Source organism: Anomaloglossus baeobatrachus, chromosome 2 (assembly GCF_048569485.1).
Source record: "Anomaloglossus baeobatrachus isolate aAnoBae1 chromosome 2, aAnoBae1.hap1, whole genome shotgun sequence".
Classification (NCBI taxonomy): Eukaryota; Metazoa; Chordata; class Amphibia; order Anura; family Aromobatidae; genus Anomaloglossus; species Anomaloglossus baeobatrachus.
This window is the reverse complement of record NC_134354.1, coordinates 10,462,747-10,534,370: the sequence shown is the minus strand read 5'-3', so window position 1 is coordinate 10,534,370 and position 71,624 is coordinate 10,462,747. Positions and strand designations below refer to the sequence as shown.

Sequence of the window (71,624 nt, the reverse complement as noted above, 5' to 3'; positions counted from 1 at the left end):
CATTGTGCTTGGTGATGTATGGCTTGGCATTGTGCTTGGTGATGTATGGCTCAGCATTGTGCTTGGTGATGTATGGCTCGGCATTGTGCTTGGTGATGTACGGCTCGGCATTGTGCTTGGTGATGTACGGCTTGGCATTGTGCTTGGTGATGTATGGCTCGGCATTGTGCTTGGTGATGTACGGCTCAGCATTGTGCTTGGTGATGTACGGCTCGGCATTGTGCTTGGTGATGTACGGCTCAGCATTGTGCTTGGTGATGTCTGGATCGGCATTGTGCTTGGTGATGTACGGCTCAGCATTGTGCTTGGTGATGTACGGCTCAGCATTGTGCTTGGTGATGTACGGCTCGGCATTGTGCTTGGTGATGTACGGCTCGGCATTGTGCTTGGTGATGTATGGCTCGGCATTGTGCTTGGTGATGTACGGCTCGGCATTGTGCTTGGTGATGTGCGGCTTGGCATTGTGCTTGGTGATGTATGGCTCGGCATTGTGCTTGGTGATGTACGGCTCTGCTTTGTGATGTACGGCTCGGCATTGTGCTTGGTGATGTATGGCTCTGCTTTGTGCTTGGTGATGTATGGCTCGGCATTGTGCTTGGTGATGTATGGCTTGGCATTGTGCTTGGTGATGTACGGCTCGGCATTGTGCTTGGTGATGTACGGCTCTGCTTTGTGCTTGGTGATGTATGGCTCGGCATTGTGCTTGGTGATGTACGGCTCTGCTTTGTGCTTGGTGATGTATGGCTCGGCATTGTGCTTGGTGATGTATGGCTTGGCATTGTGCTTGGTGATGTACGGCTCGGCATTGTGCTTGGTGATGTACGGCTCTGCTTTGTGCTTGGTGATGTACGGCTCGGCATTGTGCTCGGTGATGTACGGCTCGGCATTGTGCTTGGTGATGTATGGCTCTGCTTTGTGCTTGGTGATGTACGGCTCAGCATTGTGCTTGGTGATGTATGGCTCGGCATTGTGCTCGGTGATGTATAGCTCGGGATTGTGCTTGGTGATGTACGGCTCAGCATTGTGCTTGGTGATGTGCGGCTTGGCATTGTGCTTGGTGATGTATGACTCAGCATTGTGCTTGGTGATGTCTGGATCGGCATTGTGCTTGGTGATGTACGGCTCAGCATTGTGCTTGTGCTTGGTGATGTACGGCTCGGCATTGTGCTTGGTGATGTATGGCTCGGCATTGTGCTTGGTGATGTATGGCTCAGCATTGTGCTTGGTGATGTATGGCTTGGCATTGTGCTTGGTGATGTATGGCTCAGCATTGTGCTTGGTGATGTATGGCTCGGCATTGTGCTTGGTGATGTATGGCTCAGCATTGTGCTTGGTGATGTATGGCTTGGCATTGTGCTTGGTGATGTATGGCTCGGCATTGTGCTTGGTGATGTATGGCTCAGCATTGTGCTTGGTGATGTACGGCTCGGCATTGTGCTTGGTGATGTACGGCTCAGCATTGTGCTTGGTGATGTCTGGATCGGCATTGTGCTTGGTGATGTACGGCTCAGCATTGTGCTTGGTGATGTACGGCTCAGCATTGTGCTTGGTGATGTACGGCTCAGCATTGTGCTTGGTGATGTACGGCTCGGCATTGTGCTTGGTGATGTATGGCTCGGCATTGTGCTTGGTGATGTACGGCTCAGCATTGTGCTTGGTGATGTGCGGCTTGGCATTGTGCTTGGTGATGTATGGCTCGGCATTGTGCTTGGTGATGTACGGCTCTGCTTTGTGCTTGGTGATGTACGGTTCGGCATTGTGCTTGGTGATGTACGGCTCTGCTTTGTGCTTGGTGATGTATGGCTCGGCATTGTGCTTGATGATGTATGGCTTGGCATTGTGCTTGGTGATGTACGGCTTGGCATTGTGCTTGGTGATGTACGGCTCTGCTTTCTGCTTGGTGATGTATGGCTCGGCATTGTGCTTGGTGATGTACGGCTCTGCTTTGTGCTTGGTGATGTATGGCTCGGCATTGTGCTTGGTGATGTATGGCTTGGCATTGTGCTTGGTGATGTACGGCTCGGCATTGTGCTTGGTGATGTACGGCTCTGCTTTGTGCTTGGTGATGTACGGCTCAGCATTGTGCTCGGTGATGTACGGCTCGGCATTGTGCTTGGTGATGTATGGCTCTGCTTTGTGCTTGGTGATGTACGGCTCAGCATTGTGCTTGGTGATGTACGGCTCAGCATTGTGCTTGGTGAAGTACGGCTCAGCATTGTGCTTGGTGATATACGGCTCGGCATTGTGCTTGGTGATGTACAGCTCAGCATTGTGCTTGGTGATGTACGGCTCAGCATTGTGCTTGGTGATGTACGGCTCGGCATTGTGCTAGGTGATGTATGGCTCAGCATTGTGCTTGGTGGTGTGTGGCTCGGCATTGTGCTTGGTGACGTATGGCTCGGCATTGTGCTTGGTGGTGTATGGCTCGGCATTGTGCTTGGTGCTGTATGGCTCGGCATTGTGCTTGGTGATGTATGGCTCAGCATTGTGCTTGGTGATGTATGGCTCGGCATTGTACTTGGTGATGTGCGGCTCAGCATTGTGCTCGGTGATGTACGGCTCGGCATTGTGCTCGGTGATGTACGGCTTGGCATTGTGCTTGGTGATGTACGGCTCGGCATTGTGTGTATGGCTCAGCATTGTGCTTGGTGATGTACGGCTCAGCATTGTGCTTGGTGATGTACGGCTCGGCATTGTGCTTGGTGATGTACGGCTCGGCATTGTGCTTGGTGATGTACGGCTCGGCATTGTGCTTGGTGATGTACGGCTCAGCATTGTGCTTGGTGATGTATGGCTCGGCATTGTGCTTGGTGATGTATGGCTCAGCATTGTGCTTGGTGATGTACAGCTCGGCATTGTGCTTGGTGATGTAGGGCTCGGCATTGTGCTTGGGGATGTAGGGCTCGGCATTGTGCTCGGTGATGTACGGCTCGGCATTGTGCTTGGTGATGTACGGCTCGGCATTGTGCTTGGGGATGTAGGGCTCGGCATTGTGCTTGGTGATGTACGGCTCGGCATTGTGCTTGGTGATGTACGGCTCGGCATTGTGCTTGGTGATGTACGGCTCGGCATTGTGCTTGGTGATGTACGGCTCAGCATTGTGCTTGGTGATGTACGGCTCGGCATTGTGCTTGGTGATGTACAGCTCAACATTGTGCTTGGTGATGTACGGCTCGGCATTGTGCTTGGTGATGTACAGCTCAACATTGTGCTTGGTGATGTACGGCTCGGCATTGTGCTTGGTGATGTACGGCTCGGCATTGTGCTTTGTGATGTACGGCTCAGCATTGTGCTTGGTGATGTACGGCTCGGCATTGTGCTTGGTGATGTACGGCTCGGCATTGTGCTTGGTGATGTACGGCTCAGCATTGTGCTTGGTGATGTACGGCTCGGCATTGTGCTTGGTGATGTACAGCTCAACATTGTGCTTGGTGATGTACGGCTCGGCATTGTGCTTGGTGATGTACGGCTCGGCATTGTGCTTGGTGATGTACGGCTCGGCATTGTGCTTTGTGATGTACGGCTCAGCATTGTGCTTGGTGATGTACGGCTCGGCATTGTGCTTGGTGATGTACGGCTCGGCATTGTGCTTGGTGATGTACGGCTCGGCATTGTGCTTGGTGATGTACGGCTCGGCATTGTGCTTGGTGATGTACAGCTCAACATTGTGCTTGGTGATGTACGGCTCGGCATTGTGCTTGGTGATGTACGGCTCGGCATTGTGCTTGGTGATGTACGGCTCGGCATTGTGCTTGGTGATGTACAGCTCAACATTGTGCTTGGTGATGTACGGCTCGGCATTGTGCTTGGTGATGTACGGCTCGGCATTGTGCTTGGTGATGTACGGCTCGGCATTGTGCTTGGTGATGTACGGCTCGGCATTGTGCTTGGTGATGTACGGCTCGGCATTGTGCTTGGTGATGTACGGCTCGGCATTGTGCTTGGTGATGTACAGCTACAGCTGTTCGGCCATGACGCCTCCGCCAGGTGCAGTACTTGTGCTGATGCTACCAGAGGTGGTCTGGACTCTGAAGTTATGGGGTCAGCAGAGCGGTGGGGACTTTTATGCATGAGCTATTGTATTGTGGCGCCCTGGACTAGCCAGGTCGTCACAGATAACACACATACACCCCCACCCCCATTAGACAGTGACACCAGCACAACAAAAATTCTTGTTGCCTCCCTCCAGTGTCTGATGTCCACACCAGGTGGGGCGGAGCCAATTGGTTGGCCCCACCCACTGAGGAGTTCACAGGCCTGGAGGCGGGAAAAGTGACAGATAGAGTTTGGAGTTTGAAGTGAGAGGAGTAACACTTGGGTGTCTGGGTTTGTGGCCCAGGCACTGACAGCAAGGTTGGCAGACGGAGGTGGCCGTCTGCAGTAGTGGTGGTGCAACGCGGAACCGTAGGACCGGGGTCGGGCGTTGGCCCACCGGTACCGACCGGGGAGTGAAGTGAAGCCAGCACACACAGGCAGGGCCATCGGACCCCGACCAGGCTTGGAGCCACCGTCAATAGTCAGATCCGAGTGTGACAGGAACCCCAGGGGTTTCCCAACAGCAAAAGTCCCGATTGAAGGCAACCGCCCACACCGTGAGGGTATACAGCTACCGCCTAAGGCTAGAGACCCAAGGGCCAGCGCCTGCGGGCAAACGGGCTCCTCCGGTACCCATACACCGGGGAGCGGACTACCGTTGGGAATCCATAGTAGTCAGAAGGAGAACATCAAGGTGCAGGGAAAGACAGCCGCCATCACCTGTCCGGGGAGAAGAACTGCAGCCGGCTGCGGAACCCGTCCATCCAGCCGTTTGGTTTACCGAGGACTTTGTACCTTTCTTGCTGAGTGAGTACACCCGCACCATCCGGCACTGTCCCTGCAACCCTGCACCTCACCAACCCTGCCTCCCCGTCACACCACCGGGCCCCGGGACCACCGACCCCTACCCACGGAGGGGGAAAACGACATCCCAGCTGCTCCCTACCATCTCTCCCGGGATCCCCGTCACCAGCAGCGGTGGTGCCCATCTTCACCACGACCCGTGGGTGGCGTCACGACCAAATCCCCAAACCAACCACCCCTTTCACTCACGGGCGAGGAGTGCCGCTCGAGTCCCCGGATCCGGCCCACCGCTCGAGCCACCGAGCAGCAGCAGCAGCCGCAGCAGCGCCGGGCCCGAGCGTTAGCGAGAGCGCAGCAGCGACGGCGTCCTCCCCGCCCGCGACAGTATCACACGTTAGTGAAGGCAGACGGCATGGTGCGGCCGGACATTATACACCAGGGGCAATGGGGATAAAGGAAACAGCGGAATTGAATGAATAAGACGTACGGCCGCACACTTCTCTGTGCACAGGGCATCTCCTGTGTTGTTACTTATGGGTGAGCGGCTCGCCACTGTGCGGTACTCAATCGTGCATCGGGTGCGACTCAAATACCGAGTATAATGGAAGTCATTGGGGAACTGGAGCATTTTTAGACTCTGCTGGATGGAGTAACAGGCAGAGCTCATCACTCATCACTAGTCGTCTCCTTTGTGTCTCACGTCCAGCCATTCTCAGTGCGATATTCCATGTGAATGCACCGCCACCTGCTGGACATAGTCATTGTGACAGTTCATGATCGTGTTTCGCCATCTAGTGGACATTTTTGCATATTACAGCCCTTAGTTAATTAGAAATCATTTTTTTTTCTCCAGGTTCCTTTTTCAAACTGCAGCAGAATCTGCCAGGAGGGCACCAGGAAGGGCATCATCGAGGGCGAGCCGACCTGCTGCTTCAGCTGTGAGGACTGTCCCGACGGGGAGTTCGCAAACGAAACAGGTGAGAGCACCAGAGAAGCCAAGGTTCTGCTCTCTAGTGATGGAGGTCCCGTCCACCATACTTCAATTATTAATCCCATACCCTTCCCTCACCAACTTCTGACATGACACGAGGGCGCAGTGTCAGTGTGCACTGAAAACGAGAGAATGCGGCGAGACGGGAGAGCAGATGGGTGACGTAAGGTTCAGGGGGTGCACTGGTCTCTGCTCCGCACCGTGTTCACTCCTCCTCATTGTGCTCTGACAAAGCGCCTTCTTGTTGACTCCTCACTTCTGTTTACAGCCGGCGAGGAAAGAGGTCAACGTCAGTGAGCGTTCAAAGGAACATAGCGCAGGAAGTGAATGCGTCGGAATTAATAATTGGCGCATGCGCAATAGAGCAGGAACTGGTGCAGCCCCTGAAAATGGACATCACTAAACAGCTGCTGTGGCAGTGACCGCAGCTCGGGCCCCCTGAGTATCCCACCATGCACTGGTGCACTAGAGAAGAAACAGTGGGGGCACTTTAATTGAGGGTAATTAGCATTGGAATTAGATTATTTCACTAAATAGACACTAAGAATGAAAATTTCGTGTAGGTTCAAACCACCCCTTTAATTGTCAGAAGAATGCCGCCACGAATGTATACTTTTATCTTGAATCTTTTGTCAAAACTGGATCTCTAGTTGCCCCCCTTTAATTGTGACTTACAGTATAGTGAGACACAAGGTGAATAAATGCCGTCACCACATCCCCGGCTTCTCCACTCATCAATTAAAACACAGCGCAACGTGTGAACAGTTACGTTTGGTTCTTGTGATTTCCCGCACTGCGATAAGCTGAATTGTCCATTGGATGACAAGAAAAGGCAATGAGAGCTGTGTCCTCTGCACTAGGTTTACGATAAGGATTAATAGAAAGTGCTGCTATAGAATAATCAGCTGAGAATGTAAGATCCAAAAAAAAAAATTCAAATTTTTATACCAAATATAGTTTAAAATAGCAAATGACACTTGTTGGAATTCATGTAGTCTATAAACACCTGAACGGCCTCTTCCTGGTCCGACCAGACAATAGTGACGTCGTCTATGTAGCGGCCGCACCTGCAAGAGACTGAAAAAATAGCTTCTTATGGGTAAAATTCTATTATCTTCCCATCAGGAAATAAAGGTATTTGCAAAAACAGGCGAAAAATGATCCCCTCTGGATGCTCCAGTTAAATGTAAAAAAAGATTGCCATTAAATGAGAAATAATTATAAGTAAAAATTCTAATTTCATAATTATAGAGGCCTGTAAATGTCACTGCCATTAGAATAATACTGGAGAAAGTGTGTAAATGTAATTATACCCAAATGATGGGAACGCGCACAATTAATGGCCGGAGAAAGGACTCCATTCACACAGCGTTCATTTATAGAACTGAATCCTGACACCTCTGTGACTTATAAGTGGTTCTTTTGAAGTTCGGGTAAGGAATGAAAAATGGGAAGAACTGGTCCATCAACATCAATGCGCTCTATTTTTTGTTTTATAAAACGCACCAGATTATAAGACCCCAAATTTAGAGGACGATGCTGCCGTCAGTGCAGGGGGCGTCCTAGATGCTCGCTGCAGACAGTGGCACTGAGAGGCTCTACTGCGCTGCGGGCGGTGAGGCAGGGGCCGCCATCCTGAATGTCTGTGGTGCGGGCTTCAAAGAAATGGCGCCCGGAGGTGGCGCGTGCGCAGATTGTGCTCGATGACAAGCCAAGATCTCATCTGCGCACGTGCCACCTCCGGGCGCCATTTTCCTTAAGTCCACTGCTGGGAGATCAGCTTGTGCGCAGAGGAGATCTGGAGCCAAGAGCTCTATCTGTGCACGCGCTGACTCCGGGCGGCATTATTTAAAACCCGCACTGCCGATATTCAGGACGGCGACCCCTGCCTCACCGCTCGCAGCGCAGCAGAGCCCACAGCACAGCACAGCCTTCAGTACAGCCCAGCGCACAGTACAGTCTGAAGTATAGCGCAGCGCACAGCCCGTAGCATCGCCCCTGCCTCTTGTGACCCCTCTCAAGCAAACCCCCAGTAAGCTATATTCGGCTGATAAGACGCACCCCTCATTTTCCAATTTTTTGAAAGGAAAAAGTGCCTCTATAATCCGAAAAATATGGTAATCATTGTCCTTCTAATTCCTTTATTCAACAGTTTACTTCATTCCCGTTTCAAACACTTTGTGGGATCAGCACTGAGTAAATGACGCGTCTCACAAAACAGATGACATCTAGAATAGGCTGATAGTCAAAACATTCGTCAGGGCAAAATTTAGACTTTTAGATAATAAAGAAATGTGGTCCTTATCAGTGAGGAGTGAGCGTGCTCGGCACTCGATTGAACATCAGGGTGCTTGGGTACGCCCGTTACCCAATCGCCATGCTCAAGCCCTGCCCACATGTTTTGTGGTTGTAGGCAGCCAATCAAAATGCAAGGATTGCCTGCCATACTGTCATGGCTATACTCCGGAGTTGGACCCGGTGATCTCTGGTTGTTGGTCGGTTTCCCTCTTGGTTGGACCTTAGCTTGTTTTGTGTTGGTCCAACGGCTGAAGAATCTCTTGTCTTTCTAACTTATTCCCTGCCTGTTTCACTTCTAATGAGGTGTGTGCACTTTCTTGTTTGGTTTGTCCAATCACATTTTAGGAGGGGCTATTTATACTCCCTACTCACATGCCTCAGTGCTGGCTATATTTCTGGATGCCTACTTGTTTGTTTTCTTACTAAGACGTTACTATTGCTATTCCCTGCATTTTTTGTGAGTCCCTTCCCAGTTATCTCCTATTTTGTTTCATTTAGGTTTGGGAGGGTTCCATGTATTCTGTTATTCTTTTTGGTTTCTTGTATCCCATCATTCCTGTATGACTGTGTTTGCACGTTCCTAGCCCAGTCTCATGCTCAGTTTTGCACTTCATTTAAATTATTTATTTACTTCTCAGCAGTGAGCTGGGAGTCAGAGATGCGTCCGGCATCTTCCCTCCGCTCTTTCCATCCATTTCAGTTATTTTCCTGCCCCCCCTTCCAGACCTCATGTTAGGGTCTTCTAAAAAATGCTTGACCAAACAAATTTTCAGCCAAAATTCAATTAGCAAAACCAAAAGGAAGAGATTCAGTGGTCACTCAAATAAGAGATAGTACCACCACCTCGTGGTTGTAGTAGATGGATATAGAGCTGATTCAAGGATTGATATACCACCAATTCACACACAAAAGAATCAGAGAACAAAATAGAAAAGGTAAATATTTATTGAAACCAAAGTAAAAGATAAAACAAGGGGTGTAATTACAACAGTGCACAAGGTGGCGTACCTGAGCGGTGAAGGAAATAACATAGTGTCCGGTTTCTAAACAATAAAGCTCAATACAGCCTCAGGGAAGACATCTAAACCACAGAAATCAGTCAAAGTATATAACCCCGTGGTAGGTGAGAAAACCCAGAGTAGCATGTATATAAAAGAGAAAGTATGAAGCCGGAGAACACTTTACTCACCGCTGAGATGACACCAGGTCCCACCTACGCACGTTTCGGCGCTAGTCTTCGTCAGGGGGGCACCCCTTTCTGCTTTATATACATGCTACTCTGGGTTTTCTCACCTACCACGGGGTTATATACTTTGACCGATTTCTGTGGTTTAGATGTCTTCCCTGAGGCTGTATTGAGCTTTATTGTTTAGTAACCGGACTCTATGTTATTTCCTTCACCGCTCAGGTACGCCACCTTGTGCACTGTCTTGTAACTACACCCCTTGTTTTATCTTTTACTTTGGTTTCAATAAAGATTTACCTTTTATATTTTGTTCTCTGATTCTTTTGTGTGTGAATTGGTGGTATAAAAAATGCCCAAGTTTCCCATTGCCGTCCATTATACTCATTACTCTGAGTGTCCGACCTGCTCGATTCGAGTACCGAGCACCCGAGCATTTCAGCACTCGCTCATCACTGGTCTTTAGAAATGATACATGACAACTAGATAGATAGAGATACTTTATTACGACCTCATGTATAACGCCGGTTCTGCCATTCGAGGCTGTGTGTACACGTTCAGTATCGGCAGAAGATGTTTCTGCAGCAAAAAACAGTGTTACATAAAATAAGTGATTTTTTTTGTATTTTTTTACTTATTTATATGGGTGAAAAAACACTGCAAAAACTCTGAATTGGCACGCTGTAGATTAAAAAACAAAAACACTGTCATGGTTCAAATCTGCAAGGAAAAAAGTTCAGCGCGTGCATGAGACTGCAGAAATATCATTCACTCTGCTGGTGCGGTGATATAGTCCTGTCTGTACCGGGGATGACCCAACCTTCTCATGTCATGGATGTGGAAGGGTTAACAGACCAGCGAGCGGAGACCGGACCGGCAGGGATATTGGACTGGTCTCTGATCTTACACCTTAGATTAGTTGCTGCACGGATTCCATAAATCAAACATTTCTTGTGAATATTTATGTTTGTCATTGATTTGCTGGTCAGATATGAGTGGAGACGTTTGCAACGTAGTGATGAAATTTATTCCCCTTGTGTCTGACTCCTCCAAGTCCCGATTATTTATTTCATAGATGGATAATACGCCTGAAAATAAGAAACTTTGTAACATTGTATCAGAGAAATCTGCTTTTTTCCCTCCTCTTTCACATTCATTTCAAGGGACAAATCATCACTCAGTAAAGACAGATTTTCCCATTGACTGAAATAGGAGACGACAGTATCACGCTTGCCAGGTGTAGCAAGTGTGGTGGCGTGCGTTCAGACCTACGTGCAACTGAAGCACAACAAAAACACAAGAAGAGGGGGCATCTGGGAAACAAAAACAACGGGAGGTCCCGGAACTTATGAGAGGGATAGATGGGCACCTCCTAACCTCACCTGCAGCTGTCCCACCTCTCCTCACCATTCCTATACAGTCTCCACAACGGTTGCCGAGCAGCAACCTTAGACCCTCGAAAGACCCTGTAGTAGCCCTGACTAGTGAGGGGCAGGTGGGGTTCACGAGACCACACTGCTGCACTAACAACACACCAGGCAAACAAAGTCAAACAGGGGAAAAGATTACAACCAAAAGGATATCGCCTGAGCACAGGAACTAGAACTGCAGAACCTTTTACACAAGTGGCCATAACACAAATGAGTTTGTATCTTCATTTTGAACACAATTAGAGAAAAAAGGATGGATCTACCTGTGGCCAAACATTTTTGTAACCCAGACCACAGCATCATGGACATGAAATTGCTGGTATTGAAAGGAAACTTCAAGTCCCAGAGAGACAGGAGACTATGGGAGTACAAACTTATGATGACCTTTGACACATTCAGAGAAGGAATGAATGTGTCTCATGGATTCATGTCTTTTTACATCAGTTAAAAGATGTGCTCCTCTGACCATCCGAGCGTGTCACAGCCTGGACCAGACCCTTATCAAAGGACAATAAAACTTTCACACTGAACTGCAGCAGTATTTATGGCTAGAACAGCTTGTCCCCCTGCCATAGAGATAGTTCTGTTTCATATAACTTGTTCTTTTTTTTTTTTTTTTTTTTTTTCTTTTTACTGCACTATTCTAAGTCCTGTTGTGTATAAATACGTGACTCTTCAGATTTTGTGTTATACCATGCCTGATGAAGAGACCTGAGTAGTCTCGAAAGCTTGCAATTATTACCATCTTTTCAGTTAGCCATTAAAAGGTATCAACCACTGAGGACTCTCTGTTCTTTTAAACAATTTTTGTATCTTCAGCAAGGAACGCTGGGAGACACCACTATTTAAAGCTGAAGTGCGTGACTACTGAGTAGGTGCAGCTGATTGCTAAGCAAAGAACTGCTTGGAAAAGCTGCAGTAGTAAAACTGGCACTTAACCACTGCAGTACCAAGAGAAATGAAACCCATTTAAATGAAAAGAGTTAGATGAGAGGCTCCATTTCAAAGGTTCTCACTGGTCTCCACATGCAAGGAGACGATCATGACAGACAGTTGGTGCTTTTAAAATTCTATGGAGATGGAAGGAGCTAAAGGCAGAGCAGCCATTCTCCATAGAGCTTTATGAGCACCAACCGTCACCTCCAATCTCAGTAATGGGAAAGTCGGTCTGCACTGAATACAGATTTTACTTGTGAATTGAGAATTTTTGATTAACAAACCCGATCTTTTTTTCCACACCTTCATCTCTCACGGATATCTTCTTGACCAGCAGCACAGCAGATTTCTTGTATATCTTATCCAGTATTGCTTTTTAGAATCCGACCAGGCCTCATTTATTTGTTATTTTTGACTATGGCAACCAATGAACATGGTTGACCACTGCGGACGACAGTGCAGATACATGAGGTTTCTGTCTTTATGGTCTTATCAGCTGTAGTTTATGATGTTTTTTGTCATCGTGAGTTATTTGTCTCCTTTTTTTCCATTCCAGATGCCAGCACCTGTGAGAAATGCCACATGGAATACTGGTCCAACGAAAACCACACATCGTGCATCGCCAAAGAGATCGAGTTCCTGTCCTGGACTGAACCCTTTGGGATCGCGCTCACCATGTTTGCCATCCTGGGGATATGTCTCACCTCCTTCGTCTCCAGTGTCTTCATCAAGTTCCGCAACACTCCCATCGTGAAGGCCACCAACCGGGAGCTCTCGTACCTCCTGCTCTTCTCCCTGTTGTGCTGCTTCTCCAGCTCCTTGTTCTTTATCGGAGAGCCCGAGGACTGGACATGTCAGTTACGGCAGCCGGCATTCGGGATCAGCTTCGTCCTGTGCATCTCCTGCATTTTGGTGAAGACCAACCGAATCTTGCTGGTGTTTGAGGCCAAAATCCCCACCAGTTTTCAGCGGAAATGGTGGGGCTTGAACCTCCAGTTCCTTCTGGTGTTCCTGTGCACCTTCGTCCAGATTGTGACCTGTATTATCTGGCTTTACTCTGCGCCCCCAAAGAGCGCCAAAAATCATGAAGATGAGATCATTTTTGTCATCTGTAACGAGGGATCGTTGATGGCGCTTGGCTTTCTCATCGGCTACACTTGCTTGCTTGCAGCCATTTGCTTTTTCTTCGCTTTCAAAGCCAGAAAACTGCCGGAAAATTTTAACGAAGCCAAGTTTATCACTTTCAGTATGCTCATCTTCTTCATCGTTTGGATCTCCTTCATCCCTGCTTACGTTAGCACCTACGGGAAATATGTGTCGGCTGTTGAGGTCATTGCCATCCTGGCTTCCAGTTTTGGCTTGCTGACTTGCATTTTCTTTAATAAAGTCTACATTATTTTGTTCAAACCATCCAGGAACACCATCGAGGAGGTCCGCTGCATAACGGTGGCTCACGCGTTCAAAGTGGCGGCAAGGGCCACTCTGAGACGTAGCAATGTCTCCCACAAAAGGTCTAATAGCTTAGGGGGGTCATCAGGCTCCACTCCATCATCTTCCATCAGCAGCAAAAGCAACCACGACGAACACTCCTCGGCAGCGGAGAGAGCCCGGAGCTGCAAGCAGAAGGTGAGCTTTGGCAGTGGAACGGTCACTTTATCTCTGAGCTTTGATGAACCCTCCAAAAATTCTGTGTCCAACAAGAGCATGAAGCCCAAAAATTCGCTAGAGGCAAAAAATAGCGACGACAGCCTGATTAGACACAAGGCTTTGCTCCCCTTGCAGAACAGTGATGTAGGCAGTGAATCCAGCTTCAGAACGGCCTCCAATGTTGACGAGTCTGAATCCCAGGATTATAGCGGTCAGGCCAACACGGACAAACCGGGCATGGCGGTGTCTTCAATCCACGAGGAGAAGAGCGAAGTGGATGGATCGATCACAGACAACATGATGAACTCCTAATAATGCCCAGTAGGATGAATCAGTTCAGACCTTGAGGACAGTCCGTGGTGATCAAAGACTTTCTTTCCTCTGGATGAAGGACATTTCTTGAAAGCGTTGTTTGATCCTCAGAAGGAACGTGTGCCACATCTAGTGGAGACCTCTCTCCGTCTGTGTATTAATGTGTGATGGACTTGTAGGGTGACTTCCTTGTAATGTTTTGGTAAACTCGCATATCCCTCCTACTGCCGACGTGATGGTCTGTAAGTCGTGGCTTCGTCGTCGGGGGGGAAGCCTCTCCCTGTGACCATGTCCCTTATCCCTTTACTGAAGAGAACCTGCTCTTGTCGTGTTCTACATGCATCCGATCTCACGACTCCCGAGTGGGGTGTCCATGCAGACCTTTATAGTCAGCTCAGCCTTATTATATATAATAGTCTAGTAGTCAATTTCTGTGCTAATTTATTGGTTTGCACATTTCACGGTAGCACAGTGGTCAGTGTTTCTGGGATCTGGGGTTTGGTTCCAGGACCCCTTCTGTTCCCGGGGTCTGGGGTTTGGTTCCAGGACCCCTTCTGTTCCCGAGCTTTGGGGTTTAGTTCCAGGACCCCTTCTGTTCCCGGAATCTGGGGTTTGGTTCCAAGACCCTTCTGTTCCCGGGCTCTGGGGTTTGGTTCCAGGACCCCTTCTGTTCCCGGGATCTGGGGTTTGGTTCCAGGACCCCTTCTGTTCCCGGCCTTTGGGGTTTGGTTCCAAGACCCTTCTGTTCCCGGGCTCTGGGGTTTGGTTCCAGGACCCCTTCTGTTCCCGTGCTCTGTGGTTTGGTTCCAGGACCCCTTCTGCCCGGGATCTGGGGTTTGGTTCCTGGACCTCTTCTGTTCCCGGGCTCTAGGATTTGGTTCCAAGACCCCTTCTGTTCCCATTTTATCCCATACGTGTTTCCTCTGGACCAAAATCCAAACATACAGCAGTTATTTCTCCGAGTCCCCACCCCGCCGGGAGCGTCACCAAGGAGGAGCCATGGTCCCCGGCCCGTCCCCCGCTGCCTGCAGACATCGATGGCTCCTCATCTTTCTTGGTGGCTCTTCTCTCATTATCCTGAGTCCAGACGAGGTCGGAGAAGCCGAGAAATGTGGATTTTCTCATTGTCATTTGAAGATTCTCTGTATTTTGTCCCCAGTAACTCGGATCCCAACATCTCATTGTTTTAGTGCAGCAACAGTACAACATTTAATAAAAAACATTGCTTTATCTGCCGGAGTTTCTTCACTGAGTCTCTATCTGCAGCATGAGAGAGCCGACCTGTCCCCCACACTCCCCCCATCCCAGAACACATTACTAAGGGGACCCCATACCCGAAATACTGGGGTGGTTAGCGAGTGGCAGATCCCACAAGAGTGACATCCACAGTGTCCCCATAATAACAGTCATATCCACAGTGCCCCCATAATAACAGCGATAACCACAGTGCCCCCATAACGAGATACCCACAGTGCCCCCATAATAGTGATATCGACAGTGCACCCATAACAATAATAGCTTTAGGCTTTGTCAGATTTCTTCTTCCGTCACTCTTGTATCTGTGTTGCAGGGTATGCATTAATGTCTCCAGATCTCCTTCCATCTCCTGGGGGCACTGTGTATTACACCTATACTGTATATATAATTGTATCTGCGGATTCCTCAGAACACTTCTTACATCGGTGACCTGAATATTTCTCATTGCCTTCAGGATGTTATTCGAATCTGTTACATGTGAAACCAGAATGATTTCTAGGGTGAGGGGGGATCACTGACTTCTCCAGAAGCAGCGAGTCCTGAGGACACATCACCACCCCAGGAGCTGCCGACTTCACAGTCACTTTAGTTTAACATTTTTCTCCAGGACAAATAAAAGTATTTGCCCCCGACCATAATTCTTTATTTGCAGAAAATGACACAGGCAAAAAAAGAACAATGGAGGAACGACCTGTAGAGGAACCTCTGACGTCTCCACTGATTCCCACTCACTATCTTGTCAATATGATTTGAGGAACTGGCAGAAGTGTCACCAGAAAAGGCTGGATCCACTGAAAATTTCGGAATCGCTCCAGCTGTAGGTGGCCTTGTTCCTCAAAGGAGGAGTCAGCTGTAGGTGGGCTTGTTCCTCAGAGGAGTCAGCTGTAGGGGAGCTTGTTCCTTGGAAGAGTCAACTGTAGGTGGGCTTGTTCCTCAGAGGAGGCGTCAGCTGTAGGTGGCCTTGTTCCTCAGAGGAGGAGTCAGCTGTAGGTGGCCTTGTTGCTCAGAGGAGGAGTCAGCTGTAGGTGGACTTGTTCCTTGGAGGAGTCAACTGTAGATGCGCTTTTTCCTCAGAAGAGTCAGCTGTAGATGGCCTTGTTCCTCAGAGGAGGAGTGAGCTGTAGGTGGGCTTGTTTCTCAGAGAGTCAGCTGTAGGTGGACTTGTTCCTTGGAGGAGTCAACTGCAGGTGCGCTTGTTCCTCAGAGGAGTCAGCTGTGGGTGGCCTTGTTCCTCAGAGAAGGAGTCAGTTGTAGGTGGGCTTGTTTCTCAAAGAGTCAGCTGTAGGCGGACTTGTTCCTTGGAGGAGTCAACTGTAGGTGCGCTTGTTCCTCAGAGGAGTCAGCTGTAGGTGGACTTGTTCCTTGTAGGAGTCAACTGTAAGTGGGTTGTTCCTCAGAGAAGGAGTCAGCTGTAGGTGGCCTTGTTCCTCAGAGGAGGAGTCAGCTGTAGGTGGGCTTGATCCTCCTCCGAGGAGTCAGCTATAGGTGGCCTTGTTCCTCAGAGGAGTCAGCTGTAGGTGGGCTTGTTCCTCAAGCGTCCTCAGAGCTGACTTTTCTGAGGAACAAGCCCACCTACAGCTAACTTCTCCTTTGAAGAGCAATGCCACTTACAGCTGACTCCTTTTCTGAGGAACAAGCCCACTTATAGTTGACTCCTCCAAGGAACAAGTCCACCTACAGCTATAGGTGGCCTTGCTCCTCAGAGGAGGAGTCAGCTGTAGATAATAATAATAATAATAATTTTATTCATTTATATAGCGCTATTAATTCCATAGCACTTTACGTAGATGGGCTTATTCCTCGGAGGACTCATTTTTATTACTATTATCTGGAGTGCATGAGTGTTCAGAATTCGCTCTTAGGGTGATTCAGATACAAGCGAGTCTGGAAGCACATAGCGGTCTGAAGAACAGAGAAGAATCAGAATCGGATAGAGGGTTCTTGACAGGACAGAGGTGTCTGGAAGGGAGCAGAGCAGTCTGACAAAGACAGAAGAGTCTTGAAGAGGCAGAATGTCTCTGGAAGGAGCAGAGGTTTACGGAAAGGACAGAGGAAATTGGAGGGGAAGTTTATGAAATGGACATTTACCTTTTTGCCTCACATTCTTTATTACAAGTCCTTTTTTTCCCAAGGAAACAAACCTCCAAAAATCATATCATAAAACAGTGTTTTAGAACGAGGTGTAATGCAAAAGTATAAATGTGATGTCCCCCAAAAAACTGGTGGGGTTTTGACTGGGAAAGAAAAGTGGTGAGAGGACCAAAGTGTTTGGAGAGGACAAAGTTGTCTGAAAGGGATTGAAAGCTCTGGGAGGGCAAAGGTGTATGAGGGGAAAAGAGGTTGGGTAGTCTGAGGAGGACAGAGGAATCCGAGGAGGACAGAGGAGTCTCAAGGGGGCAGGCAGGGGCAGTTGGAGAGGGAAAGGAAATCTGTCTGGTGGGGAGAGAACTGTCTGTAGGTGACAATAGGGTGTCTGCAGAGATGGAGGATGGAGGTGACAGGATTTTGTAGAGCAGAAAGGAGACTGGAGGAGGACAGAGGAACTGTGGTGTCTGAAGGGAAATTGATGAGATCCGTGCATTCTGGGAGTGTAGACGCATCTACAGGATACAGGTGAGTCTACATGGGAAATAGGGCTACGGAGGGGGCTGGAGGTGACTGAAAACCCACCGGAGACAGCAGGGTCGAAGTTTCTGGAGAGGACAGAGGAGACTGGGCTGCACGTATACCGATATGACTTATGTTAATCATCACAAGTTTCCGATATTCCCCATAAATCAGACAATCACAGATCAGTGTTTTAGAAGGAGGTATAAAGTACCTCCGATGCCCCAGATAAAGTCATAGTGAAATGTGTCAGAAGAAATGTAGAGGACATCTGTATGAGGTAGATTGCAATCAGGCAGACATGAAGCTACTGGGTCACACTGATGGTCTCATCTTCTGTAGCATGTAGCTGTGACACTGGATCTCCATATGTGACGCCCTGAAATAGCCAGGTAGTCACAGATAGCGCCCCGCACAACACCAGTCCCACACAAGGTAACAGCAGCCAACCACATTAACCCCTAGTCACCTCCCTCAGTGCTTAATGCACACACCAGTGGGGCGGAGCCAGGTGGTTGGCCACGCCCACCGAGGAGTCCAGAGGGCCTGAGGCAGGGAACTTCAGTCAGTTCAGTTCAGTGTCAGTTCAGTTTGAGAGCTCAGTGGACGAGGTCAGGTCTGTAACAGACTGACAGGTGTGAGGGTCGTAGCCCGCACACCTTGGCTACGAGGCATACGGTGGCCTAGCCTGCAGGAGCCGGGAAGACGGCTCGGTGGAACCGTGGTGGACCGGGACAGGGTAGTGGCCCGCCGATACCGACCCGGGGAACCGAATGGAAACCAGAGCACACAGGGGGGTACTCAGATCCTGAAACGAGGTCCAGAATCCACTGGACTGAGTTAATTCACTGATTGCGGTCTGGACTATAGGTCCTTTTCCACCCAAGTCCCGACTGAAGACAACAGCCCACCGAGGGGATAGAAAGCCACCGCACAGGCAGAGAGATCCCACGGGCCAGCGTCTGCGGGCAAAAGGGCTCTCCCGACATCTACCAAGCCGGGGAGCGGACTCCCGTCGCTGAAGCGCAGGCAGTCTACTCTACACATACACTACATGGTGCAGGAGAAAGGCAAAGACCACCAACCAGGTGGGGGGACCAGACGCAGCCGGCTGCGGGCACCGACCACCATCAACTTTGTTTACCAGAGACTTGTGTGTGTCAATAATAGTGAGTACAACAGTGCCATCCGGCCGCGCACTGCCCCCGAACCGCCCAGCTCTCGCCAACGGGTCCCGGGGCCATCATCCCTGCCCACCGAGGGGTTAACATCTTGCTGCACAACCATCTCCCCGGGTGCCCCGTAACCGCAGCGGTGGTGTCTACACCTTCACCACATCCTGTGGGTGGCGTCACGAACTCAAACACGGCTCCGGCCGTACACCTACCTACCACCCCCCTACGTAGCGCCAGCACCCTTTCAGAACGACGTGACCCCGGGTCCGGAGGCGCTCGAGACACCCACCAACGAGCCCGGATCCGAGCAGCTCAGCTGCGGCTGAGAGCGGGGCGGTACACATACAGGTTTTGGTTAGTGGCATCTGGACTGGTGCTCTGATGTGGCAAATCTATATCTGCGGTTCGGTCTCGCTGCGATGGGCTCTGATAAGACTGTCTGCAGCGGTACAGGACATTAGCCGCCCTTATCACCTGGTCATCACCTCCAGCCCGGCCTGTCTCTACTGCTAACTCTCCCTGGTTACCATAGTGACCAGGCTATAGAGGCGATTGATCAGATGTCTTCAAATACAGTCCCTTGTCAACACTTACACCACCACCTGCTGGTCTCCAGGGGTATTACACTACATTTTACAGAATGACACCAGGCAATATATAAACATACATTATTCTACAGACTCCTATGAACGCAGAAAGTTTTGTAATGGCTCCTTCTGGGTCGTTACATAGAGGAGAGGCCTTGTTCGGCCTTATCTCCCCTGACTATATGAAGCTTCACATTGTGGAGGCGACTACATAAAGGAAGATGTCCCCTCAGCATGGACTGGACAGTCTGGGAGTTGTGGTGCTTCCTCCCTCTCCCGGACTAGACAGGGCTGGTTTATACAAGCTGATAGAAGGGTCAGCACTCAGGACATGTCTATGGCAGCTGTTAGTGAGGAGACTGAATACCTAACGTTTATAAGCAGACATCAGCCAGTAGATGGCAGCAGAGTACACAGCACAGTGCACATTAATGAGTCCTCAGTAATGATTGCGGGGACAGAGGCCACAACTGGGCCTATCTCAGCTGGAGTGCGTCCGAGCTGCGGCAGTGATGTCATGCTTCCCCATACAAGGCACGCTGATGTCACTGCGCTGGCTACAGAGGAGGAACATATATAACAGGAAGGGCCCAGGATGGGAGACATACACTGCCTTGCGAAAGTATTCGGCTCCTTGAATTTTTCAACCTTTTCCCACATTTCAGGCTTCATACATAAAGATAAAATGTTAATGTTCTGGTGAAGAATCAACAACAAGTGACACAATTGTGAAGAGGAAGGAAATTTATTGCTTATTTTAAATTAAAAAAAAAAAAATTGAAAATTGGTGTGTGCAATATTATTCACCCCCTTTACTTTCAGTGCAGAAACTCCCTCCAGAAGGTGATTGAGGATCTCTGAATGATCCAATGTTGTCCTAAATGACTGATGATGATAAATATAAGCCCCTGTGTGTAACAAGTCTCCGTATAATGCCCCTGCTCTGTGATAGTCTCAGGGTTCTGTGTAAAGCGCAGAGAGCATCATGAAGACCAAGGAACACAACAGGCAGGTCCGTGATACTGTTGTGGAGACGTTTAAAGTTGGATTTGGTTACAAAAAGATTTCCACAACTTTAAACATCTCAAGGAGCACTGTGCAAGCTATCATATTGATAATGGAAGGAGAATAATACCACTGCAAATCTACCAAGACCCGGCCGTCCATCCAAACTATCATCTCACACAAGGAGAAGACTGATCAGAGATGCAGCCAAGAGGCCCATGATCCCTCTGGATGATCTGCAGAGATCTACAGCTGAGGTGGGAGAGTCTGTCCATAGGACAACAATCAGCCGTACACTGCACAAATCTGGCCTTTATGGAAGAGAGACAAGGAGAAAGCCATTTCTCAAATTTATTTATAAAAAGTGTTGTTTAAAGTTTGCCACAAGCCACCGGGAGACACCAAACATGTGGAAGAAGGGGCTCTGCTCAGAGGAAACCAAATCAAACTATTTGGGCACAATGCCAAACGATATGTTTGGTGTAAAAGCAACACAGCTCCTCACCCTGAACACACCATCCCCACTGTCAAACATGGTGGTGGCAACATCATGGTTTGGGCCTGCTTTTCTTCAGCAGGGACAGGGAAGATGGTTAAAATTGATGGGAAGATGGATGGAGCCAAATACAGGACCATTCTTGAAGAAAACCTGTTGGAGTCTGCAAAAGACCTGAAACTGGGACGGAGATTTGTCTTCCAACAAGACAATGATCCCAAACATAAAGCAAAATCTACAATGGAATGGTTCACAAATAAACGTATCCAGGTGTTAGAATGGCCAAGTCACAGTCCAGACCTGAACCCAATCGAGAATCTGTGGAAAGTGCTGAAAACTGCTGTTCACAAACGCCTCCATCCAACATCACTCAGCTCCAGCTGTTTACAAAGGAAGAATGGGCGAGAATTTCAGCCTCTCCATGTGCAAAACTGATAGACACATCCCCCAAGAGACTGCAGCTGTAATCGCAGCAAAAGGGGGCGCTACAAAGTATTCACTTACAGGGGATGAATAATATTGCAAGCCCCAATTTACAGTTATTTATTTTTATAAAAGTTTAAAATAAGCAATAAATTTCCTTCCTCTTCACAATTGTGTCACTTGTTGTTGATTCTTCACCAGAACATTCACATTTTATCTTTATGTTTGAAGCCTGAAATGTGGGAAAAGGTTGAAAAATTCAAGGGGGCCAAATACTTTTGCAAGGCACTGTATATACCAGGATAGTGACATATATACCAGGATGTGCCCTAGATGGGGAGCCTTATATACAAGATGTGCTCTAGGATGAGGTACATATGAACAAGCATGTGATGGGACATATATACTGAGATGGGGACACATATACCAGGAAGGGGGACATATTTACCAGGATGTGCCTTAGGATGGAGGACATATATACCAGGAGACATATATACCAGGATGGGGGACATATATATCAGGATGGGGACATATATACCAGGATGGGAGATATACATACCTGGATTGGGGACATATATAACAGGATGGGGCCTGGGATATATATAAACCAGGAAGGGGGGCATATTTACCAGGATGGGAACATATATACCAGGATTTGCCCTAGGATGGTGGACATTTTTACCAGGATGAAGGATATATACCAGGATTGGGGACATATATACCGGGATGTGGCCTAGGATATATCTACCAGGAAGGGGGCCATATTTACCAGGATGGGAACATATATACATGGATTTGCCCTAGGATGGTGGACAGTTTTACCAGGATGGAGGGTATATAGCAGGATTGGGGACATATATTAAAGGATGGGAGAACAGATATACCAGGATGGGAGACAAATATACCAGGATGGGGGGCATATTTACCAGGTTTGAGAACATATTTAAAAGGAAGGGGCCCAGGATGGGGGACATATATATCAGGATGGCGGACATATATCCCAGGAAGAGGCTCTGGATGGGGGCCTATTTACTGTTGGTATATGCAACAGATGAAGACTTCTATGTTTGTGTGAAGGAGGACTTTATGCTCATCTAACAGTAGATGGCGATGTTGTGTAAAGTTTCCTTACTCACTGTATTGTAAAAAGTCTCTTTTGTTTATTCCTGGTTTTGTTTTCTCTTCCTGATGCAATGCTGTATGACTGCACATTTTTACCTCATGTTTCAAGGAGTAAAGAGCTTGTTATCCCATGTAATCTGCTCTGTGAACTTTCTACTTCACCTGGGAAGCTAGAAGCTGTGCAACAAGTTATGGGCCCAGGCACCCCAAGAATCCCAGACACCCAAAGATCCCAGGCACCCAAAGATTCCAGGCACCAAAGATCCCAGACATCCATGACACCAAGAAAGCTCAGCAAGATCCTGGTGAATGCAGAAGAATTCTTCAGAACAATTCTCTCCAAACAAGTAAGACAAGTTAAAGATAATGAATAGCACAGAGCTAAAACTCACAGTAGCTAAGCTGAATAATGAGAACTATCAGTTATGGAAGTTCAAAGTGGAGATGTTATTGTCTAAAGATGATTTATGGGAAGTAATCACTACAGGTAGACCAATGATAATAATCAGCCATGGGATAAGAAAAATAGACAAGCAAGAGCTACTATCAGCCTATTAGTGGAAGATTCTCAATTAATTCACGTAAGGAATGACGATACAGCACAGGGAATGTGGGAGGCATTAAGGAAGCTACATGAAAGATCCAGATTAAATCACAGGTTATTTCTGCTAAGAAAGCGTTACAGTATGAGACTGAGCACAGACAATGAAATGCAGAAGCATATATTCTCTATGATGGAAGTGATATCACAGCTGAGATCAATTGGTGAAGATATTAAGGATAGCAATTAGCAATGTAAAAGCAATATTATTGTGCAGTTTACCGGATTCATGCACTGCTTTAATAAACGCACTAGAGACAAGACCTGAAACAGACATCACATTAGTGTTTGTGAAGACCAGAATCATAGATGATTATCAAAGAAGGAAAGAGCAAACAAATGATTCCACTGAAAAAAATGGTGGAAATGCTCTTAAAGCTACAGAATCAAAGATACGCCATAATAAAGAGACAAGAGAATGTTTCAGATGTAAGAGAAAGGGACATTTAAAGAAAAACTGTACTATATGGAAAGCAGAACAACAGAAATTACACCATAAAGAGAATACACAGAAGGTGAAAAACACAATCTCTGATTCATGTGTAAATAATTGGAATGACACATTTAAAGTAACTGATAAGAAATCATCATCAGGTTGGTTTATTCAGTCAGGAGCAACAAGTCATATGAGAAGTAATCAAAGTTTCTTTACTGAACTTGATTTAAATAAGAAGGAAGCCATTTATCTTGCAGATGTGAGCAAAATAACTGCGGATGGTATTGGACAAGGAATGCTAAACTGTTCTAATAAGTTTGGGCATGATTCAAAAATACTTGTACAGGATGTGTTCTATGTTCCAGAATTAGAAGGAGGATTGTTATCTGTAAAACGTCTAACAGCTAAAGGACTTACTGTAAAATTCAAAGATGATGAATGTACAATCCTAGCGGGAAATAAGATAATAACCAATGTCAAGGCAGATGAACAATTATATCATCTAGACACATTAAAGGAACAGATGAAGTTGTGTACACATGATCACAAGAATCGTATTCAAATGTGGCATAGACGTCTAGGACACAGACATCCTGAAGGTATAATGGAGCTACAAAAGAAAGAATTGACAAAGGATCTATTGATATCTGGTTGCCCAACTACCGTAAGATGTGAATATTGTATAAAATCTAAAGCTACAAGAATATCTATACCTAAAGAAAGGGAGATGAGAAGCACAAGACCACTTGATTTGGTGCATACTGACCTATGTGGACCCATGAAAGTGACTACATCAGGAGGCAATAGATATATAGTGAATTTTATAGATGACTACTCAAGATACACAGTCACATAGTTGATCAAGAACAAAAGTGAAGTTTTCAATAAATTAGTAGACTACATGACGAAGTCAAATAACAAGTTTCAGAGGAAGCCAATTGTCATTAGAAGTGATAATGGAGGTGAATTCACAGGACACGAAATAGAAAACTATTTAAGACAAAATGGTATAGAGCATCAAAAGACTGTTCCATACACACCTGAACAAAATGGGGTAGCAGAAAGGAAAAACAGAACTCTCAGTGAAATGATAAGATGTATGCTAACAGATTCCAAACTACCAGAGAAATATTGGGGTGAAGCAGTCATGACAGCTACTTATCTACAAAACCGACTTTTTTTTCTAGAAAACTGGAAAAAAAACATATGAACTGTGGCAGGGTAAGAAACCAAGTGTGAATCATTTAAGAGTTTTTGGATGTAAAGTTTTTGTATTTATTCCAAAAGAAAAATGTTCCAAACTTCAAAACTGATTCATAGAAGGAACATTTGTTGGATATAGTGAAAATTGCAAAGGATATAGAATCCTAGATCCCAAAACAGACAGAGTTACAGTGAGTAACAGTGTGACATTAATTGAAGATCTAAATGAAGACACTATGATTTCACTGGAAACAAAAAATGAGAAAACAGCAGTGATATAACTGAAAGAACATCTGATGAAAAAGAAGTTGAAATTGATGAAAAACAGAATACTGAAAGTGAAGACATACAAATACAAACAAACACAGAACCAAGACGTTCAATAAGAGAAAACAAAGGAAAACCACCAAAGCCAAGGCAAGTACAAGCAAAATTTATGAGCCTACCTCTTAGGAAGACATAGCTCGACTTCCTGAAGAAGAAGCTAATAAATGGATAAAGGCAACAGAAATAAAATCCTTGCATGACTCAAAGACATGGACACTGACAGAATTACCAGAAGGAAGAAAAGCTATAGGATGTAAATGGGTTTTTGAAGTAAAATACCAAACAGATGGCATTGCTGAACGATACTGAGCAAGACTCGCAACTAAAGGTTATTCTCAAAAATATGGAGAAGTCTATGATGAAACATTTGCGCCAGTTCTCAAACATACTACAATAAGAACTATGTTTACAGTTGCAGCAATTAAACAAATGGAGTTGAAGCATCTGGACATAAAGACTAGAGATGAGCCACCCCCCTAGAGTTCGAGTTCGGTTCAGTTCGTCGAACGGAGGACAAGTTCGTCGAACGTTCGACGAACGTTTGACGAACCAACTCGAACCCCATTGAAAACAATGGCAGGCAAACAGAAACACATACAAACACACAGAAAACACCTTCTAAGGTGTCCAAAAGGTGACAAACAACTCACAAGACACCACAAACACATGGGAAAGTGACAAGGACATATACTCATGCGAAAACAAAAGAGCTGGACGAGTAAAAACAGGAGGAGACACAGATATAGGCATGTCATGCCCTTCTAAAATCATGTAAAACACACAAGGGGACTCCAAGCAGAGTTGCCCTTTTTTCCAAAAATTGGGCCACACACACCACTTCAGTGGCATCACTTGTGCCACAGTTGCAAACTTGACATGTTGATTTGCATCAAGCCCATTCAAAAATACGCCAGCCTTTACTCTCCCCAGGATGACACCGGGGTAGCAAAGTCCTTGCGGATCCATGACTTGTTCATCTTTATGAACGTTAGTCTGTCCACATTGTCACTGGACAGACGTGTGCGCTTACCTGTCAGCACACACCCAGCAGCACTGAAGACACGTTCAGAGACAACGCTGGCTGCGGGATACGACAAGATCTCCAAGGCGTAAGTGGAGAGCTCTGGCCATTTTTCAAGATTGGAAGCCCAAAATGAGCAAGGCTCCATTTGCAAAGTCATGGCATCGATGTTCATTTGGAGATACTCCTGTATCATCCTCTCCAGCCGTTGACTATGTGTCAGACTTGTTGTCTCTGGTGGATTCAATAAAATTACTGTTACCAGCACCAAATACGGTGCTACTGGTACGGGTAGACTGTTGAAGATGACGAGACCATCCCATGTTTGTCAAGTTACAACTGGGAGATTCACTCCGTGCATCACTGTTGTTTTTTTGGAAAAGCCGAGCTAAGATTGCATAACAGCTACTGCTGATACTCCTGCATACGTGCGTCCCTTTCTATGGCTGGAATTATTTCGCCAAATTTGGACTTGTACCGGGGATCTAAAGCGGGCTTTACACGCTACGATATATCTAACCAGATGTCGGCGGGGTCACGTCGTAAGTGACGTACATCCGGCCTCGTTAGTTATATCATAGCGTGTGACAGCTATGAACGAGCAGAAATACTCACCTTCTCGTTCATCGTTGACACGTCGCTCATTTTCTAAAAATCGAACGTCCTGTTGTTCATTGTTCCCGAGGCAGCACACATCGCTCCATGTGACACCCCGGGAACGATGAACTGCAGCTTACCTGCGTCCCCCCGGAATGCTGAAGGAAGGAGGTGGGCGGGATGTTTACGTCCCGCTCATCTCCGCCCCTCCGCTTCTATTGGCCGGCTGTTGTGTGACGTTGCTGTGACGCCAAACGTCCCTCCCCTTCAGGAAGTGGATGTTCGCCGCCCAAAGCGAGGTCATTTGGAAGGTAAGTACGTGTGACGGGGGGTTACAACATTGTGCGACACGGGCAAGAAATTGCCCGTGCCTCCCAAACGATGGGAGCGGGTGCGATCGCAAATGCGATCGCACAAGAAATCGACACATGTAAAGCAGCCTTAAGAGTGTGGCAATCCAATAGTCATCATTACTTCTAATTCGGACAATCCGAGGGTCATGTTGTACGTAGTGCAGCAAGAAGGCGCTCATGTGTCTTGCACATCCATGCGGACCAAGTCCACGCTGTTTGTGGCATAGAGGTTATTACCGTGCTTCCTTCCTCTGACATCTCCCCCCAACCTCGAACAACCGAAATCTGACCGAGGTCTCCCTCATCTGCTGAGTCTTCCATGCCCATTGCCAGTTCGTCCTCCATTTCTTCCTGGTCTCCTGGACCTTCCTCAACATTTCGCCTGCTACCATGCGTCCTTGTTAATCCCTCTCCCCCACCATCCCATGCCTGCCGCCTTGGTGATGCTGAACGTCTGAACCTTGCAGATCTTGGTAGCCCTTCCACATATGAATCCTCCTGTACTTCCTCCCCTTCCTCTTGTCCCACCCCCTGACTCCGAATAGTGTTTAGAGTGTGCTCCAGCATGTAAATGACTGGAATTGTCATGCTGATAATCGCATTGTCAGCACTAAACATATTCATTGCCATGTCGAAACTGTGCAGAAGGGTGCATAGGTCCTTGATCTAAGACCACTCCAGCAGCGTGATCTTCCCCACCTCTGCATCTCGTTGGCCCAGGCTATACGTCATAACGTATTGCAGCAGGGTCCAGCGGTGCTGCCACAGTCGCTGCAACATGTAAAGAGTCGAATTTCAGCGTGTCGCCACATCGCATTTCAGGCGGTGAATTGGCAGGCCGAATGACTTCTGTAGCGATGCAAGTCGGTCAGCTGTGGCGTTTGAATGGCGGAAGTGAGCAGACAGTGACCGTGCCCTGTGCCGAAGCCCATCTAGGCTGGGATAGTGCGTTAAAAATTGCTGGACAACAAGGTTCAACACGTGAGCCATACAAGGCACGTGTGTCACCTTGCCCCGGCGAAGGGCCGCACCCAGGTTTGCAGCATTGTCGCCCACGGCCTTACCAGGCTGCAGGTTGAGTGGAGATAATCATTTACTAGACTCGCTCTCCAGAGCTGACCACAACTCCTCAGCTGTGTGACTCATATTTCCCAGGCATTTCAATGTAAAGACCGCCTGATGCTGTTGAGCTCTGCTGCCAGTATAGTAAGGAGGTGTGCGGGATTCCTTGTGCTCAGTTACAACGCGGGTGGCCTGATCAGGCAGGCTTTGGGCAGAGGTTGAGGACCCAGACGAGGTTGAGGAGGCAGAAGCAGTGGAGGAACTTCCACATACAGAGGATTGACGCACAACTCGTGGGGACGGCAAGACTTGTGCAGCAGACCATTCACCATCTATCACCATAGTTACCCAGTGCCCAGTCAGCGACATGTAACGCCCCTGTCCATGCTTACTGGTCCAAGTATCGGTGGTGAAATGCACCCTGTCACACACAGAGTTTCTCAAGGAAGCGGTGATGTTGTGTGCGACATGCTGATGTACGGCAGGCACGCCTTTCTTGGAGAAGTAGTGGCGACTGGGCATCTGGTACTGGGGCACAGCGACAGACATAAGGTCTCGAAAATTCTCTGTGTCGACCAGGCAGAAAGGCAGCATTTCTGTAGCCAACAGCTTGCAGAGGGTGAAAGTCAACCTCTTAGTTTTGCCATGGCTAGGAGGAAATGGTCTTTTAATTGTCCACATCTGAGGGACCGAGATCTGGCTGCTGTGCGGAGACGGCGTTGAGTATGGTGTCCCTGGAAAACTGCTGGTCTGTGAGGAAAGTGCAGGCGGAGACATGATGTTGCCTTCATCCAAAGTTGGTGCTCTCAATATCTGAGAGAGCTCTACACCAGCACCTGTTTCCCCTTCCAAAACAACTGACGACTTGCTCCACTAGGCTGCATTGTAGCACAGTGAGCTTCCCACTGGGACTTATGCTTGTTATTCATGTGACGGTTCATGGACGAAGTAGTCAAACTAGTGAGTTTTTGGCCTCTACTTACAGATTGGCGACAAATCTTACAGATCACATGAGTTGGGTGATCCTTTGCGATGTCAAAAAAGGACCAGGCTAGGCAACTACTAGAGCCCATGTGACCTGCAGAGCCACCCCGACTTGTGCTCAGAGGCAGAGTTGTGGCTGAGGATGCAATTGTTGACGTGCTTCCAGTACTCCGTCTTTGTCCAGGAAGGCACAAGCTAACATCGTCGTCAGTCGCATCTTCCTCCACCGCCTCTGCTGACCTCCTTGAGTGCCTGACTGTGGGTTGACAGTAAGTGAGATCTACAACCTCATCATCAACCTGTGTGTTTGCACTCCCCTCACCCTCAAACCTAAACTCTTCCTGCTCTGACTGAATAGTTAAGTTGTCATTCCAATGAGGTATCTCAATCTCATCGTCATTAGTATGTTCCTCATTGTCTCCACCAAGAGGTGTTACAGTTTGGGAATGAGGGTCTACATTATGCTCAGAAACTTGGTCATCAGGGCCTGAATCTGACTCACAAAGCTTCTGGGCATCACTGCAGATCATTTCCTTGTCTGGACTCACTGTAGCTTGGGAGCAGACCTCTGATTCCCAGGCTATAGTGTGACTGAACAGCTCTGCAGACTCACCCATCTTGTTACAACATACTCTGCAGGGCGGGTGGAAACTTGAGAACTGGTAGAAAGCAAGTGCGATTGGGGTGACAACTCAGAGGACTGTTGTTTTTGGATGTTGAAGTTGAGGTGGAGGAGAGGCCACTTGTTGGAGCACTTGAGATCCATTCAAGCATGTTCTTTTTTTGTGCATCATCTACCTTTGTTAGAGTTGTTTGGTTCCGTAAAAAAGGGAGCACATCGGATTGTCCACGGAAAGTAGTAGACATATTACTTTTGCTGGAAGATGGCCTTTCTTCAGCAGATGTTACTGTAGCTTTACCACCTCCCCCACGGACACAAACTTTTTCCCTTTCCAACACGCCTGTTCCCCTTTCCACCAGCATCTGTTCTGTTGCCACTCATTTTGTTTGTGACCAGATTGGACACTTAAAATGTCGTAGCAAAAATGGAGAGGTGGTGTACAATGCAGAGGTGGTCTAGCTTTATTGACAGCTGAAGAACCAACACTGCCTATCCCTGACAATGAAACTATGGCCCTAAAAATGGCAGCACTTTTGGCAATTAAAATTGAGTAGCACAAATGGACAGGAGCTGTACAATGCAGAGGTGGTATAGCTAAATTGTTAGCAGAGGAACCCTAACGTAGTATCCCAGACAATGAAAGTATGCCCCTAAAAGTGTCAGCACTGTTTGCAATTAAAATTGCGTAGCACAAATGGGCAGGTGTGTAGAATGCACAGGTGCTGTAGCTAGCTGGTCAGCAAAGGAAGCCTCACTTTCTATCCCTGCCAATGAAACAATGCACCAAGGAATTGCCTGAGCTGATGTAGCCAGACGCTGTGATATAAACCCCTGCACAGCGTTGGCACAGACCTGCCTAGCAACAATGGCTATGAACGGCTGTAATGTAGCCCTGAAAAGGGCTGAAATTACAAGTAGTCCCTAATCCCTAAAGCGCTGCGTAGATTGCACTGTATGTCTATAGCGCACACATCAGCAGCAGCAGCGGGTGCGGGAGCGGTGACTGTCACCCACCCGCAGCAGACAGATAATGGCGGCGAAGGGGAAAATGGCCGTGTCTTATAAGGCAAGGACATGTGACATGCACAGCCTATGACTCATGCCCTTGCTTGTCTGGCAAAAATCCACTTTGCTGTGTGTGTGTCTGTGATTGGCTGACAGCCTGGCCCATCCCACTGTACGCGCGGTTAGGGGAAAAATGGTGATCGCCATTCTTTCAGCACTCAGCAGCAGCACTGATCTAAACCCCGTCCCCCCCGCACACTATACGCTGAATTTTGATAGTAGCGTGATTCACAGTGACTCACACTATTACAGTGAAAAGCCGGCTAGTAACTAGCTACGCTTTTTGGTAATCTAACCATTCTCGAACGGTAACCCGAACTACCGAACTTTTAGCAAAAAGCTCAAGTTCGTCGAACGACTCGAACACCCCCGAAATCACTCGAACATGAAATTGGCGAACCGTTCGACTCGAACATCGCTCATCTCTAGTAAAGACAGCATTTTTGAATGGAGATTTAACAGAAGATATTTACATGGAACAACCTCCAGGATTCAAAGATAAAAGTAACCCGAACATGGTTTGTAAACTACAGAAAAGTATATACGGTTTAAAACAAGCTGCTAAAGCGTGGAATGATAAAATCACAGAAGTGCTCACAAATGAAAAATTTCTAAGAAGCAAAGCTGATCCTTGCCTATACACAAAAGGACTGCTGGACAGATGGATCTATGTACTCATATACAGTATGTTAATGATATTTTAGTTTGTTTTGAAAAAGAAAGGGACAAAGAGGACATACTAAGAATTCTGAATCAACATTTGGAGATCAAAGACTTGGGAAATGTGAAGTATCATTTCTTGAGGGATCACCAGGAACAAGAAATCCTGAAATTAGAATATTGTCCAACTGAAGATATGACAGCAGATATTTTCACAAAGGCATTGAATGCTGAAAGACATCAGAGACTAATGAAGAAATTATGCTTAACTGAATAAGTCCTTACTGTTGAGAAAGGGTGTTGGTATATGTAACAGGTGAGGACTTCTATGTTTGTGTGAAGGAGGATGTTATGCTGATCTAACAGTAGATGGCGATGTTGTGTAAAGTTTCCTTACTCACTGTATTGTAAAAAGTCTCTTTTTATTTCTTCCTGGTTTCATTTTCTCTTCCTGATGTAATGCTGTATGGCTGTGCATATTTTTACCTCATGTTCCATCCCATGTACTCTGCTCTGTGAACTTTCTTCTTCACCTGGGAAGCTAGAAGCTGTGAAACATTTACCAGTAAGGGGACCAATGTGGAATACATTAGAGCAGGATAGGGGAGATATTTCCTGAGGAGGACATATTTACCAGGATGGGGGACATATATACCAGGATGGGCTACGTATTTATCAGGAAAAAGTCCAGTATGGGGGACATTAGTACAGGATGGGAGACATTACTACCTAATGAAGCTGGAAGAGAGGGAACACTTGTGTCTTAATGCAATTTAGAATACTACAAGGGCCAAAACATCTGGCTAACATGCAAGGAAGGGGGGGGCAGGTCCAAATTTTGCAACGGAAACCATCAGGGCATGACAACCATGACTGATAAATGGGGCCCAGTGAAGAGGGGGGACCGGTGCAAGCCTGGGGTAATTACTTAGCTTCATTAAGCCCTGGGTCCCCCTCTTCATGTGCCCCAGTCACAGCCGCAGCAGAGGGGTCCGACCATGTCGCATCGGCCTCTACACATGGCTAATTTGCATGCAAAGAGGTATCGCATGCAAATTAGCCTTGCGTTGGAGGCAGGGTCCGTGGAGCAGAGCAGGGCAGCGGCGCGTCATGCCGTAGCCCAGCATATAGCACTGTGATGAACTCATCACTCTGCAACCTCATCACACTGTTGCAGGCAAGCAGAGCTGTGGAGGTTGCGAAGATGCGGCAGCAAGTGAGGAAGGTAAGTGCTCCGTGAGCTGAACACAGGAGCAGGAGATTGTGTGGGGTACTGGTGGGCTTTCCCACTCCAGTCCCTGCCTTGTTTCAGCTGGATGTGCGATGGAGGGAGAGTAATTTTTTTTTTATTTTTGTGGCAGACAAATATACAATAAAGGCCCCCAGGAAGGAGGGAGATCTAAATACCTACCACAAGGGGCCCAGGATGGGACATATATACCAGGATGGGGAAAATATACCAGGGTGGGGATATATATGAGAAGGGGCCCAGGATGGGGACATATATAGCGAGATGGGCCCAGGATGGGGAAATATATACCAGGAGGATAATAAACAGAGGGGCAGTGTGTGTGGGGGGAAGTTATAAAGAGCGGCAGCTTTTGTGGGGGAATAGTATACAGAGGGGTAGCGTATGTGAGGGATATTATACAGAGGAGCAGTGTGTGGGGGGGTTATTATACAGAAGAGCCCTGTGTATGGGGGCAATATAAAACAGAAAGGCTGTGTGAGTGAGATATTATAAGGGGGGCATTGTGTGGGGATAAATTATACAGAGGGGCAGTGTGTGCGGAGATATTATACAGAGGTGCATTGTGTGGGGATATATTATACAGAGGAGCAGTGTGTGGGGGGATAGTATATAGATGGGCAGTGTATGTGGGGGATATTATACATAGGGGCAGTGTGGGAGAGCTATCATGGAGAACGGCGGTGTAGAGAGTTTATTATGGAGAGGGGCAGGGTAGAGAGTGTAGGGTATATTATGTAGAGGGGTGGTGTAGAGAGTTCATTATGCAGAGGGGCAGTGCAGAGGGTGTATTATGTAGAGGGGTGGTGTGTAGAGGGTTTACTATGGAGAGGGGCAGTGCAGAGGGTGCATTATTAATTTTCTGAGCGAAATACTTCATTTGCAGGAACAATTTCAAGGGAGCTAACACTTTTGACTGTGACTGTATGAGTGCGCACACACACACACACATATATATATATATATATATATATATATATATATATAAAAATATATTTATATATATATATATATATATATATATATATACAGTCATATGAAAAAGTTTGGGCTCCCCTATTAAGGTTACCTTTTTTCTTTATAACAATTTGGGTTTTTGCTATTTCAGTGTCATATATCTAATAACTGATGGACTGAGTAATATTTCTGGATTGAAATGAGGTTTATTGTACTAACAGAAAATGTGCAATCCGCATTTAAACAAAATTTGACCGGTGCAAAAGTATGGGCACCCTTATTAATTTCTTGATTTGAACACTCCTAACTGCTTTTTACTGACTTACTAAAGCACTAAATTGGTTTTGTAACCTCATTGAGCTTTGCACTTCATAGGCAGGTGTATCCAATCATGAGAAAAGGTATTTAAGGTGGCCACTTGCAAGTTGTTCTCCTATGTGAGTCTCCTATGAAGAGTGGCATCATGGGCTCCTCAAAACAACTCTCAAATGATCTGAAAACAAAGATTATTCAACATAGTTGTTCAGGGGAAGGAACAAAAAGTTGTCTCAGAGATTTAACCTGTCAGTTTCCACTGTGAGGAACATAGTAAGGAAATGGAAGAACACAGGTACAGTTCTTGTTAAGCCCAGAAGTGGCAGGCCAAGAAAAATATCAGAAAGGCAGAGAAGAAGAATGGTGAGAACAGTCAAGGACAATCCACAGACCACCTCCAAAGACCTGCAGCATCATCTTGCTGCAGATGGTGTCACTGTGCATCGGTCAACAATACAGTGCACGTTGCACAAGGAGAAGCTGTATGGGAGAGTGATGCGAAAGAAGCCGTTTCTGCAAGCACGCCACAAACAGAGTAGCCTGAGGTATGCAAAAGCACATGTGGACAAGCCAGTTACATTTTGGAAGAAGGTCCTGTGGACTGATGAAACAAATATTGAGTTGTTTGGTCATACAAAAAGGTGTTATGCATGGAGGCAAAAAAACACGGCATTCCAAGAAAAGCACTCGCTACCCACAGTAAAATTTGGTGAAGGTTCCATCATGCTTTGGGGCTGTGTGGCCAATGCCTGCAGCAGGAATCTTGTTAAACTTGAGGGTCGCATGGATTCAACTCAGTATCAGCAGATTCTTGGCAATAATGTGCAAGAATCAGTGACGAAGTTGAAGTTACGCAGGGGATGGATATTTCAGCAAGACAATGATCCAAAACACCGCTCCAAATCTACTCAGGCATTCATGCAGAGCAACAATTACAATGTTCTGGAATGGCCATCCCAGTCCCCAGACCTGAATATCATTGAAAATCTGTGGGATGATGTGAAGCAGCTGTCCATGCTCGGCGACCATCAAACTTAACTGAACTGGAATTGTTCTGTAAACAGGAATGGTCAAATCTACCTTCATCCAGGATCCAGGAACTCATTAAAAGCTACAGGAAGCCACTAGAGGCTGGGATTTCTGCAAAAGGAGGATCTACAAAATATTAATGTCACTTTTATGTTGAGGTGCCCATACTTATGCACCTGTCAAATTTTGTTTAAATGCGGATTGCACATTTCTGTTAGTGCAATAAACCTCATTTCAATCCAGAAATATCACTGAGTCCATCAGTTATTAGATATATGAAACTGAAATAGCAAAACCCCAAATTGTTATAAAGAAAAAAGGTTAACATTAATAGGGGTGCCCAAACTTTTTCATATGACTGTATATATATATATATATATATATATATCTTTTCAAGAGTGACAGTGAGACTGTGGAAGGTTCGAGGGTTGATGGTGGAGCTGGGGTGGAGCATGGGTGGAGTCTCAAGGGGGCTAAAACTTTTGCCAGTATGGGGCCCTGAAATTCCTGCAGCCCTGCCGGGGACCATTGAACTTTAGTTACTCCATTATACAATACAATATACATCTCCTATCTCGCAGCATAAAAAGTAATTCCGGCTCACTCGAACAAATGTACTACAACATGACAGCTGTTTCCCTCAGCAGTAGTAGAATGGGGTACCAAGATACCACCGAAGGGACAGAAAGGTCTGGTGGAGGAGGACAGAGGAATCTGGAAAGGACAAAGGAGTCTGGATGAGACAGAAGAGTCTGGAGAGGACAGTGAAGTCTGGAGGAGAACAGATGGGTCTGAAAGAGTGTTAGGTTGAACACTTTGAAATGTTCTCTAGTTGCCTGCTCCTGACCTAATTGGTGTGGATTAAAAGCATGCGTGAAAGAATTGACACCAGACAAATAGTCAGATGTGATCTCACCTTGATCAGAGAATGGCACATCTTCAACTGCCTTTATTTCAACAGAGCATCAACTTATATAAACTAGGAAAAGGGGCATGGTCGGCTCTATAGTGGGCATGCTCAGATGTGTCCATTGGTCAGTGGGTTGGTCAATGGGCTAGTCCATGGGCTGATCCATAGGTCGGTCAGTCTGTTAGGTCATCAGTGGGTTGATCCATGAGGTCATCAGTGGGTTGGTCCGTGAGGTCATCAGTGGGTTGGTTCATGAGGTTATCAGTGGGTTGGTCCATGAGGTCATCAGTGGGTTGGTCCGTGAGGTCATTAGTGGGTTGGTCCATGAGGTCATCAGTGGGTTGGTCCGTGAGGTCATCAGTGGGTTGGTCCATGAGGTCATCAGTGGGTTGGTCCATGAGGTCATCAGTGGGTTGGTCCGTGAGGTCATCAGTGGGTTGGTCCGTGAGGTCATCAGTGGGTTGGTCCGTGAGGTCATCAGTGGGTTGGTCCGTGAGGTCATCAGTGGGTTGGTCCGTGAGGTCATCAGTGGGTTGGTCCATGAGGTCATCAGTGGGTTGGTCCATGAGGTCATCAGTGGGTTGGTCCATGAGGTCATCAGTGGGTTGGTCCGTGAGGTCATCAGTGGGTTGGTCCATGAGGTCATCAGTGGGTTGGTCCATGAGGTCATCAGTGGGTTGGTCCTCTAGGTTTGCCAGGGGGTCTTCCCCTTATATGGTGATCTTCTTACATCTGGACATTCCGTGCATACCAGGGTAGGGTGTGGAGAACAGGAAGTGGTGGCCATCTGAAATGTGTGTCACACGATGATATATCTGAACTGACTTATGTAAGGTGAAATGATTTCATTGGACATTTTTGCACAATCCCCTATGTCCCAAAGTTAATTAAGTATTTGATCCAATGAGCCTCCTCAACAAGTGGAGGACAGAAGAGTCAGGAGGAGACAGAGGAGTCTGCAGAGAACAGTGGCTTTTTTCACATGATCTGAGCTCTCAGTGTATGGGTGAGTTTAGAGAGCGTTCCGCTGACCTCTCCATTAGGCGTTTGGTCACTGTTTATATCTTATGTTTCTCCGTCCTACATTATTAACATATAGTGGTGCAGCATCCACCGCACCACACAGCGCTTTCTCTCCACTCTTATGAATCTTTTTTTTACGGTACATATAATTTATGAAATCCAATAATCTGAATCTGTACTTAGTGCCCGCCCCTGAGGATCTCGTGATTACAATCCTTCAAAGGTTTCTTTCCATTCTTAGATATAATGCTGGGTATGACTCAGAGGATGATCCATCTGCCTCGACACAGCAAATATCACCCTGATAGCTAATGAATAGAGAAACCAGAATAGTGCAGGGATCACACATTACTGATACGTACATGCAGACTTGTTGCACCGCTGGCATTGCAGAGTGTGAAATCCACAGTGTAAACCCGCAGCATAAATTGACATATTGCGGATATTACCTCTACTGCGCCGGTCAGTTTACTCTGCAGGTATTCTTCTTGTCTTGCGTATAAGATTTTGCAAAAAATAATCCACAATTCTGCTGCTGTACACAGTAATGAGGAGGAAAAATCCAGATGACAAATCTGCTGTGTATTTGCCCCGTGTGCATGACTTGGAGCAGGTTTTGCACTTGATGAGTTTTCCATTTGGCTTTGCCCTAAAAGTACAGAATCCTTGTATGAAGTACAATACAATTGATTGGAGACTATCACACTGTATAGAGACAGATCTGTTACAGGTGACACCCAGTTGTCATTGTTTGCTTACTTTTCCAGGAAGAATAATAGATTCCATCAGTCTGTGAAAATCGGGCCGCACTCTGATGTCCTCCAATTGCTGTCCAATATTTTTCCCCGATCCATAGATCATTTCAATCCAATATTCAAACTAAAATTGGATGTCTGTGATTTTTTCAGACGTGCGCAGCCTCATAGGATATCATGGGTACGAGTGCGATCTGCGACATCCATGGACAGCACTCGTCCGGTATAATCAGTCGTGTGCTTGAGCCCTAAATATAGAGAAATAAAAACCATATCTGCCATCACTGCATCTGTAAAAGTACCGCCAAATATAAAGAACATTAACTCCTTAAACATTGTGAAGAGATACAATGGCCATATAGAGATCTCTCCCATGATCTGTTTGCACCAAGGACTATGACAAGAACAAGAGGGCATTCTCTTCGATTGGAGGAAAGAAAATTCCTACATCAGCATAGAAGAGGGTTCTTCACGGTAAGAGCAGTGAGGCTCTGGAACTCTCCTCCTGGGGAAGTGGTGATGGCAACTCACTGAATGTAAGAGAGGAATGGAGGCTTTTCTTGAAAGCAAAAGTATAGAAGGTTATAAATAGCATAATCTTACAGGTAGATAGGTGACCCAGCTTAGGAGTCGGGAAATTTTTTTTTTCCTATGAAGAAAACTGGTTTCTACTCTGGGTTTTTGCCTTCCACAGGTTCAACACTGGAGAACAGCAGCACTAAAACAGGCTGAACTAGATGGACACAAGGTCTTCCTTCAGCCTTAGAAATGATGTTACTATGGGCTGCTTTACACGCTACGACATCGCTAAAGCGATGTCGTTGGGGTCACGGAATTTGTGACGCACATCCAACCGCGTTAGCGATGTTGTTGCGTGTGACACCTATGAGCGATTTTGAATCGTCGCAAAAACGTTCAAAATCACTAATCAGTTACATTCCCCCCTCTTCCCAATTATCGTTGCAGCTATAGGTACCATGTTGTTCGTCGTTCCTGCGGCACCACACATCGCTATGTGTGACACCACAGGAGCGTTGAACATCTCCTTACCTGCGGCCGCCGACAATGAGGAAGGAAGTGGGCGGGATGTTACGTCGCGCTCATCTCCGCCCCTCCGCTTCTATTGGCCGGCCGCTTAGTGACGTCGCGGTGACATCGCTGTGACGCTGAACACACCTCCCCCTTGAAGGAGGGATTGTTCGGCGGTCACAGCGACGTCGCTGACAAGGTATGTGCGTGTGACGCTGCCGTAGCGATAATGTTCGCTACGGCAGCGATCACCACATATCGGCCGTACGACGGGGCGGGTACTATCGCACTCAAAATTGCAGCGTGTAAAGCGGCCTTATGTATGTTAAAACTGAAATCCTAGAATTCAGGGAGGAATGCAGCTTACTGGGGGGTGGAGAATGTGGTGGGGGCTGTGCTGGCTGCAATTGCGGCTGTGTTGCCTGCGGTGGGGGCTGTGCTGGCTGCAGTGGAAGCTGTGCTGCCTGCGGTAGGGGCTGTACTTGTTGTGTGGATCAGGGCGGTGCAGCGGGTATCCCCGATGCTCTCTCGGTGGTGCGGGCTTCAAATAATGGTGCCTGGAGTCGCACGTGCACAGATGGAGCTCTCGGCTCAAGATCTCACATGTCATTGAGCCGAGAGCTTAATATGCACACTCACCGACTCCAGGCACCATTTCTTTGAAGCCCGCACTGCTGACAGATCGTCTGTGACACCCACGACACCGCCCTGCTCCACACAGCCAGACGCCCGCAGCCAGCACAGCCCCTACCGTAGCCAGCACAGCCCCCTTGGCAGCCAGCACAGCTCCTACCGTAGCCAGCACAGCCCCCTTGGCAGCCAGCACAGCTCCCACCGCAGCCAATACAGCCCCCACCGCAGCCAGCACAGGCCTCACCACAGCGCCTGCATCATCGCCCTACTTCAGCACTGCCCCTGCCTTCTGTGTCCCCGCTCCACTACCGCTCTCGCACCCCTCCGCTAAGACACTACTGGAGTATAAGACGGACCACATTTTTTTTTTTAACCTTTTAATCTCTAAATTTTGGGGTGTGTCTTATAATCCAGAGCATCTTATAAAACAAAAAATACGGTATATCTCGCCACTTAAAAAAACAAGCCCTCGCACAGTTCCATCCACAGAAGCGAAAAGTTGCAGGTCTCTGAAAATAGAAGCATATCCACATTTTTTTTTAATTTCCTCCCAAAAATTTCATCACTTAAAACATATTTTTTAGCCTTTCACCGCACTTGGAATTTTTTCCCTCCTTTCTCAATGCATTATATGGTAAAATCAGCTACAACAAGTCCTGAAACAACAAACCCTAATATGTTTATGGGGACGGATAAGTTAAAAAAAAAAGTTATGATTCTGTGAAGAAGAGGAAAGACAAAACTTGGTGGCGGCAGGAATCATCCCCAGGTCACACCTGAGGCGCACAGGTACAGACGGCTCCTGCAGAGGAGGGGGAGCGGCTTCCAAAACACAGAATAACCGAAATACCTCGAGAGAGGAATGTTCTGAGGGAGGTCGGATCACCCCCTCGGGGGCAGGTGGAGCTTGGAGATATAAGCAGGTACTTCCTCAGTTCAGCTCACAGAGCTCACAACTCAGGATGGACGGTATTGTGTACAAATGTAAAGTCATGTACCCCCCAGACTACGGGATGAGTGCAGAAGAGCCGGCATCGGCAAATCTTACAGTCCAAGGTCTATGCGACAAAGTGAGTGGTGGGATCATCTCCTCTTCTTTGTGTTGCTGTGTCTGGTGAGTGGTGGGATCATCTCCTCTTCTTTGTGTTGCTGTGTCTGGTGAGTGGTGGGATCATCTCCTCTTCTTTGTGTTGCTGTGTCTGGTGAGTGGTGGGATCATCTCCTCTTCTTTGTGTTGCTGTGTCTGGTGAGTGGTGGGATCATCTCCTCTTCTTTGTGTTGCTGTGTCTGGTGAGTGGTGGGATCATCTCCTCTTCTTTGTGTTGCTGTGTCTGGTGAGTGGTGGAATCATCTCCTCTTCTTTGTGTTGCTGTGTCTGGTGAGTGGTGGGATTGTCTCCTCTTCTTTGTGTTGCTGTGTCTGGTGAGTGGTGGAATCGTCTCCTCCTCTTTTTGCTGCTGTGTCTGGTGAGTGGTGGGATCATCTCCTCCTCTTTGTGTTGCTGTGTCTGGTGAGTGGTGGGATCATCTCCTCCTCTTTGTCCTGCTGTGTCTGGTGAGTGGTGCGATAGTCTTCTCCTCTTTGTGTTGCTGTGTCTGGTGAGTGGATGGATCATCTCCTCCTCTTTGTGCTGCTGTGTCGGGTGAGTGTGTGGCACCCTGGACTAGCCAGGTCATCACAGGGACTACAACACGACACCCCCACCCCGAGATAGGCACATCAGTCAGACACAAATCCTTGTTGCCTCCCTCCAGGGGCTGATGTCCACACCAAGTGGGGTGGAGCCAGGCGGTTGGCCCCACTCACTGAGGAGTTCACAGTCCTGGAGGCGGGAAAGGAAGTTAGTTAAGCTCGGGCAGAGCTCGAGATCAGTTAGGGAAGTCAAAGTGAGAGGAGTGAAGTAGTAGTAGAGGAGCAAACTGACTGTGTCCGGGTACGTGGCCCGGGCACCGAGAGCAAGGTTGGCAGACGGTGGTGGCCGTCTGAAGGAGAGGCAGATCGACGCAGAACCATAGGACCGGGGACGGGTGGTGGCCCGCCGGTACCGAACAGGGGAGCGAAGTGAAGCCAGCACAAACCGTCAGGGCCTGCGGACCCCGACCAGGCTTGGAGTCACCGTTAAACAGGTCAAATCCGTTAGTGACCGGAACCCCAGGGGTTTCCAAAGAGCCAAGACCCGATTGAAGGCAACCGTCTAACTAGCGCAAGGGAAATACAGCTACCACCACAGCTAGAGTTCCCAGGGCCAGAGCCTGCGGGCAAAAGGGCTCCTCCAGCCCATATACACGCTGGGGAGCGGGTTACCGGTGGGAAGCCATCGGGACCGAAGATACACAAAAGGTGCAGGGAAAGGCAGCCACCACCAACCGTCCGGGAGAAACCACAGCAGCTGGCTGTGGGACCCGTCCATCCAGCCGTTTGTCTTACCATAGACTTTGCATCCATTTGTGGCTGAGTGAGTACTACCGTGCCATCCGGCACCGCGCTGCGCAGTCCAAGCGACCCTGCACCTTCCCGACCCTGCTCCCCGTCACCTCACCGGGCCCCGGGACCACCAAGCCCCCTACCCACGGAGGGGAGAGAAACATCGCAACTGCTCCCTGCCATCGCTCCCGGGATCCCCGTCAACAGCAGCGGTGGTGCCCCAACCTCACCACAAACCATGGGTGGCGTCACGGACCAAATCCCCGAAACCACACTACCCCTTTTCACTCACGGGCGAGGAGCGCCGCTCGAGTCCCCGGATCCGGCCCACTGCTCAAGCCAAAGCAGCAGTGGCAGCCGCAGCGCCGGACCCGAGCGTGGTGAGCGCAGCGTCCTCCCCGCCCGTGACAACTGGATGGATCATCTCCTCCTCTTTGTGCTGCTGTGTCTGGTGAGTGGTGGGATCGTCTCCTCCTCTTTGTGCTGCTGTGTCTGGTGAGTGGATGGATCATCTCCTCCACTTTGTGCTGCTGTGTCTGGTAAGTGGTGGGATCATCTCCTCTTTGTGCTGCTGTGTCTGGTGAGTGGTGGGATCGTCTCCTCCTCTTTGTGCTGCTGTGTCTGGTGAGTGGTGGGATCGTCTCCTCCTCTTTGTGCTACTGTGTCTGGTGAGTGGTGGGATTGTCTCCTCCTCTTTGTGCTGCTGTGTCTGGTGAGTGGTGGGATCATCTCCTCCTCTTTGTGCTGCTGTGTCTGGTGAGTGGTGGGATCGTCTCCTCCTCTTTTTGCTGCTGTGTCTGGTGAGTGGTGGGATCGTCTCCTCTTTGTGCTGCTGTGTCTGGTGAGTGGTGGGATTGTCTCCTCCTCTTTCTGCTGCTATGTCTGGTGAGTGGTGGGATCGTCTACTCTTTGTGCTGTTGTGTCTGATGAGTGGAGGAATTGTCTCCTCCTCTTTGTGCTGCTGTGTCTGGTGAGTGGTGGGATCGTCTACTCTTTGTGCTGTTGTGTCTGATGAGTGGAGGAATTGTATCCTCCTCTTTGTGCTGCTGTGTTTGATGAGTGGTGGGATTGTCTCCTCCTCTTTGTGCTGCTGTGTCTGGTGAGTGGTGGGATTGTCTCCTCCTCTTTGTGCTGCTGTGTCTGGTGAGTGGATGGATTGTCTTCTCCTCTTTGTGCTGCTGTGTTTGATGAGTGGATGGATTGTCTCCTCCTCTTTGTGTTGCTGTGTCTGGTGAGTGGTGGGATCATCCCCTCCTCTTTGTGCTACTGTGTCTGGTGAGTGGTGGGATTGAAGCACCCCACGGGGCCTTGGGAATGCTCGCCACCGGGTCAGTGAGGATCAAGGGATGTCAGTGGTGGCTCTGCCCGGTTTCGTGACCCTGAGGTGTCCACGAAGGGATGAATGATGGGGAGATGAGAATGAAGGGGTTGAGAATGTTGGGAGTAGTTGTCTCGTGACGCCACCTGTGGTGCGTGGCCAGGGATTAGCCACCATTGCGGGTGCTGTCCTCTGGAGTGGATGGTGTCGCAGCTCGGATGGTTCGGGTACCCACAGGTAGATCTAAGCCCCAGGGAGCATGTTGGATGTGGTAGTGGCCGTTGGCGCCGAAGCGCGGGGCGATGACGACGGCAAGGACATGCTGACACAGTGGTTGAGGTTAAAGGTCTTTACTCACTAAATGTTAGTCTCATGCCTCATGATGGCCACCCCCCTATCTACTATAGGCCAACCCCAGTGGGAAAGCACCTAAATTTGTGTGTTTTGTGAATGTGAGAAACACCAGCAATTAACCTCTTCATTACCCAAGATGAGTACTGCACCTTAAGTGAGATGTAATACCTTGTGGTGACCGAAGCCTCAGGGGCGCCACAGGATCGTCTCCTCCTCGTTGTGCTGCTGTGTCTGGTGAGTGGATGGATCATCTCCTCCACTTTGTGCTGCTGTGTCTGGTAAGTGGTGGGATCATCTCCTCTTTGTGCTGCTTAGTCTGGTGAGTGGTGGGATCGTCTCCTCCTCTTTGTGCTGCTGTGTCTGGTGAGTGGTGCGATTGTCTTCTCCTCTTTGTGTTGCTGTGTCTGGTGAGTGGTGGGAATGTCTCCTCCTCTCTGTGCTGCTGTGTCTGGTGAGTGGTTGGATCGTCTCCTCCTCTTTGTGCTGCTGTGTCTGGTGAGTGGTGGGATTGTCTTCTCCTCTTTGTGCTGCTGTGTCTGGTGAGTGGTTGGATCATCTCCTCTTTGTGCTGCTGTGTCTGGTGAGTGGAGGGATCGTCTCCTCCTCTTTGTGCTGCTGTGTCTGGTGAGTGGTGGGATCGTCTCCTCCTCTTTCTGCTGCTATGTCTGGTGAGTGGTGGGATTGTCTCCTCCTCTTTGTGCTGCTGTGTCTGGTGAGTGGTGGGATGATCTCCTCCTCTTTGTGTTGCTGTGTCTGGTGAGTGGTGGGATTGTCTCCTCTTTGTGCTGCTGTGTCTGATGAGTTGAGGAATTGTCTCCTCCTCTTTGTGCTGCTGTGTCTGGTGAGTGGTGGGATTGTTTCCTCCTCTTTGTGTTGCTGTGTCTGGTGAGTGGTGGGATGATCTCCTCTTTGTGCTGATGTGTCTGGTGAGTGGTGGGATCGACTCCTCCTCTTTTTGCTGCTGTGTTTGGTGAGTGGTGGGATCATCTCCTCCTCTTTGTGCTGCTGTGTCTGGTGAGTGGTGGGATCGTCTCCTCCTCTTTCTGCTGCTATGTCTGGTGAGTGGTGAGATCGTCTCCTCCTCTTTGTGTTGCTGTGTCTGGTGAGTGGTGGCATTGTCTCCTCCTCTCTGTGCTGCTGTGTCTGGTGAGTGGTGAGAGCGTCTCCTCCTCTTTGTGCTGTTGCGTCTGATGAGTGGAGGAATTGTCTCCTCCTTTTTGTGCTGTTGTGTCTGGTGAGTGGTGAGATCGTCTCCTCCTCTTTGTACTGCTGTGTTTGATGAGTGGTGGGATTGTCTTCTCCTCTTTGTGTTGCTGTGTCTGGTGAGTGATGGGATCATCTCCTCCTCTTTGTGCTGCTGTCAGGTGAGTGGTGGAATTGTCTCCTCCTCTTTTTTCTGCTGTGTCTGGTGAGTGGTGGGATCATCCCCTCCTCTTTGTGCTACTGTGTCTGGTGAGTGGTGGGATTGAAGCACCCCACGGGGCCTTGGGAATGCTCGTCACCGGGTCAGTGAGGATCAAGGGATGTCAGTGGTGGCCCTGCGCGGTTTCGTGACCCTGAGGTGTCCATGAAGGGATGGATGATGGGGAGATGAGAATGAAGAGGTTGAGGATGTTGGGAGTAGTTGTCTCGTGACGCCACCTGTGGTGTGTGGCCAGGGATTAGCCGCTGCTATGGGTGCTGTCCTCTGGAGCGGATGGTGTCGCAGCTTGGATGGTTCGGGTACCCACAGGCAGATCTAAGCCCCAGGGAGCATGTTGGTAGTGGTAGTGGCCGTTGGCGCCGAAGCGCAGGGCGATGACGACGGCAAGGACATGCTAACACAGTGGTTGCGGTTAAAGGTCTTTACTTACTAAATGTTAGTCACCCATGGAGAGCCGGTTTCTGCCATGATGGGCCTCAGCCGATCCCGGATAATTCGGAGGTCACCACTGGTGTTCCCACTATGATGGAAAAAGGAACGGACTGCAGGTGTTTCCTACACTCTCCGAAGACCTTGGAATCCCCTGTAGCTGTAGACAACCCGGGCTTAGCTGCCTGCTCCAAGCCACGAGTCTTGTAGTGGTCCCAGAAGTGTAAGGTGATGCCTGGACCGAGGTCCTGACTGTGCTCCTTACCCCAAGCTGTGTCCGAGGGCAACTGCTAGTGTGAAGATGCTCCTTCCTTTTCCCCAAGTGGTGCCCGCCCAACAGGGGGTTGTCCTATTGACCGGGAAAGGCTCATGCCTCAAGATGGCCACCCCCTATCTACTAAAGGCCAACCCCAGTGGGAAAGCACCTAAATTTGTGTGTTTTGTGAATGTGAGAAACACCAGCAATTAACCTCTTCATTACCCAAGATGAGTACTGCACCTTAAGTGAGATGTAATACCTTGCGGTGACCGAAGCCTCAGGGGCGCCACAGGATCGTCTCCTCCTCGTTGTGCTGCTGTGTCTGGTGAGTGGATGGATCATCTCCTCCACTTTGTGCTGCTGTGTCTGGTGAGCGGTGGGATCATCTCCTTCTCTTTGTGCTGCTGAGTCTGGTGAGTGGTGGGATCGTCTCCTCCTCTTTGTGCTGCTGTGTCTGGTGAGTGGTGGGAATGTCTCCTCCTCTTTGCGCTGCTGTGTCTGGTGAGTGGTGGGAATGTCTCCTCCTCTCTGTGCTGCTGTGTCTGGTGAGTGGTTGGATTGTCTCCTTCTCTTTGTGCTGCTGTGTCTGGTGAGTGGTGGGATTGTCTTCTCCTCTTTGTGCTGCTGTGTCTGGTGAGTGGTTGGATCATCTCCTCTTTGTGCTGCTGTGTCTGGTGAGTGGTGGGATCGTCTCCTCCTCTTTGTGTTGCTGTGTCTGGTGAGTGGTGGGATCGTCTCCTCTTCTTTGTGCTGCTGTGTCTGGTGAGTGGTGGGATCATCTCCTCCTCTTTGTGCTGCTGTGTCTGGTGAGTGGTGGGATTGTCTCTTCCTCTTTGTGCTGCTGTGTCTGGTGAGTGGTTGGATCGTCTCCTCCTCTTTGTGCTGCTGTGTCTGGTGAGTGATGGGATTGTCTTCTCCTCTTTGTGCTGCTGTGTCTGGTGAGTGGTGGGATCATCTCCTCTTTGTGCTGCTGTGTCTGGTGAGTGGTTGGATCATCTCCTCTTTGTGCTGCTGTGTCTGGAGAGTGGAGGGATCATCTCCTCCTCTTTGTGCTGCTGTGGCTGGTGAGTGGTGGGATCATCTCCTCTTTGTGTTGCTGTGTCTGGTGAGTGGTTGGATCATCTCCTCTTTGTGCTGCTGTGTCTGGAGAGTGGAGGGATCATCTCCTCCTCTTTGTGCTGCTGTGGCTGGTGAGTGGTGGGATCGTCTCCTCCTGTTTGTGCTGCTGTGTCTGGTGAGTGGTTGGATCATCTCCTCTTTGTGCTGCTGTGTCTGGTGAGTGGTGGGATCCTCTCCTCCTCTTTGTGCTGCTGTGTCTGGTGAGTGGTTGGATCGTCTCCTCCTCTTTGTGCTGCTGTGTCTGTATCAGAGAAAACTGTGGAGAAAAAACGCACATAGGGTCTTATCCGATGATAAAGCAAATATAAGGCAATAGGACAGGTGCTCACCTGTTACAGTTGTGACAGGCACAACTCCTTGTAAAACAGAAGCAAATGAATGCAAATGATGTGGTAAGCTGCAGCCCCGATATAGTCGTAGAAAACACAGGTAGGGTAAAAAGTCGGGTTTGATGCTGCGCAGCATCAAACCCGACTTTTTACCCTACCTGTGTTTTCTGCTGCTGTGTCTGGTGAGTGGTGGGATCGTCTCCTCCGCTTAGTGTTGCTGTGTCTGGTGAGTGGTGGGATCATCTCCTCCTCCTTGTGTTGCTGTGTCTGGTGAGTGGTTGGATCATCTCCTCTTTGTGCTGATGTGTCTGGTGAGTGGTGGGATCGTCTCCTTCTCTTTGTTCTGCTGTGTCTGGTGAGTGGTGGGATCATCTCTTCCTCTTTGTGCTGCTGTGTCTGGTGAGTGGTGGGATCATCTCCTCCTCTTTGTGCTGATGTGTCTGGTGAGTGGTGGGATTGTCTCCTCCTCTTTGTGCTGCTGTGTCTGGTGAGTGGTGGGATGATCTCCTCCTCTTTGTGCTGATGTGTCTGGTGAGTGGTGGGATCGTCTCCTCGTCTTTGTGCTGCTGTGTCTGGTGAGTGGTGGGATGATCTCCTCCTCTTTGTGCTGATGTGTCTGGTGAGTGGTGGGATCATCTCCTCCTCTTTGTGTTGCTGTGTCTGGTGAGTGGTGGGATCGTCTCCTCCTCTTTGTGCTGCTGTGTCTGGTGAATGGTGGGATTGTCTCCTCCTCTTTGTGTTGCTGTGTCTGGTGAGTGGAAGGATTGTCTCCTCTTTGTGTTGCTGTGTCTGGTGAGTGGTGGGATTGTCTCCTCCTCTTTGTGTTGCTGTGTCTGGTGAGTGGTGGGATCATCTCCTCCTCTTTGTGCTGCTGTGTCTGGTGAGTGGTGGGATTGTCTCATCCTCTTTGTGTTGCTGTGTCTGGTGAGTGGTGGGATCGACTCCTCCTCTTTGTGCTGCTGTGTCTGGTGAGTGGTGGGATCATCTCCTCCTCTTTGTGTTGCTGTGTCTGGTGAGTGGTGGGATTGTCTCCTCTTCTTTGTGCTGCTGTGTCTGGTGAGTGGTGGGATCGTCTCCTCCTCTTTGTGCTTCTGTGTCTAGTGAGTGGTGGGATTGTCTCCTCCTCTTTGTGTTGCTGTGTCTGGTGAGTGGTGGGATCGTCTCCTCCTCTTTGTGCTGCTGTGTCTGGTGAGTGGAAGGATTGTCTCCTCTTTGTGTTGCTGTGTCTGGTGAGTGGTGGGATTGTCTCCTCCTTTTTGTGTTGCTGTGTCTGGTGAGTGGTGGGATCATCTCCTCCTCTTTGTGCTGCTGTGTCTGGTGAGTGGTGGGATCGTCTCCTCCTCTTTGTGCTGCTGTGTCTGGTGAGTGGTGGGATCATCTCCTCCTCTTTGTGTTGCTGTGTCTGGTGAGTGGTGGGATTGTCTCCTCTTCTTTGTGCTGCTGTGTCTGGTGAGTGGTGGGATTGTCTCCTCCTCTTTGTGCTGCTGTGTCTGGTGAGTGGTGGGATTGTCTCCTCCTCTTTGTGCTGCTGTGTCTGGTGAGTGGAGGATCGTCTCCTCCTCTTTGTGTTGCTGTGTCTGGTGAGTAGTGGGATTGTCTCCTCCTCTTTGTGCTGCATTGTCTGGTGAGTGGAGGGATCGTCTCCTCCTCTTTGTGTTGCTGTGTCTGGTCAGTGGTGGGATCGTCTCCTCCTCTTTGTGCTGCTGTGTCTGGTGAGTGGAGGGATCGTCTCCTCCTCTTTGTGCTGCTGTGTCTGGTGCTTCTGCCATGATGGGCCTCAGCCGATCCCGGATAATAGTCTGGTGAGTGGTGGGATTGTCTCCTTCTCTTTGTGCTGCTGTGTCTGGTGAGTGGTGGGATTGTCTCCTCTTCTTTGTGCTGCTGTGTCTGGTGAGTGGTGGGATCGTCTCCTCCTCTTTGTGCTTCTGTGTCTAGTGAGTGGTGGGATTGTCTCCTCCTCTTTGTGTTGCTGTGTCTGGTGAGTGGTGGGATCGTCTCCTCCTCTTTGTGCTGCTGTGTCTGGTGAGTGGAAGGATTGTCTCCTCTTTGTGTTGCTGTGTCTGGTGAGTGGTGGGATTGTCTCCTCCTTTTTGTGTTGCTGTGTCTGGTGAGTGGTGGGATCATCTCCTCCTCTTTGTGCTGCTGTGTCTGGTGAGTGGTGGGATCGTCTCCTCCTCTTTGTGCTGCTGTGTCTGGTGAGTGGTGGGATCATCTCCTCCTCTTTGTGTTGCTGTGTCTGGTGAGTGGTGGGATTGTCTCCTCTTCTTTGTGCTGCTGTGTCTGGTGAGTGGAAGGATTGTCTCCTCTTTGTGTTGCTGTGTCTGGTGAGTGGTGGGATTGTCTCCTCCTCTTTGTGTTGCTGTGTCTGGTGAGTGGTGGGATCGTCTCCTCCTCTTTGTGCTGCTGTGTCTGGTGAGTGGTGGGATCATCTCCTCCTCTTTCTGTTGCTGTGTCTGGTGAGTGGTGGGATTGTCTCCTCTTCTTTGTGCTGCTATGTCTGGTGAGTGGTGGGATCGTCTCCTCCTCTTTGTGCTGCTGTGTCTAGTGAGTGGTGGGATTGTCTCCTCCTCTTTGTGTTGCTGTGTCTGGTGAGTGGTGGGATTGTCTCCTCCTCTTTGTGTTGCTGTGTCTGGTGAGTGGTGGGATCGTCTCCTCCTCTTTGTGCTGCTGTGTCTGGTGAGTGGTGGGATCATCTCCTCCTCTTTGTGTTGCTGTGTCTGGTGAGTGGAGGGATCGTCTCCTCCTGTTTGTGCTGATGTGTCTGGTGAGTGGTGGGATCGTCTCCTCCTCTTTGTGCTGCTGTGTCTGGTGAGTGGTGGGATTGTCTCCTCCTCTTTGTGTTGCTGTGTCTGGTGAGTGGTGGGATTGTCTCCTCTTCTTTGTGCTGCTGTGTCTGGTGAGTGGAGGATCGTCTCCTCCTCTTTGTGTTGCTGTGTCTCTTCAGAATCTGCAATGTGAACAGAGCCTAACGCTGCTGTCGCGGGCGGAGGAGGGGACACTGCGCTCTCCCACTGCTCAGGTCTGGCTGCCGCTGCTGCTGCAGCCGCTGCTGCTCGGTGGCTCGAGCGATGGGCCGGATCCTGGGGACTCGAGCGGCGCTCCTCACCCGTGAGTGAAAAGGGGTATGATTTTGGCTTTAGGGATATTGTCCGTGACGCCACCCACAGTTGTGGTGATTTTGGTGACACCACCGCTGCTCCGAACGGGGATCCCGGGAGCGGTGACAGGGAGCAGCTGAGTTGTTATTTCTCCTCTCCGTGGGTAGGGGGTTGGTTGTCCCGGGGCCCCGGTGATGGGGTAGGTAGGGATGATGGCAGGCGGGTTGCGGGGCCTGATGAGGTGCAGGGTCGCAGGGGCAGCGTTGTGCCGCACGGCACGGGGGTACTCACTCAGCCTGAGACGATGACACAGTTTTCGGTAAAACACACGGCTGGATGGACGGGTCCCTCAGACGGCTGCGGTTGCTTCTTCCCCGTAGGTTGGTGATGACTGTCTCTCCCTGCACCTAAGTTCAATGTTGGTAGCGATGGGTTCCCACTGGTAACCCGCTTCCCGACTTGGATATGGGCCGGAGGAGCCCCTTTTGCCCGCAGGCGCTGGCCCTGAGAAACGGTTGCCCTTGGCGGTGGTGGTGTCTCCCCTTCACGGTGGGACGGTTGCCTTCTGTCGGGACTTGACTGTTTGGAAACCTGGAGGTCCCCTTCACTAACGGATTCGGCAAATTCACGGTGACTCCTAGCCTTGCCGGGGTCCGAAAAGCCCCTGCCAATGGTGCTGGCTTCTCCTTGTGTACCGGTCCGGTACCGCCGGGCCACCGCCCGTCCACGGTCCTTACAGCAAACTCCGATAGGCCACTCCTGCAGACGGTCACCACCGTCTGCCAACCTTGCTGCTCCGTCCGGGCCACACACCCGGACTCACTTCTGTCTGCTCTCTTGCTACTTCACTACTCCTCACTTTATCCTCCTTCCACTTTCACTGTCCAAACTAAACTCCTCACTCCTTCACTTCCCTAGCTTAACTGAACTTCCTTTTCCTGCCTCCAGGACTGTGAACTCCTTGGTGGGCGGAGACCAACCGCCTGGCTCCGCCCCCTGGTGTGGACATCAGCCCCTGGAGGAAGGCAACAAGTGTTTTGTGTCTGGCTTAGATGTGCCTAACCGGGGTGTAGGGTGTGGTGGTGTAGTTACCTGTGGCCCCTGGCTTGTCCAGGGCGCCACACTGCCATGACAGTCGGCGAAGTTCGTACAAAACGCAGTGTGACACTTCTCTTACTTTTGTTTCAGACAAAGAGATCACATGATTCTAATCTAAAGGACATGGAAAAGATGAAATATACACTACATACATACACACACATGCAAAATGGAGATAAGATTTAATCATTATAGGTCTTGCTCTTATAATTTCCTTCTCTTAGTGCAGTGGTTGGACATTTTAGCCGAACACCACCCCTACAGACTTCACTAGAAACCTTCTCCCCCAATAGAAGAAGCCAACCCTCCCACATGGCTTAAGCAAATTTTCCAGATCGGCCTGCCAGTCACAGTGTCGGATGGACACACACACACACACGCCACAACAATCAAGGAGACTATATGGATACCACGTTCATGTTCTGGTCAGAGGTAGCATCCAACAGTTGGTCATAGTAGATATAATTTATCCAGTCCATATTTTTTTCTCACTGTAATAATGGGAAATAGTGATTCATACCCCGCTGCTATCTGGTCTCTGGCTTGATCTTTTCTGGTTCTCCTCTTGGATCTCTAATAATGTCAATATATACGTGATGATTGAAAAAAAGTAGGGATGCCGGTGTCACACTTCTGCCTATAATTTTTCATTGCATAGTTTTGGAGCTTGTCTGCATTTGGAGTCACAATAATTCCTTCTCTCTTGGGCGTTAGCCTTTGGTGAACCCCCATTTAACAAGGCAAAAAGAATAAGGCACAGTCAACATCATTTGGTGGCTCTCCTGGGCTCAGCTGTCTAGAGTGTGATCTGTGGATCCAGTTAGGCTTTCTCTCGAGCTTTATGGCAGTCTTAATGCTGCTTTACACGCAGTGACATCGCTAGCGATGTCGCTGGTGAAAGCACCCGCCCCCGTCGGTTGTGCGTCACGGGCAAATCGCTGCCCGTGGCACACAACATCGCTAACACCCGTCACACATACTTACCTTCCTAGTGACGTCGCTGTGGCCGGTGAACTGCCTCCTTTCTAAGGGGGAGGTTCGTTCGGCGTCACAGCAGTGTCACTAAGCGGCCGCCCAATAGAAGCGGAGGGGCGATGATGAGCAGCCGTAACATCCCGCCCACCTCCTTCCTTCCTCATTGCCGGCGGCCGCAGGTACGATGTTGTTCCTCGTTCCTGCGGTGTCACACATAGCAATGTGTGCTGCTGCAGAAACGATGAACAACATCATACCTGCAGCAGCAAAGATATTTGGGATTAGATCGACATGTCAACGATCAACGAATAGGTGAGTAATTTTGATCGTTGGCGGTCGTTTGTGCATTTCACACGCAACGACGTCGCTAACGAGGCCAAATGTGCGTCACGAATTCCGTGACCCCAACAACATCTCGTTAGCGATGTCGTTGCGTGTAAAGCCCCCTTTAGTTGTCAGCAGGACTTGGAAGGGCCCATCAAATTGAGGCTCAAAGGCTCTTCTGATGTGTCTTGACCACCATCCAGTCTCCAGGCTGTAGGGAGTGTCTCTCTTCCACTGAATCTGGAAGAGAAGCGTAAACTCGAGAGTATATGTTAAACAAGCATTTTATAAATGCTACAACATAAAAAGACAGCCTGCAGAAAATACAACCCTAGCCTAGGGGCTGACCCAAATAACACCTCATATGGCTAAGGTCGGTCTATCTGTTGGGAGGAAACCTGATTGAAAATAGTGCAAGGGGTCAAGCATTCTGTCCATCATGGTCTGCTCATCTCGGTCATAGCTTTCTGGATTTCAGTTCCAGGGTCTCATTCAGTCTCTACTCTACCGCTACTTTGTGAACAAAGTATGAAAGGCCTGTTGCACTCTCATGGTGGACATTATTTCCTGCATCACTTCTCTGGTGACGCGGATGCATCTGTCACTTCCTATGGTCTTGGACATGACTCGCCCACCCCAGGGTCTTAGGTGACTTGGTGTCGGGCCGGACTAGTCCGTGGTAGTCAGCGGTGGCGGGGCCCGACTCCGTGACCCTAGCGGGGTCAATTTAATATGGCGGCTGCGGGGGGGGGGGGGTGGGGGGGGGATTTATGATAGTGTTAAAGTTTATGAGAGATTTGTGACGCCACTTGTGGTAATTTGCAGCTATGGAGCCGCAGCTTCTGGAAGGGACCTCCAGGGCTGGTGTTATGGCAGCTAAGGTGTTTCTTGCTCTCCACAGGTAGAGCGGGTATCCCGGGAAAACCTTTGGTGCTTGGTAAAGTCTATGGTGTTTGTGGACGCAGTGCAGGATAAAGCAGACGACACAGGACTTGCAGTTAAGATCTTTACTCACAGTTTAGTCTCAATTCGGCAGCTGTCCGGTTGCCCACAGTATGCTGGGATCCACTGTCAGGTGCCTCCGCCGATCCCGGGTAGTTCAGAGGTTAATACCGGTGCACCCCTCCTGTGTCTCTTTCGTGACTGACTTCCTAGCTTGGACCGTTGTAGCTGTGCTGGTCTTGGCCTCCATCACAGGGCCTGAACAAAGGGGGCTAACCGCAGTTGTATCTTGCCCACTTCACAGGGGATCTGTGGCAGGTTGTGGCCCTGGGTGCTTGCAGCCACCCCAGGCCTTCGGTGTTACTTTTGAGGAATTGTCTTTCTTTCCCTCTGTCTGGGGACTGTCCCCGAATGCAGCCAGATTCCTCCACCCGATCTTCCAGTGGAACAGGCCACGAGCCAATATACCCTTCCGTGGCCCTGGGATCCTTTCTTTCTTTAAGTGTCACCTGGGCCTAACTAGATCCCAGGATCTCCACCAGGAACTTCCTTCTGTCACTTTCCTGAGGTAACTACCTCCCTCTCACACTCTCCTCAACTCCTGCTCCTCCTGACAGACAGACTCTACTTCACTGCCCTTGAACTTCCTGGTTGCCTTGTCTACTATCACTTTCTGACTCCTCCCACACACCCACTGACTAGGCCCCACCCACACTATTGGAACCAGAAATGGGACTTATGGCCCGATGAATACATCTATGGGGATTGCTGCCGCTATGCCTGACCTGGTGTATGCCTACCAATTGGTGTGTGCAAGTTTAGTCTGTGGACCGGCATATGACCTCATTTTTACCCAATATGGGACACCACACCTCTGGCTGAGGTGCAATATCTCTGTGGCGCCACAGGCACCCCGTATCTGCAGACAACTTCTGAGATTAGTTTCCTCACTGTAGCCTTGGTGGTGGCTTTAGGTACGGTATGCTTCTGGCCATCCTGAGAAAAGGTTGACACTAAGGGGCACTTTGCACACTGCGACATTGCTAGCTGATTGTAGCGATGTCGAGCGTGATAGTCCCTGCTCCCGTCGCAGCTGCGATCTCTTGTGATAGCTGTCGTAGCGAACATTATCGCTACGGCAACTTCGCATGCACTTACCTGCCCTGCGACGTCGCTCTGCCCGGCGACCCGCCTCCTTCCTAAGGGGGCGGGTCGTGCGGCGTTACAGCAACGTCACACGGCAGGCGGCCAATAGAAGCGGAGGGGCGGAGATGAGCGGGACGTAAACATCCCACCCACCTCCTTCCTTCCTCATCACAGGCGGGACGCAGGTAAGGAGATGTTCCTCGCTCCTGCGGCTTCATACACAGCGATGTGTGCTGCCACAGGAACAAGGAACAACATTGTACCTGTCGCTGCAGCGAAATTATGGAAATGACCGACACTACACAGATCACCGATTTTCGACGCTTTTGCGATCATTTATCGGTGCTTCTAGGCTTTACACGTTGCAATGTCGGATGTGCGTCACTTTCGATTTGACCCAGACGAGATCGCAGTAGCGATGTCGCAACGTGCAAAGTACCCCTTACAGTGTGTTGAATGTAGTCTATCTGGAAGCTCTGGAATAGGTACAGGGGTCTTTGGAGTGTGTCTCATTGGTTTCTTGGTTGTGCATCACATGTTGTTAAGTGCACAGGTCAAACAATCTTGAATCCAGGAGTGTATCAATGGTGGTGGAAGAGATCTGTTATGACATTCTTACATTGGTGGCATGGGTGGCTTGAGCCATCTTGGTGAATTCGTCAGCACCAGCCTTTTGTTGTAGCTTGTGGAGAAAATTATACGTCACAGTCCGTGGTGAGTCCGTGGTAGAAGCCGCCTGTGTGGCTGCCACCCTGGAAAGGTGGTTGTCAAGCTGTGGCTTTTGCAGCCTGTCTTCAAGTTTCTTGCCTTTTGCTGTGGTTGAGTGTTGCAAACCGCATATCACCGGATCCTGTGGATTGAATGTGCAACGCATGCAACCGCAATTGGTATTTTACCGGATCCTTCTACTTCTACTTGCGATGGATGCAGCGGGACACAGAATTTAATTGGCCACCACTGGAGTCAGCTAATCTCACAGCCCGCACGCGCTGCGATGGATGCAGGTTAGCAGCAGTCACTGGCTGCTGCCGATCACGTGTAACCGCGTGTGGGCTGTGTGGTCAGGAGTTCAGCTGAGTTCAGATCAGCTGACTTCAGTGTCGAACGATTACTTGTTCTGTGTCCCACTGCATCCATCGTGGCATGTGCGGGCTGGAATTCAACGGAGTTCAGATCAGGTGACTCCAATGCCGGCCGAACTCAGCTGAACTCCTGACCACACAGCCAGCAGAACAAGTAATCAGATCAGCTGACTCCAGTGTCGGCTGATTACTTGTTCTGTGTCCCGCTACATCCATCGCAGCGTGTGCAGGCTGTGAGGTCAGCTGAGTTCAGACCCGGTGACTTCAGTGCCGGACTGAACTCAGCTGACCTCACAGCCCGCACATGATGCGATGGATGCAGCAGGACACAGAACAAGTAATCGGCCGACACTGGAGTCAGCTGATCTGATTACTTGTTCTGCTGGCGCTGTGGCCAGGAGTAGGGATGAGTGAGCAGTGAAATGCTCGGGTGCTCAATGGGCGAAGCCCATGTCCATTTTTTTTTTTAATTAATTGATTAAAAAATAAAAAAAAAACAAAAAAACCAAACACATAACCCTAACCCTAGGGTTAAAAAAAAAAATGCATCGGCTTCCGCTGCATTTTCTATTGGGTAACCCAAGCAGCTACTGGTTGCTAACCCCCACTGCTTGGTGTTACCTTCACTGGCATTGGAAAATCCAGGGAAGCCCTTTTTTTAAGTTTTTTGCCCAAAAACTAAAAAAAAAAAATGAGGTGGGCTTCGCCATATTTTTCTATGCCAGCCAGGTACAGCAGGCAGGTACATGCTGCCCCCAATCCCCAGCTGCCTATTTGTTCCTGGCTGGGAACCAAAAATCTAGGGAAGCCTTTTTTTTAATTATTTCGTGAATTTCATGAAATAATTTAAAAAAATAAAAAATGACTTGGGCTTTGCCCAATTTTTGTGTCCAGCCAGGTACATCTAGGCATCTGGCGATTGGAATTCGCAGAGCAGGGTGGCCCAAGCTCTCTGCCCCCCCCCCTCACCGCTGAGATTTGCAGTCCGCAGCTGCCCCAGAAAATAGCACTTTCATAGAAGCGCTATCTTCTGGCGCTGTATCCAACTCTTCCAGCGGCCCTGGTGCCAGGTGGCATACTGGGTAATAAGGGGTTAATACCAGCTTTGTTTTACCAGCTGATATAAAGCCCGAGATTTTTAATCTCAGGCCAAGTTTGAAACAACCATTAAGAATCACCAATAAAGGTTTAAAAAAAGACATCACACAGAGAAAAAATATTTTATTAGAAATAAATACACAGACACACTTAGGGACTCCATCTTTATTACTCCCCCTCACCCCTCCACGATCCTGGTCTTCTTTCTTCAACTGATGCAGCTCCACTATATCAGAAAGCACAGGGGGGGAACTACTTTCTGGGCATGCTCAGTACAGACAACAGGATCCTGCCTATCAGAATGCGATGACTTCTGGTACAGCAGGATCCGGTGCTCATTGAACTACATTGCAGGTACCGCCGCAATATGAAGGATCCAGTGAGATGCAGTATTTTGTCTGAGGTCAAGAACGCTACAAGTAGCGTTTTTGAAAAAAGATAAAATACCGCTTCTCACCAGATCCAGTGTATGCTGCACACACGCATGTGACCGCATCTTGCCGCAATTCCATTGCAAATGCATTGAAATGACAACGCATTTGTAAAGGATCCGGCTTTGCGCCAAAAAATCCATTTGTGCCGCAGTAAAAAAACGCTGATGTGAAACCAGCCTGATCCTTTGTATGGTTGTCACAATGACTCTTGTATAGGGGCCGCTAAGCTGCCCCTCAAGCTGGGGGCCCTATGCTATCCCTAAATATCCTTCCTGGCCCTGCTCCTGACCTGTCTTGATCTGTTTCCTTCTTTCCTCCCCCCAGGGAGGGATGGAACAGGAACGTTATGAATCCCACAGATAAAGACAAACAAGGGAAAACCAAAACTCTGTTACACCACATGCACACACAAAGGTAAAGACAATAAGAGATTCAGGAGGAAAGACAAGAAGAGACAGGAAGCTACAAAACAGCAGAGGTAAACTTCCAGATGCGTAACAAGCAAACAGCACATTTTTCACCAGAGAATCTGGGACACCACATCTCACAGACCAACACAGAAACTATAGCTTGCATGGGTAAAAGATTTCATCCAGCTTAAATAGAATGGGAACAGTTGTGATTGGCATCCCCACCATATGTGATTAAAGGAACCTAACAAGCAGACTATCAGAGATTAACTCAGTGAAGTTTGTGGCAACCTCACTGTGACAATAGCTGTCATGTGGTGTTCTGCTCTGTACTCGCTGGGCGTCATGGTGGCATCGGACTCTGTTCACACTACAGAGTCTGACAGGCAACCTGAGGTCTCTTACTTGTTCAGTCAGTCCAGAGCCAGGCATCAGCTGTTTCATGTTTACTGCTCATCAGTCCAGTAGGAGTTAATCCCTGCTGGCTTGTGAACTGCTGCTAGGAGCTCAGGTTGTTAATGACTACTCACAGCCACCTCCACCCTTTATAAGGTGCTGGATCTGGTTAGGGTCATGCTGGTTGTTTAGACCTTGCTACCTTTGAACGTACCTCTGGGATAAGGGACAGTGCAGGCTCCCCAGTTTGATAGCCAGTCTAGGTGCCTCTACTTAAGTTACCCATCACTCTTGTGACAATGTCCTTTGACTTTCCTTATGGCAAGTTTCTTGGGTACAAGTAGGGCCTCCATCAGGAGCAGAACGAATTCATAATTCTTGATAGGCTTGCTTGCCTGCCATTGTGAGGAACAATCGAGCTCTCCATACAGGTCCATAGTCATCTGAAATGCCAAACGCATAGCAACTATCTGTAAAAATATTAGCAGTTTGGTTTTTAGCATGGACGGAGGCGGACATGTGTGAGAGCAATAGTTCTGCTTTTATGGTTTCATGGAGGGAAACAACATCGTATTCAGTGTAGAGCCAGCCATCTATTCCATACCACGATCCAGCCACAAAAAACTCATGGTCGGGATTATCTAGTGGGGCATTGGTAATATGACTGAATCTTACTGTTTCCTGAGACATTAGTTGTAATCGTCATGTTCAGATTATCACTACCACCCCTCTACCCACTCCAGAGGCAACAAGGTGGCTGGATTTAGAATGAGATGTTTTGGTTGTACTTGAGAAAGAATGGCAGTAACATCACAAGGTACCTAAACCGTGAGGGCTTCAGACTTCAGTTGGAGAGGCTGGGTGGATAGACAATCATACAGGGCTGAATAAGAGCAGAGGCAACTCAAACTCATTGTTGGCAATATGAGACAAGGTCAAGAAAAGTTCTCATGGCTACACAATTGGAAGGAGGGGTGGGCATCTCAACGGATTTCTTCTGTCTGTAGTTAGAAATACAGATCAAAATGTGACGGTCGTACAGCAAAGTTGGAGTTTCCTTTTTGAGGCTATGCAGCCATTGTCCGCAAGGAACAGTAGAAGGGAGAGAGTGTTTTCGATACAGCTTTCTTAACTAGAGCACCAGACTAGTAAGTTATCGACATACCTGAAAAGGACCACCTGGTCAGATGGTCTTCTCCGACTGAAGACATGGCGGCCGTGTATTGGCTGGGTGGATTTTAAGCACCTTGAGGGAGTACCACCCAGGCATACTGTGTGCTCTGGGGTGTAAAGAAAAACAAATACCAAGAATCAGGATGGAGTGGTACTGAGAAGAAAGCATTGGCCAGAGCAATGCCCGTGAATTGGGTGGCTCTATGAGGGATCTGTGCCAGGGTATGCGGGTTAGGCCCGATAGGCGTATTGAGGACAGTATCCTCATTAACCACCTGTAAGGCATGGACCATGTGGTAGTGACAGTCAGTGTTGAGAAGAAAAGGTTGGCACTCAACGGTTTTCTCTTAAAATCATTTCCTTATTGCATCTTCAGAATCGGGTAAAAGGAAGGGGGGATGTTCTACACATCCATGAGGTACTGGGCAGGCTGACCTTTCTCAACTGTTTTCTTGACAGGAACACTAGAGTATTGCATAGTGATGTAATTTCGATGATAACTTTTTCCAATAACTCCTTTACTGTACTTGTCAGGAAACACACGCGGGATCATGCAAGATCCCAGCGCTGCCACCAATATGTCACGAACCAATCAGAGGGTTACACATACTCCGCTCGTTCGTTGATCTGTCAATCTATGATGAGCCCGCACCTCGCAACCGCACCCTGACATCTCTAATATGTCGGAGCCACGCGGTACGACCCTCATCTCTTCCGCCAACATGCGACGTTCCGTGCCCCCAAGGAGCATGTAAGGTCCACTTGGTGCAGTGTTACACTGACACCACATGTGCACTGAGAGATATGGGGAGGAAGACAGAGCTGGCAGCGCAACCTCCAGCATGACACCACACTCGCTCAGGCCCGACAGGCCGACAGACCCTTTCCACTAGCCCCAGTGAAACAGGGACGAGCAGCCAGGTAGTCTGCCAGGAGGTTTATCAGTTTCTATACACCGATAGGGGAAAGCCACTTAAACAGCAGGTATCAGCCCGATCTGGTATGTTCATCCTTCATGGACATTGTAAGGGGGTGAAGTAAATTTGGGAGCATCAGAGAGGTCAGCGCCATCTTTGTTACATACTTTTGCAAATAATGGTGAAAAATGTAATATAACTCGCCTCTAGTTACACATTTAGAGGTTTTCCACCATATCTCAGCCTGGTCTAACAAGCACACCCCCTCTTCTCCTCATTGTCTCCCACCTGGTGGGCAGCTGTCACGGGCGGGGAGGGGACGCTGCTGCTTTGCTTACTGCTCGGTCGGTGGCTCGAGCGGTGGGCCGGATACCGGGGACTCGAGCGGCGCTCCTCGCCCGTGACTGAAAAGGGAATGGTTTTGGGGATTTATTGTCTGTGACACCACCCATGGTTGTGGTGAGGTTGTGGCACCAGCGCTGCTCTGGACGGGGATCCCAGGAGTGATGACAGGGAGCAGCTTAGATGTTGTTCTTCCCCTCCGTGGGTAGGGGGTTGGTTGTCCCGGGGCCCGGTGAGGGAGGAATGGCAGGTGGGTTGCGGGGCTGGTGAGGTGCAGGGTCGCGGGGGCAGTACTCAGCCAATGATGAATGCAAAGTCTCCGGTAAAACAAACGGCTGGATGGACGGGTCTACAGACGGCTGCAGTGGTTCTTCTCCCGGTAGGTTGGCGGTGACTGCCTTTCCCTGCACCTGTGTTATGTTCTCGGTTCTGGTGGCGTCCCACCGGTAACCCACTCCCCAGCTTGGATGGATGCTGAGGGAGCCCCTTTTGCCCGCAGGCTCTGCTGAGGGAGCCCCTTTTGCCCGCAGGCTCTGGCTCTGGGAACTGTAGCCTTGGTGGTGACTGTATTTCCCTTCACGGTTTGAGCGGTTGCCTTCAATCGGGTCTTGACTGCTGGGAAACCCCGGAGGTTCCCTTCACTAACGGATTTGACCGGTTTTACGGCGACTCCAAGCCTGGTCGGGGTCCGTACACCCTGTCGAATGGTGCTGGCTTCTCTTCGCTCCCCGATCCGGTACCGGCGGGGCACCGCCCGGTCCCGGTCCTTACGGTTCACGTCAATCAGCCCCTCCTGCAGACGGTCACCACCGTCTGCCAACCTTGCTGTATGTGCCCGGGCCACGCACCCGGACACGGTCAGTCTGCTCCACTACCACCTCACTCTTCCACTCTCCAAACTGAACTCCACTCTCTCCTTCCTTTTCCCGCCTCCAGGACTGTGAACTCCTCGGTGGGTGGGGCCAACCGCCTGGCTCCACCCCCTGGTGTGGACATCAGCCCCTGGAGGGAGGCAACAAGGATTTTTGTCTGACTTTGATGTGCCTAGCCGGGATGTGGGGTGTGTTGTTGCAGTACCTGTGACGTCCTGGCTTGTCCAGGGCGCCACACAGCCAGACACTGAGCAAAATACTATGCACTATCTGGACATATTTATTTCGTTTCTTTTCTTTCACCACTTGAACAACAGCTCTAGCTTGATCAATCTGCTCTTTAGTGTACAAATTACCCATTGTAATATACCAGCAGGGGGAGCCAGAACTCCTGGTAAATGCAGGGTAGTGATGAATTCACTAGGTGTCACTAGCTTCACCTCTGAATCCGGTCGGGATGGTTGTGCGAGCTGGAGTCAGAGCCAGGAGATCACGAGGTACTAGAGAGGAGGTGGAGACAGAGTCAAGGGAGAGCCAGGTCAGAAGCCAAGAGGTATCGTCAGGGACTGGAGGAGAACTATACCGGAGTCTGTAACAAGCTGAGGTGAGTAGCCGGGAGAGCAGCTAGTAGTGGGGAAACAGAGATACGGAACAACAGAGAGGGGGCCGGACAGGGAGGACAGAAGTCAGGGAGGATGGACGCTGTAAGGAGGACAGGAGTCAGGGAGAATAGATGCAGAAAGGGGGATGGGAGTCAGGGAGGACGGACGCAGTAAGGAGGACGAGAGTCAGGGAGGACAGATGCAGAAATGAGGATGGGAGTCAAGGAGGATGGACGCAGTAAGGAAGGTGGGAGTCAGGGAGGATGGACACAGTAAGGAGGATGGGAGTCAGGGAGGATGGACGCAGTGAGGTGGAAGGGAGTCAAGGAGGTTGGATGCAGTAAGGAGGTCGGGAGTCAAGTAGGTTGGACGCAGTAAGGAGGACGGGAGTCAAGGAGGTTGGACGCAGTAAGGAGGACGGGAGTCAAGGAGGTTGGACGCAGTAAGGAGGACGGGAGTCATGGAGGACGGACGCAGTAAGGAGGACAGAAGTCAGGGAGGACGAACGCAGTAAGGAGGGTGGGAGTCAAGGAGGATGGACGCAGTAAGGAGGACGGGAGTCAAGGAGGTTGGACGCAGTAAGGAGGATGGGAGTCAAGGAAGTTGGACGCAGTAAGGAGGACGGGAGTCAAGGAGGTTGGACGCAGTAAGGAGGACGGGAGTCAAGGAGGTTGGACGCAGTAAGGACGACGGGAGTCATGGAGGACGGACGCAGTAAGGAGGACAGAAGTCAGGGAGGATGGACACAGTAAGGAGGACAGGAGTCAAGGAGGTTGGACGCAGTAAGGAGAATGGGAGTCAAGGAGGATGGACGCAGTAAGGAGGACGGGAGTCAAGGAGGTTGGACGCAGTAAGGAGGATGGGAGTCAAGGAGGTTGGACGCACTAAGGAGGACGGGAGTCATGAAGGACGGACGCAGTAAGTAGGGCAGAAGTCAGGGAGGATGGGCACAGTAAGGAGGATAGGAGTCAGGGAGGATGGACGCAGTAAGGAGGACTTGAGTCAAGGAGGTTGGACGCAGTAAGGAGGATGGGAGTCAAGGAGGTTGGACGCAGTAAGGAGGATGGGAGTCAGGGAGGACGGATGCAGTAAGGAGGACAGAAGTCAGGGAGGACGGACGCAGGAAGGATAGGATAGGAGTTAGAGAGGACGTATACAGTAAGGAGGATGGGAGTCAGAGAGAATGGACGCAGTAAGGAGGATGGGAGTCAGGGAGAACAGAAACAGTAAGGAGGATGGAAGTCAGGGAGGATGAACGCTGTAAGGAGGATGGAAGTCAGGGAGGACGGACGCAGTAAGGAGAATAGGAATCAGGGAGGACGGATGCAGTAAGAAGGATGGGAGTCAGGGAGGATGGACGCAGTATGGAGGATGGCAGTTAGGGAGGTTGGACACAGTAAGGAGGATGGGAGTCAGGAAGGATGGACGTAGTAAGGAAGATGGGAGTCAGGGAGGATGGACGCAGTAAGGAGGATGGCAGTTAGGGAAGTTGCACACAGTAAGGAGGATGGGAGTCAGGGTGGACGGAGGCAATAGTAAAGAGGATGGGAGTCAGGGAGGACGGACGCAGTAAGGAGGGTGGGAGTCAGAGAGGACGGACGCAGTAAGGATGGTGGGAGTCAGGGAGGACGGACGCAGTAAGGAGGATGGGAGTCAGGAAGGACGGACGCAGTAAGGAGGATGGGAGTCAGGGTGGACGGAGGCAGTAGTAAGGAGGGTGGGAGTCAGGAAGGATGGACGAAGTAAGGAGGGTGGGAGTCAGGGAGGATGGACGCAGAAAGGAAGATGGGAGTCAGGGAGGACGGACGCAGTAAAAAGGATGGGAGTCAGGCAGGACAGACAAAGTAAGGAGGATGGGAGTCAGGGAGGGCAGACATGGTATACTGGCAGGATCAAGCAAACTTAAGGGACCAGCTAACACACTGCATAGCAGGACTATAACTGGCGCCGATTTGATGAAAATTACATCATGATAAGGCGCTGTGATCCCAGAAACGAGGCACAGAGGGATAGGCTCCTTCCATTGGCCACGCTGCGGAAAACACCGACCGCCCGAACAGGCACCAATGACAACTCTGCAACAGCAGATATAAATCTGAATCGTGACACCCATCTTCTTTTTCAACCAGGACACACGACTAGAGAGATAAATCCAGCGGGGTCTCTACCTTTCGCCATGGTCTCTTGCTCTGTCTTTCCCTGCCTGACTCTATTATCAGACGAATACCTTCGGCCCCTACGTCTAGAGGTCGGAACCATATGGGTTTCCTTTGTACTATAGGAGGCTGCTGCCGGTAATCATCAACATCAATAAAATCCACTAATGTCACAATCCATCCGCACGGACCAATGACCGGTACAATGCGAAATCCACACGTCCCAAACCCCACACAACCTCAAGACAGAAATGGACCCACTTATTGTATTTCACCTATTATTTTTTTTTACTTTCAACTTTCGTTATTATCAGGTAAAAACTGAGTTTTTGGAAAAAGCCGGGATAAATGCTGCAACGTTCGAGCCTGTGAAGTACAAAAGTCAAGACATGACGGGAGAAAAGTACTTTGTGAAGGTAAGTGGTAGAAAAACATGGGTCCTGGTGGTCATCGTCTCCAGGTAGTCTGTGTGATCCTCATGGGCGGAGGGTGGTGGGAACAAACAGTAATGACAAGTATCCTCCAGAGGGCGCTGTGGAATAATCCTGCATATATAGACCTTCTGGGCTGTGTAGTGATCACAGGATTTTCCTGCCATATCACGTGACCCTCTATCTCTCCACAGGTCAATATCGGAGATCAGTACTATCATTTGAAAATATACGACCCCCACACTCCTGAGAAACCGACTCTGATGGGTTTTCAGGACGGGAAAACGGAGAAAGATGAAATAGAATATTTTTAAAACACAAACTCAATGTTGACTATGCGTAAAAATCGGCTATAAATGTCCAGAAATGACAGAAATTGTCTAATAAAAGAAGAATACATTTTCACTTGTTTCTTTTTTGTCTTTAATTTGAAAATTAATGATAAAGATGAAGATGGAGATCACACACAGGTCACACACCACCACACCCTACATCCCAGGTAGGAACATCTAAGCTAACCAAAAATCCTTGTTGCCTTCCTCCAGAGACTGATGATACACACCAGGGGGTGGGCCAGGCGGTTGGCTCCACCCACCGAGTTCACAGCTCTGGAGGCGGGAAGTACCAGGCAGTTCAGTCAGGGAGGAGGAAGTGGAAGGAGTGGAGGAGTAGCCCAGACAGGGCTAAAGTAAACAGCTAAGTGAAAGTAGAAGGAAGAAAAGTAGAAAAGGAGGAAAGCAAGAGTGGTGACAGAACAGAAGGAGTGTGCAAAAGCCTGAAGTAGTCCAGCTGTGTGCAGGACAGGTCAGCAAGGTCAGCAGCGACGGTGACTGTCTGGAGGGGGACCGTTTGGAAGTTCCTGGAAGGACCCCGTTGGCTGTGTGCCCGATGGTCTGGAGCAGTGTTCCGAAGGACAGTCAGCACCAGGGCAGGGGCCTCTCGGACCCCGGCAAGGCTTGGAGTCGCCATAATTTGCCGAATCCGTCAGTGAAGGGGACGTAGAACCCCCAACAACCAAGTCCCGATTGAAGGCAACAGCCCAGCCAGTGTAAGAGAGACACCGCCACCGCCAAGGCACCAGTTTCTTAGGGCCAGCGCCTGCGAGCAAAGAGTAGAGCTCCCTCGGTCCAGCTTGAAGCCGGGGAGCGGGTTACCAGTGGGGACCCATCGCAACCAACAAGTACAAAAAGGTGCTAGGAAGAGGGACATCACCGTCACCTATCGGGAGAGCAAGTGCAGCCGTCCGTGGGACCGTCTTACCAGCCGTTTGGTTTACCGTAAAAACTGTGTCAACGTCTCAGGCTGAGTGAGTACCACAGTGCCGCAAGGCACAGCGCTGCCCCCGCGTCCCTGCGCCCACCAGGCCCTGCATCTCCCATCTCATCACCGGGCCCCGGGATCACCAACCCCTACCCACGGAGGGGCAACACAACACCTGGCTGCTCCGCATCACCATCCCCGGGATCCCCGTATTGAGCAGCGGTGGTGAAATCACCACAACCGTGGGTGGCGTCACGGACAATAAACAATCCCCACATCCAACAACCCCTTTTACTCACGGGCGAGGAGTGCCGCTCGAGAAACCCCCGGGATCCGGCTTACAGCTCGAGCCACCACTGAGCAGCGGCCGCCGGACCCGAGCAGAAGGGGGTGAGCGTAGTGTGCTGACACCCTCCTCCCCGCCCGCGACACTGGACACCAGGTATCATGTCTGCACCCGCGGAGGGAGAGCTCCCCAGGGAGGCCGCGCCGCTAATGTGACGCCTTGACAAAATCAGGGTGTCACAGACGACTGCACCCCTCTTCTAGGTGCAGGAGTCTCTCCTCTTTGGTCCTCCATCTCAATCCCCATTCTGGTACACAACTTCAGCCATCAAAGCCTAGTCACCCCCCCTATTACAATAGGGACACACCAGTGGGTGGGGCCAAGAAGATGGCGACACCCACCTAGGGATACTGAGGTGTGATGGGAGGGGCCAGTTCAGTCAGTCAGTCGGAGAGTGACAGTTGAAGTGAGCGTTGACATTTGGGAGCAGAGGAGGACGGTGGTGAGAAACGGTGAACAGAGGAGCAAGGAGTTGGAGCTTCTGGGCTAACGGATGACTTGACAAAAGGACTAAGTGGCAGTCGGTAGACAGGGCCACAGGCGACAGAGATCCGGTTGCGGGAGACCTTAAGTGGACCGGGGCAGGGTTGTAGCCCGCCAGTACCAACAACGGGAATCCAGACCAGAGCCGTGCACAGACAGGGTACCTGGACCCTAGGGCGAGGAGCAGGTTTAAGCCCCTTACCAATTGACCAGCCGGGGACAAGATTTCAGGTTTTGTACCACAGGAGGCCCAGCTAGAGCGAGACGGAAGCCCAACGAGGGGGATAGGGCTCCACAATTGCCTGCTAAGATCCCACGGGTCAGTTCTCGCGGGCCACAGCTCCCAAAAGACAGTAACACTGGGAGTGGCTTCCCCGTTTCTCACGGAGTATTTAATAAAAAGGACTCAAACATGAAGTGCAGGAGGAAGGGCCCCTGTTCTGCTGTACCGGGGTGTGGGACCCGAGCACACCCCTCCGGAGGCTACTGGCAATTTGGTTTACCATCTGGACTCTGTGTCAAGTTATTTCAGAACTGTGAGTACACCGGCACCATCCGGTCCAACCATGCAGACTGCACTACGTCACACCATCCCACCTGTACCGGGGTCCCGAGTCAACACCTCTCCTACCCGTGGAGGGGATGACACCCAGCTGCCCCACTCCATCAGCCCCGGGTACCCCATCCAGTGGCAGCGGCGGTGCACCCAAAACTCACTGCATACCATGGGTGGCGTCACTGACAAACCTTCCCTATATTTTTAAAACCCCTTTTTCACTTGTGGGCGACAGATGGGTGCTCAGGCCGGGTCCGGTTTCCCCTCGAGCCACTGCAACGACCCTGGATCCGAGCGGTTTGAGCAGCCCCCCTGTTGTTCCCCGCCTGCAACACTAACAGGTACAGAATCCTGCACAGAACAGAGGATAATCTGCTGCTGATCCTTCCATCCTTATCTGAGAGTTGAATGAAGCCACACCCCCTTAGCTAAATGGGTGTGGCTACAGATAGTGAACGGGGAGTGGCTCCTTCTGCAGGCAGATGTGTCACAGACACAGTAAGAGGAAGGTGTCATGATTCTGATTAGCGGTGCTCTGCTTTCCAGCAGAGCCTATACTGGGCCTCACTATGGGGAGATAAGGTATGCACACCAGTGACTATGGAAGGGGAATACATGGAATAGCAGAAACTGCTGTGTGAATACTGACTTGAAAAATCCAATAGCTATATGTAAGAGTGAAATGTGAAAAATGGAACCTGCATTACTGCCATGAATATATGAATAAAGAGAAATTTAGCTACTGAATTGATCAATGCAGAAGAGCCCCAACACTACGCCAAAGTATTTCTCTACGTTGGGGTCCCTAGCTTGTGTGTGTCCTCTCATGCAGTTAAAAAACTTACCGTGTATGGGAAGCTGAGACCCAGGCTATATATGCGTATAATGTGGATTGGCAATAGGTGTGTATGGGGAGGGTTCACAAACGAAAAACTACTAACATTAAGGAATAACGTTTGGAACTCCATTCTATGTCTGAACTGGGTGCAAAAAACCTAAAAAACATCACTATGGGGAGATAAGGTATGCACACCAGTGACTATGGAAGGGGAATACATGGAATAGCAGAAACTGCTGTGTGAATACTGACATGAAAAATTCAATAGCTATGTGTAAGAATGAAATGTGAAAAATGGAACCTGCATTACTGCCATGAATTCTTACACATAGCTATTGAATTTTTCATGTCAGTATTCACACAGCAGTTTCTGCTATTCCATGTATTCCCCTTCCATAGTCACTGGTGTGCATACCTTATCTCCCCATAGTGATGTTTTTTAGGTTTTTTGCACCCAGTTCAGACATAGAATGGAGTTCCAAACGTTATTCCTTAATGTTAGTAGTTTTTCGTTTGTGAACCCTCCCCATACACACCTATTGCCAATCCACATTATACGTATATATAGCCTGGGTCTCAGCGTCCCATACACGGTAAGTTTTTTAACTGCATGAGAGGACACACACAAGCTAGGGACCCCAACGTAGAGAAATACTTTGGCGTAGTGTTGGGGCTCTTCTGCATTGATCAATTCAGTAGCTAAATTTCTCTTTATTCATATATTCATGGCAGTAATGCAGGTTCCATTTTTCACATTTCATTCTTACAAATAGCTATTGAATTTTTCATGTCAGTATTCACACAGCAGTTTCTGCTATTCCATGTATTCCCCTTCCATAGTCACTGGTGTGCATACCTTATCTCCCCATAGTGATGTTTTTTAGGTTTTTTGCACCCAGTTCAGACATAGAATGGAGTTCCAAACGTTATTCCTAAATATACTGGGCCTCATACTTTCCTCCGGTGAAATCGTGGTCCCTGGTCTACTCCTATGCGATGTGGGAGGAGCCTGTTCTTTGGAGCCTTGTTCTGGTTGATTGCTTTGCTTTATCTGAGAGCTATTTCACCCGGATCGCCGCCAGTAATAGTTCCTGTTTAGTAGTGTATGTCTTTGGTTCACGTAAGTGACTAATCCAATCTTGTCCCAGTACCTAGTTCCTCATACCCCGTCCCGTCTCCTCCCCTACTCTGACTTGACTCCCTGCCTCTCTGATCTTCAGCTTGTTTCCTGACCCCGACTCCGCTCTCTCCTGTGTACCTGACCTGTCCTCTTGGCTACCAACCTCAGCTCACACCCTGATACTTGGCGCGACTTCCTGGCTTACAGACCCTCGGCTTTGTTGCTGATGTTATCTCCCAGCTTCTGACCCCTGGCTTGTTCAACTACCCCACAGATCTCCCCAACTAGTGTATCTAGTGACTCCTAGTGGTTTAGTATCTCATTACACCTGGGTGTTTGACATCACAGAAGGGGGATAGGGACATGGCAGAATTGTCACAGAGAAAAAATGAAGTACAGTGGTGTGAAAAAGTGTTTGCTCCTTCATGATTTCTTATTCTTTTGCATTATTCTCACACTATTTTGTCACCATTATTTTTCCCAGTGTGCAGCTCCCTCCTTACACAATCACATGTCCCATAACATCACCCATGCCCTGACCAACAGTTTCTGGGAAGCTCCACTTACCACCAACACATAGACAAGTACTTGTGGTCAGGGATGCTACATTTCCCTAACGACACACTGGGTGGAACTTGTGGACTTTGCAAGGACATAGCAGAGTCAGACCATGGGATGGCAAACATGCTACTCACACCTAAAATAGCGGGCTCTAGTTCTATCAGGGTCTCCCCCACCCCTACACCGGTTCCTGAACTCCCTCCTCATCCTCCATCTTGGAATTGTGGTCCATATCAGTCACAATCTGGAAGCTCTGCAGCACAGCCTCGGTGAAGTGGGAGCAGGCTCTGATTAAACTCATATCTTTAGGTGACAAACAACACACCGACACCGAGTTGTGGAAAGCTATAAGAGACCAGAAAGGTCTGTGGTTCTCACCGCTGATCCTACAACCAGGCATGGTTATGGGTGATGATGGCCGTAACCTGGGGGTGGCTCTGAGGCTTGGCAAGCTACCACATGTGCCTTGCCTGGCTGACGTGCTCAACTTAGTGGTTTGGTGCTTTCTGAAAACTTACCTAGATTTGCTTGAGTTACTTGTGAAGGTACACCGCGTGTGCACCTGTAACGCTCCGGAAGCCGGGTCATTACAGGGTATTAAATATTACTCCCCATTTTTCCCGGGCAGGAGGAGAAGAGTCCCCACACACACACACACACATACATACACTGGCAGGAAAGAGTTTAAAAGATTTTCAGCACGTAATTTGAGCCTGCATGACTCATCCTGTCTCCTTAATGAGCAGGTGTTCAGGTCCTCATGACAACCTGATGGGAGGGGGCCAGAAATGAGGAGTGAGTTCAGAGCAGACAGAATTTTTAGTCAGAACACTAGAGGCTGTAAGAGAGTGCAGACCTCCACAGGACAGCTCCTGTTGAGGAGATGCCACGAGACCAGGACTGATAACATCTGAGGAAGGGGATGGAGCTGGGCACTGGGGATCTCTGGAGAATGTTGTACCCGGTGGCGGTTGATGTAGTGTGGCGCCCCAGGACCTGGTCGCCACAACAGCATTGCCCTCCCAAAAGGGTTAATGCTGAGCCTGGAGGTAATTGGGAGATCTATTGGCCAGTAAGTTAACACTCAACACAGTTCTCCCTCCGGCCAGCAGGGGGAGCTCTGAACCTGGAACTTCAGGGAGCATTCCTTAAGTCTGGCTGGAAGGAGGAAGTGTTAGTTAGTCTGGAGAGAGGAGCGAAAGAGTGCAGACGCAGAGTAGTGCTGCCTTGTAAACTGGGGCCTAGAGCTGGGATAGCTTGGCCCAGTGAAGCAAGGGGAGCAGAGAGGCACAGCAGAGACTCGGACATCGGAGTCTGTAGTTGCCAGGGCATAAAATCCATCCCTGGTAGCTGAATCCGGAGGGCAGGAGAGCTGTAAGCCCCCTGTCCCAGAAGCAATCTGAAGGTACAACTGCATCCCAAGGGCCTGGTGTGGGCTCCAGCAGGGAAGCACCAGAGAGGGCCTGCGCAGTCTACCACACAGAAGAGGGGACGAACAACAAGTCCCAGCAGCAAGAGGGCAATTGCGAACCCAAAGTGCAGTGTCCTAAAACAGCAGAGAAAGATTAAGGAGTAGGCCTCATACTCAACTGGCCAAAGATCACCCCAGGCACTTCCAGGCCGGCCGGATCATCTATACCATCTGTGACGGTCTCCCTGGACTAAGTTTCTGCCGAGTAAAAGAGGAGAAGGTAAAGAGACTACTGTTTGTGCCTGTTTCTTTCATTGCTTGTCGGCCCTGCACCGTGTTAGTCACGCAGCACCATAGACTTCCACAAGCACCAACTGTGCCCCGGGCATTGCTCCACCTGTGGGGAGCAGTACTAACATTGCTGCCATAACATCATCCCGGTGGCCTCACACAGCAGCGGCGGCTTAATAGCCGCATACCACAGGTGGCGTCACGAACACAAACATTAAAGTCATCAGCCACATATTCAACTGACACCCACCAGGGCCACGGAGCCGGGCCCAGCCACCACTGACTACCACCGGACTAGTCCGGCCCGGCACCGGGTGTCCCATAGCCCTGGGGTGGGCGAGTCAACTTTTGGCGTCACGAACAGGATTTCGTGCCCGGTCACACCGGGTACTGTGCGCCTGAAGAACTGTGTAAAAGACTGTGTACTGGTTGTAAATTGCCGCCGCCATTAGCCGCGCCGAGCGCAGG

At 49.3% G+C, this 71,624-nt stretch overlaps 2 protein-coding genes across 3 annotated transcripts in view; both read left to right on the top strand.

The window, feature by feature from the left end:
* The window catches only part of CASR (calcium sensing receptor), a 220,895-nt gene extending 206,029 nt beyond the window's left edge, over positions 1-14,866 (top strand). For both annotated transcript variants that reach the window (XM_075334868.1, XM_075334869.1), the window contains 2 exons: positions 5,693-5,816; positions 12,234-14,866. In XM_075334868.1, coding sequence (XP_075190983.1) covers positions 5,693-5,816; positions 12,234-13,636 — 1,527 coding nt within the window. In that variant the 3' untranslated portion in view covers positions 13,637-14,866. The remainder of the gene's footprint in view (positions 1-5,692; positions 5,817-12,233) is intronic.
* A 25,223-nt stretch (positions 14,867-40,089) lies between these two features.
* On the top strand, positions 40,090-64,692 carry LOC142281077 (cystatin-A2-like). The gene is made up of 3 exons (XM_075332816.1): positions 40,090-40,209; positions 64,174-64,275; positions 64,485-64,692. The coding sequence occupies exons 1-3, from the start codon at positions 40,102-40,104 to the stop codon at positions 64,602-64,604; spliced, it is 330 nt and encodes a 109-aa protein (XP_075188931.1). The 5' UTR covers positions 40,090-40,101; the 3' UTR covers positions 64,605-64,692.
* The last annotated feature ends 6,932 nt before the right edge of the window (positions 64,693-71,624 follow it).

Bases quoted from the DNA above. Each gene is read 5' to 3' on its own strand.
- LOC142281077 (XM_075332816.1), top strand. From the start codon at position 40,102: ATGGACGGTATTGTGTACAAATGTAAAGTCATGTACCCCCCAGACTAC. The intron at 40,210-64,173 runs GTGAGTGGTGGG...CGTTATTATCAG, and splicing joins TCCAAGGTCTATGCGACAAA to GTAAAAACTGAGTTTTTGGA. The intron at 64,276-64,484 runs GTAAGTGGTAGA...ATCTCTCCACAG, and splicing joins GAGAAAAGTACTTTGTGAAG to GTCAATATCGGAGATCAGTA.